The sequence below is a fragment of the Rattus rattus genome, chromosome X (genome assembly GCF_011064425.1).
Source record: "Rattus rattus isolate New Zealand chromosome X, Rrattus_CSIRO_v1, whole genome shotgun sequence".
NCBI lineage: Eukaryota > Metazoa > Chordata > Mammalia > Rodentia > Muridae > Rattus > Rattus rattus.
Window position 1 is genome coordinate 69,150,063 of NC_046172.1, and position 72,089 is coordinate 69,222,151.

The window sequence follows — 72,089 nt, forward strand, 5'->3', positions numbered from 1 at the left end:
CAATCATGGAAAAGTTGTCTACAAAAAAAATTTACACAACAAAGTGTAAGTATAGGTCATAGTAACCCACAAGAATCTTTCAATAATCTTTGAGAAGAATCATCATAATGGTATTCTAGATTATATAAGTGAGGAACCTAAGATGTTTTTAAGCCCCGCCGGCAGGAAAACAAAGAGCGGCACACTCACCAGACCAAATTTATATGATTTCCATGGAACAGCTCACATTGCATGTTTGCTTATAATATACTAAGATCTTGCAGCTAGTCTTTGACCCAGTCCTGGAGTAAAATAAGAGAACAATGGTCACTAAAACTCAATAAAACTTGGATTAGGGATGTCAACTCCTTAGGAAGACCAACAGAGTCAATTAACCTGGATTCCCCGGAGCTCCCAGAGACTAAGCCACCAACCAAAAAGCAAACACAAGGTCCCTGGCATATATGTTGTAGAGAACTGAGTGCCTTGTCTGGCTTCAGTGGGAGAGGATGTACCTAATCCTATAAAAACTGGGGACACTCTTCTATAGGTTAAGGGTGGTTAAGGTTGTAGGAAAAAGGGGAGGGGGTGACCAGGAGGATGGACAACATCTGGGATATTAAAAAATAAAATAATTAATAAAGAAATCTTGAATCAGAGGCCAAACCTATACATTTCTTCAACTCACTAATATGCTTCTAACAACAGCACATGCACACGGCCATCCTGAAGCCATTGCCAGCTCACCAACTTGCTTTCCAATTCCTTACTCTAAGTAAATCACACATTCTAAATATTGCCTAGAATTTATGTGCGTTGAATAATTTCTTTGTCTCTGCAGCTGTAAAAAAAGCTGTAAAACCTAGATGAATTTACATAATCAGTCTTTCTTTCCCCACCTTCCTCATTTCCTTTGTTTCTTTCTTTTTTTGTTCCCTTCCTTCTCTTTCTTTCTTTCTTACCTTCCCTCCTACCATCTTCTCTTTATCTCTTTTCTTTCACTTTCTTCCTTTCTTCTTCCATTCTTTCATCTAAAATTGATTGTTTATTGCTTATTATAGGTCAAGTACTGGCTGACTATTAAGGGCATGAAATCTACTTTACTCTCAATCCTCTAGGAGTTTAAAATCTATGTAAGTTTTCAGAATAGTAAGCATATAATTGTTATGTGGTATGTATCAAGATGTAGTGTGGGATGATCTATGAACCTAAAAATGAACTTGTCTCTTGTCATAAAATAGAAGAAATAAATATGAAAATTTTAGTACAAATATGAGTGCCTTTGTAGGTAATACACAATTAAAATGTTTATAAGATTTATTAGCTGTATACTTGTGTTTATCTACAGTGAAAAGTACATTTTTGAGGGGATAAAACTGTAGCAAAGGTGACTTGTCGATGGGTTGTTAAAGTAGTTCATGTAAAAATAGTGGTAACCTAGTCTAAAATGTGACAATGGATAAAAATTAATAATTTAAAGAGTTACAAAGACTATAATATCCAAAGTAATTCAGTAATAATCTAGCATACAAGATGAGGGGCAAGAAGGAAGATGACATCATATTCTGTATTGGACAATTGGATAAGTGGTGACAGCATGTATGGGTGCATGGAACACAGAGAAGATATTTGGAATTGAAGATTGATTTGAGCTGAAATGCAGAAATATTGTTTTCAAAATAAATGAGAAGAATCTAGCTGGAGATGTTCAGTGAGCCACTGGACCCTAGACTCTATAAGGCATATATAAGATAGTGATAGGAACTTCAGAATCACCAGCGGGGATGCTTAGTTACTAGAATCACAAGATTCTAGTGAGAGTATGTCCAGCAAGAAAATAAGATCCGGTACATCAACATAGAGCAAAGCACTAGAGCATTATATCCTCAGCTGTGAATGTTACCAGGTGCCAATTATGCACCGTACTTACACAGATGTTTACTTTTACTTACTGCCACTATTGAATTTTATAAGCATTATGAAGTTCCCTGTTCTCCTTGAACAAGATTATTTGCAAAGTACCCTAAATAATATTTTCCCAACAAAATATTTTTTATTGATTATTTGGGAACTTCACACTATGCACCTAATCACACTCTCTTCTCAGTTCTCCAAGTCTGCCTTAGAGGCAGAGGCAGAGGCAAAAGAAGAAGGAATAGGAAGAGTTCTATAGTATAAATATGAGATCTTTTGCAGATAAGGTATGGATAAAATGTTTATAAGATCCACTAATTGAGTATTTGTGTTTACCTACACTGAAAAGTACACTTTGGAGGGTGGAGGGAAATTGTAACCATCTAAAAATCTGCATCAATTATAACTCCTTAAGAGTTGAGAAAAATGTCATTTTTCAGATACTTGATACTAGTACTTGATATATAATAAGCAATAACGTTAAAATATGGCTGGTTACTTTGAGGGGGGAGGCAGGAGAAAATAGGGATTGTCCTATAGGCCTTCCATGTTCCCCTTTTATTCAATCATGGCATTGATACCACTGCAGAAGTAGTTTCCGAATAATACTTTTTAAAAGAAAATCAAATGTTTTAATACTAGTCTTTTATCAAAATTTCAAAGGAAACTAAAAACATGGAGAAATAATTGAAATCATCTGACCTCCAGTGAAGTGTAAAGATGCTATGGCATGCTCCATTGTAAAAGACAATAATCCACCTAGATCAGAACAAGTAGAAAAATCTGAAATGTAGCTTTTTTTTTTTACTAATGGCTCCATTAATTACATCCTTCAAGTAGGCATAAAGAGTTAATTCTTCATCTGACCTGACAAAGCATGATTTAAGAAGTTTCCTGGAACAATTCTACTCATTGATTGTAATACTGATAAACTAGCCTAAAGCTGATGGCGTGCACACTCAAGAGGAGTCAAGTCTCAGTACCCTTTTATAACGAGCTAAGCTTGCTTGGCAAAAAATTTATAGCTTAGAATAAATGTCAGAGCCAAGACATAAAAGACTAACCAATGACAAGTAATTTCCAGTCTATGGTTTACCTTTGTACATCTATTGTGCTAGTTCTAACCATTTTAGCATACATATGACATTATAAGTTAAGTGCTATAATGTGTAAGAAATTAAAAGGTTTAAATTTTATCCATGTATTTGCATTTTCAAAGGACCATTTCCTAATCGCTAGTGATTGTAAAGACAATCTAGGAGAGCTCAACACAAATAATTATTATTACAAATGCAACCAATAGATTGGGAAAAGATCTTTACCAATCCTATATCTGATAGAGGGCTGATATCAAACTTATACTAAGAACTCAAGAAGTTAGACTCCAGAGAATCAAATAACCCTATTTTAAAAATGGGGCACAGAGGTAAACAAAGAATTCTCAGCTGAGGAATATCGAATGGCTGAGAAGCACCTAAAGCAATGTTCCTTAGTCATCAGGGAAATGCAAATCAAAACAATCCTGAGATTCCACTTCCTACCAGTCAGAATGGCTAAGATCAAAACTCAGGTGACAACAGATGTTATTGAGGATGTATAGAAAGAGGAACACTTCTCTATTGTTGGTGGAATTGCAAACTGGTCCAATCACTCTGGAAATCACTTTGGTAGTTCCTCAGAAAAATTGAACATGAGGACCCAGCTATACCACTCCTGGACATATACCCAAAAGATGCTCCAACATAACAAAGACACGTGCTCCACTATGTTCATAGCAGCCTTATTTATAATAGCCAGAAGCGGGAAAGAACCCAGATGTCCTTCAACAGAGAAATGGATACACAAAATGTGGTACATTTATACAATGGAGTACTACTCAGCTATTAAAAACAACGAATTCATGAAATTCTTATGCAAATGGATGGAACTAGAAAATATCATCTTGAGTGAGGTAACCCAAACACAAAAGAACACACATGGTACGCACTCATTGATAAATGGATATTATTAGCACAAAAGCTCAGAGTACCCAAGACACCATCCACAGACCACATTGAAGCTCAAGAAGAAGAAAGACAGAAGTGTGGATGCTTCAGTCTTCTTAGAAGGGAGAACAAAATATTCACAGGAGAAAATACAGAGACAAAGTGTGGAGCACAGACTGAGATAAAGGTCATCCAGAGACAGTCCCACACAGAGATCCATCCCATATACTTTCGCCAAATCCAGACAATATTGCTGATGCCAAGAAGTATATGCTGACAGGAATCTGATATAGCTGTCTCCTGAGAGGCTCTGCCAGTGCATGACAAATACAGAGGTGAATGCTCACAGCCAACCATTGAACTGAGAATGGGGTCCCCACTGGAAGAGTTAGAGAATGGTTTGAAGGAGCTGAAAGAGTTTGCAACACCCTAAGAACAAATAATACCAACCAACCAGAGCTCCCAGGACAAACCACCATCTAAAAGAGTACACATGGACAGACCCATGGCTCCAGCTGCATATGTAGCAGAGGATGGTATTGTTGGCACCAATGGGAGGAGAAACCATTGGCACTGCCAAGGGTACACTCCTCAATGTAGGGGAATGTCAGGGTGGGGAGGCCTGAAGTGGTGGGTGGGTGGAGGAACACCCTCATAAAAGAAGGGTGAGAGAGAATGGGACAGGGAATTTATGGACGGGAATCCAGGAAAGTGGATAACATCTGAAATGTAAATTTAAATTATCCAATAAAAAAGTACAAGTATAAACAGATCCTGTTTAACCCTACATTGAAAAAGAAATATATGTGAAATCATAGTCTAACAATGGGTTATGCTATTGATTTAGAATTTTTATTGTAAAAATTGGGGCATTAGTTTTTCTTATTATTTTGTCCTTAACTTTATCAGGAAAAGAGGTCTCACTGGTTTTCCAAAGTGCTCTTATACTTGTGAGTCCAAAGTAATACCTCAGCTTCCCTAGTAACTAGAAATCCAACCATGCATCACCATACAAAATTTTTTCCTGCTTGAAACCCTCACTCACTTTTATTTTTTATTGTATATTTTCATTTACATTTCAAATGTTATTACCCTTCCCAGTTTTCCCATCCATAAGCCCCTATCCCATCCCCCTCACCCTTCTTAAAATTTTTATTTCAAAAGGGTGGATTATATATGGAATAGACACATTTCTGCAATGATGCCTTTATAAAATTTCAATATGGTTATTTATAAGAGAAGCAAGAATATTTATGAATTAGGCTACAATTTTCTTACCTAGTGTTCTAAAACTATAGCTGCCATTCATAGAATCTGAATGGTCAGTCTGGGTTAAGATTTCTATTGCTCTACAATTTAACAACTTGTTGTAGCTGGAATGTGAAGATTATCTCTTTGAGATCCATTTATAGTAGTTCCATACACAGGCACTAAAATTCAATTGAAATGTTTTGTCTTATGTTATCTCCTTTTTATTTCAGTATTATTCCATGCATAAAATCAGTTTCAGTTTGAATTCAACCTCAGCTAGTTAAAAGTGTATGCCCCTTTGTAAAATAAATTTAATCTTGCTTAGTCTCAGTTTCCTTATCTGGAAATGCAAATGGTTATAATTCTTTATTTCATATAAATGTTTTGAGATGAAATTAGATAATATATGTCAAGGTCATATCAGAGGGCTTAGAATATAATAAAAAAACAACTCAAATTAACTTCTACATAATTTTCATCTCTGTGATTTTTATCAGCTCTGATTTTAACAAAGATTTCTGATTCAGCAAAGTTTCAATCAGTCCATTTCCTGTATCTGTAAGTCAGAGACTTTATTTAAATCTAATAACACCCTACAATATTATAAAATCAAGCAGCTTAATACAGAAAATTAAATGGATACATTGGTTTGATGTTTTCTGATTTCGATATAAGTATCTAGACTTACATTTAATGGTAAAAATATGACCCATTTTCAGTCTTTCAAATCATTGCCACTGCTCAATAAATTATATATACTCTCAAATTTAAATATTTTTGAGAAATGGATGGGTTCATAAAACTCAATATGAAAACCTATTGGTGAGTGAGTGACCATCTAAGAGAGTCTGTACATTTCCAGGAAAGTATTCTGTAGTGTTTTGCAATTTCATTTTTGTGATTGGAGTAATAGTCCCGAGGATAGGTAATAGCTCAGATATTCTAAATTTCACAACCTAAGTTTTAATGGGCTGGCAGGAGAGTCATCTGGAATTCTCATGATCACAGAAGAAGCAGTAATTAATTGTTTCATAATGCTTGATGCAAACACACCCTTATTGTCCTTGTTTTTTCTACTGCATCTCATTTCCTAATGAAGTCTAAACAGGAAATTCTGGATATGGCTTTCCATTGGCTGATAGTTGAGGGAAGTTCAGGTCTGTCTGAAGAAAATTACAACACATAGTTTTTATGTGAGAATTTGTAGAAACCATATTCCTTATTGGAAACTTCCTCTCAGGTGTTTTATGTACCCACTTACCTCTCTTACCTCATTAGGGTCCTAGTAGGAAAATTGAAATGAATAATCTCTGATTACTAATGACTGATAATGAAGTGTTCTTCAAATATTAGCCACAAATCATGGGAAGCTTTGAATGTAAATAGATTCTAGGACCTCATAGCTGACCTACTGTATAAAAATCATTTAAGGAAGGGTCCAGAACCTACTAGATTAAACAACTGTCCCTAATGCTTATGATTTATTGTTCTGTCTGGAAAGATCTGTGAAAATATTTAATGAAATAATGATGTATCATATGATAATTCTACCAAAAATAATAGCATAATCCAAAGGAGCAATTCTTCTTGTTATTGAGCTGTTAGAGAAATCTAGTGAAGCTATCATTGAATCGATCATAGTTTGCATTACAGATGGTACAGCCTATTGTCATCATTAGAGTATTTCATTCTGCTCATTCCCTGGCCTTCTGAGTACCACTCAAGTGGCTTAAGTATTTATTTTCTTGAGTTACTATATCCTAATAATACAGTTTATGATGTTCGCCTTTGTCCTATGTAGCCTTAGTTCTATCAGACACCTTACCACTAGCAACTAAAGAATCCTTTATGTTCATAGTGTAGTCCTCAACAAAATATACACTATATTTATGATATCACTTTGGTTTTTGTTTTCCCACTCACTCCTGTGACACAATTACTGTGGGGTAACATGCATTGTCATGGTAATTTGATGACAGAAATTCAAATTTAAAAAAAAACGTATATTCAATATGAATGTCAAGGAGAAAACACAAAAAGATTGGGGTGTTTTGTGTTAATTATATATCCCATACTAAATTTTGGTTTTTAGAATCAATAAAATTTCTCAGCTTGAATCAAGGGGATGTAATTATTATACTTTTATCTTTAATATTGTTAAGTCCATTTATTAAAAGTTGGACTACTTTTTAAAATTGTACTAGTTTTAGTGGATTAATTGGAGTTTCTGACCTTGAAAGTAAACCTGAAACATTTGGAGAGGAATAGAATGGTTGAGTTGGTGTTCTTTAAAACCATTCCAATTCCAGGTTTATTTAAAAACTGGGAAATTTTTGTTCACAGGTAAGAGTAAACAGCAGCACAAGTACCAGTGTGAAAGAAAATTCTCAGTGTCTTTTGAAAAGAATCTAATTGCATATAATTAAATAATTTGTTGAGTCTGTGCCTCAATTTTCAGATTTGGTCATGTTTCTGAGATTTCCATTATTGTTTAGATTATTAATGAGTTTACTTCAAGCAGTATAAGATTTAGAATTTTATTATCAATATAAGTGACCCAAAGAAAGGACTCTTCTGGTTGAAGAGTTTCTTTTAAATAATCTTGCTATTGAGTCAGAATCTACCTATATACTGAGCCTTTTCAAAACTACATTATTTCAGGAACTGTAGTAACAAATTGATCCCAATGTGAAATAAAACTCAGCACAAACTGTAACTGTCAATTCTATGCTGTTCTTTGAATACAAGTATACTAAGATTCAAGTCTTTCATACTTTGTTGTTCCTAATGTGCTTCTAATAATGTAAATACAGGATTAAAATTTTATAATAATAGTAAGTGTGTTAAGTTATGAGTCATCATGTGAGTGATTTTAATGACTTAAGCTACTTTGGGAGAGAATGCCTCTAATAGGCATCTGCAATGAGCTTCTGTAGATTTTATTTTGTGTGACTTATTTTTAATAATACAGGGATTTGAAATAGATTGTATCAAATAAATTGCTTCAGCATAATATTATATATATATGTATATATATATATATATATCACAGTTACAATATAGCTTCAATAATTACATCAAATAATACCAAACCTAAGTCAAACTAGTAGATCACCCAAGTTGTCAACATAATTATTGATAGATAACCAGAAATTAAGGCTTGGAAAAACCTACCTTCACACTGTAAAATAGAAGTTTTTTTCAAGGAATTATCATGCCCAACTCTTTTTCAGACAAATACCAAATGATAGAATAAATCTCAACTAGTGTTTAAAATTAAATTCTTTAAAACAACTTTTATTTTCTGTCAGAAAAAGCAGAGTCCTCCATATTTTCCTGCTCTCCCAATGATACCATTATGTCACAATCAAAGCTTCAATACATGAAAAGAATATTTCCATCTCAGCCTCATCCATAAAATGTCTATTCGATTTTTCACTGCCTCCTTGCAAAGTAGTCATAACACAATCCATCTTAACAGAATATCAGTAACCATTATCAGCCTTTGGGGAAGCAATTAAAATGTATAAACAAGCAGGCTGAGATTTGGCAATATTATATTTTTCAAACCTGTAAACATCTGGCTGTGGTGGTACAAGTCTTTAATCCCATCATTCAGAAGGCAGAAGCAGCTGGAGGAGCACTTTGAGTTTAAAGACAGCCTAATCTACATAAAAGAACCTGTCTGTAAAATACAAACTGTAAACAAAGTAACATCAGAAATGACATCTTTTTCTAAATAAACACACAGAAGGATGGGAGAGAGAGAGAGAGAGAGAGAGAGAGAGAGAGAGAGAGAGAGAGAGAGAGAGAGAGAGAGAGAGGAGAGGGAGGAGGAAGAGGGAGAGGGAGATGAGGAGGGAGAGGGAGAGGAGGAGGGAGAGGGAGAGGAGGAGAGGAGGAGAGGAGGGAGAGGGAGAGAGAGAGAGAGAGAGAGAGAGAGAGAGTCATAGTATTCTTATTTTTAATTTTATTTTCTTGATATTTTATATATTTGCATTTCAAATGTTATCTCCTTTCTCCCCCTCTTCCATACCCCCTCCCCATCTCCCTGCTACTCATGAGGATGCGCCCACTCCCACCCACCCACTCACACCTCAATGCCCTGGCATTACCCCACACTGGGGAAGAGAGCTTTCACAGGACCAAGGGCTTCTCCTCCTATTGATGCTGGACAATTCCATCCTTTGCTACATATGTGGCTGGAGCCATGGGTACCTCCATGTGTACTCATTGGTTGGTGGTTTAGTCCCTGGAAGTCTGGTTAGTTGATTAATATTTTTGTTCTTCCCATGGTGCACAAACTCCTTCAGTTTCAGTCTTCTTCTCACTGGGGTCCCCTGTTCAGTTCAATTTAACTGCAAGCATCCTCATCTGTAGTAGGGCCTGCTTGAACCTCTCAGGGAGACCTCCCGTATGTGGCTCTGTCAAGCAGCACTTCTTGGCATCAGCAATAGTGACTGCTTTTTGGTGGTTGTATATGGGTCCCAGATTGGAGCAGTCTCCTCAATTCATTTTTATTTCTTTTTTTGCTTTTTATACTTTCTTCTTTCTTTCTTTCTTTCTTTCTTTCTTTCTTTCTTTCTTTCTTTCTTTCTTTCTTCCTTCCTTCCTTCCTTCCTCCTTTCCTCCCTCCCTCGCTCCCCTCCCTCTTTCTTTCTTTTTACACTCCAGATTTTATTACCCTGCTGGTCCACCTTCCGAGAGTTCCACATCCCATATTTCTTCCCTACCCACCACCCCACCCCCTTGACCCCCCTACCCTGGTCTCCAGTCTCTTGAGGGTTAGGTGCATGCTCTCTGACTAAACCAGACCTGGCAATCCTCTGCTGTATATGCACTGGGGGCCTCATATCAGCTGGTTGGTGATGCAGTGTTCCAGAGATCTCAGGGGTCCAAGTTAATTGAGACTGCTGATCCTCCCACAGGGTCTCCCTCCTCCTCAGCTTCTTCCAGCTTTTTGCTAATTCAACCACAGGGGTCAGCATCTTCTGTTCATTGGTTGGGTACACACACCTGCACCAGACTCTTTTAGCTGCTTGTTTGGTCTTTCAGAGGACAGTCATGATAGGCCCTTTTTTTGTGAGCACCCTATAGCCTCAGTAATGGTGTCAGGTCTTGGGCCCTCCCCTTGAACTGGATCCCAGTTTGGGCTTGTCTCTGACCTTCTTTTCCTCAGGCTCTACTCATTTCCCTACATGCAGTTCTGTCAGATGGAAAATTATAGGTCAGAGTTTTGACTGTGGAATGGCAAACCCATCCCTCACTTGATGTCCTGTCTTTCTGCTGGATATAGGCTCAACAAGTTCCCTCTCCCCACTGAAGGGCATTTCATCAAGGTTCCCCCACTTTGAGTCCTGAGAATCTCTTACCTCCCAGGTCTCTGGTACATTCTGGAGGGTCCCCCAACCTCCTTCCTCCCGAGGTTGCCTGTTTCCATTCTTTCTCCTGGCCTTTGGTGTTTCAGTGCTTTTCCCCCACCTAATACCAGATCATGTTCCCCTTTCCCCATGTCCTCATCCCTTTTCCCTCCTAGTCCCTTCCTCTTCTCCCCTTAATATTCCCCAGCTTCAGGAAACACATATCAAAATCTGAAAGTGTGATAAAAAAATTACCCAACATTGATAGATTGCTTAATTTACTTTGAAAACTTATTTAATCATGTCATAAGTAAAATTATAAGTTTACAAGCTACTAAGCTGCTATTCTCTCCAGTCTCCAAATTAAACAAGCCCAAAACAGTTGCTGACAATGCACAGTATGTATGTCTTCTATCTCTGCTCCTATTTTACCACCTTATTGTTTTGTTTCTTTCGTTTTCTTTTATACCTGAAATGGTCAAAATGTTCTCAATGAATAATCTGTAGTCCTTCTTATTGCTCTATTCCATTTCTTTGTGTAGAGTGGTCAGGTATGGAGAAGAATATTATATTAGATATTAAAAAGCCTGCATCAGATACCCTGTTCGATTAAAAAAGAACTTTTTTATTTTTCTATAGCCCCACTCATGTGTGTAACTAAATGCTTTTATCCAATCACTTTTCAGTCATCTTGCAAGCGTGTGATGGTTTCACGTTGCCTACTGTTATTTTACCTCTGGTTTTCACCTTTTATTCATCTCATAAACGGCTACATTAAACAACAGGATGTCACCAGTTGAATGATTACAGTGTTGCTTAATTCTGAAGAAAGCAGGGTATCCATCATGAATAATTGAATTTGCAAAGCAGCTATTACACAGAGTTGAATATCATTGCCTCAGAAAATGTAAAAATAATGGCCTTTGATTCATAGAGGTTCTTGATTAAGTGGTTCACAAAAACAATACACTAAAACCTTCATACATATGAATCACTGAAAAATATAGTGTGAAATAACTTTTAAAAACAAAATAATAAGCATTTGAGAACTGGGATACACAAAACCTGATCTAGTGTTCCAAAGAATATTTTATTTATTATTGGATAGGAAAAGTGCTTTGTGTATAGAACGTTGGGCAGCAGTTGCAAAATTCCAGGTATCCTAGTGATGATAATCATAGTGGTTATGACGGTAATTGCTAATAATACCTTACTAGAGTTTATGTGTTAGGAATATGCAAGCCTATCAGCATATGGTAACATCCTAATTTTACAGATAAGAAAAACCAATGCTTAGAATACTGAATGAATTTATTCAAGGCCATAACAAGAAGGAAAATATTCTGTTGTTATATGTTCTGGGGAACACAGAGTCATACATCTAATCCATTTTAAAGACTCAGATTGGAGATTCCAAAGGAATACAAAACACCTTCCCTCAGAAATCTTCCTCAATGAACCTTATTTTAACTCCTTCAATTCTTTGATGTTAGGAGTTTCATCGCTTTTCTTGAGAGTTTAGGCTTAATCTCCTTTTCTCTGTCATCATTCTTTCTGTCTCACTGAGTCTCTATCATCTGGCACTAGATGTTTCTGAGTGTCCCCTGACATCTATATTTACCACCAGATCTTCTTTAATGAAAGATAAAACATAAAGTTATTAACCTGAAAAGACAATTAAATAAATGTGAAATCAAGCATAGCAACAGCTTCTAAATTCATTGGGAAATATTGGTTGATATACAGTCAGCCATGTACAACATGCTTTCTATTGTCTCTTTAAAACCTCAGGCCAAAGAACAAGTTTCATTCCTTGTATTACCAGCTTTTTTATATGTCGATGGGGGAATTTTTTGGTGTGTGTGTGTGTGTGTGTGTGTGTGTGTGTGTGTGTGTGTGTGTGTTTGTACTTCTGTGTTGTTAGGAAGGACACTCACACTTACAATACCCATACACTCGACATTCCATTAAACGTTTTTTAAATTTTTATTTCATAATTTTTTCCACTCCAAATTTTATCCCCCTCCCAATCCACCCTCTGACTGTTCCACAACCCAAAACCCATGCACCCCTGGTCCCTACCCCCCATCCCCACCCCACCAGACATCCCCACCCACTGGGGCCTCCAGTCTCTTGAGAGTTAGGTGCATCTTCTCTGACTGAACACAGACTTGGCAGTCCTCTGCTGTATATGTGATGGAGGCCTCATTCAACTGGTATACCTGCCTGGTTGGTTACCCAGTGTCTAAGAGATCCCAGGGGTCCAGGTTAATTGAAACTGCTGGTCCTCCTACACGGTTGCCCTCCTCCTCAGCTTCTTCCAGTTTTCCACTAATTCAACCACGGGGGTTAGCAGCTTCTGTCCATTGCTTGGGTACACATATCTGCATCTGACTCTTTCAGCTGCTTGTTGGGTCTTTTGAAGGACAGTCATGATAGACCCCTTTTTGTGAGTGCTCCATAGCCTCAGTAATGGTGTCAGGCCTTTGGACCTCGCCTTGAGCTGGATCCCATTTTGGGCCTGTCACTGGACTTCCTTTTCCTCAGGCTCTTCTCCATTTCCATCCCTGCAGTTCGTTTGGACAGAAACAATTATGGGTCAGTTTTTGTCTGTGGGATGGCAACCCCATCCCTCCCCTAAACTCTTTAACATCACCTGCCAGCCTCAGAAGGTCAACTCTAATTGGCTGCTTAAGATGTTTCTGTGGTTGATGTGGGCCTAGTGAATGCCACAGATACTACTGATATTTTTCTCCTGTGGAAAATAGTGATGCACTTACCACACACATATATATTTATCATCATGACTCTTCATAACAAAAATGTGGTTAAGTCTATGAGTTCAGAGTTTAGCAATCTCAATCTTCTAAGTTTAGGGTTCTCTTCCCCTCTGGTCCTTTTAAAACTCACAGCAGCCTGATCATTGACAGATTGTTTTGAAGTGATTTTTAAATGTATATAGCATTGCAGATTTATTTTTAACTTTTCAGACTGATTCCCAAAGGGTCTGCACCAGTGTGTAATCCCCACAGCAGTGAATGGCTGGCGGTTTCTTTTTCCCTCATGTTTCCCAGCATTTGCCTTCAATTGTTTCCTTTCTGCTTTGTTTTGTTTATCTTTAGATTTAATTTTCACATATGAGAATTTTGTGTGCTTATACACATAAATGTCACCAGGCACACATATAGTTTATGTGTGTCTGGTGACAATAGATTTCAGAAAAGGGCATCAGTTGCTATGGAACTTGAGTTACAGACCATTATGAGTCACTATGCAACGTTGGGAAACAAACTTTCTTTTTCTGTAAGAGTAGCAACTGCTCTCAACCCAGCCATCTCTCTAGCCCAATGATTTTTTTTCTCTTGACCTTAGTTTAAACCAGTTTAAATTCTAACTTATCTTTTATACCTACAGATAAGTGGGGTTGTCACCCTTCACCAAGGAGCTTCTTTTCAGCAAATAGATACCATTATAGAAAGACACAATTGGTCAAAATGCAGAGAACAATGGACCATGGGGTTGCTCAGCCCCAGTTGATGCATCCGCAACACTGCCCCTACTAGTAAAGCTCAGGAAATGTGGTGGAAAGGGTGGTGGAAAAACTGTAAGAGTCGGGGTACTAAGAAGCCTGCTGCAAGAGAGTACTTTCTTATAAACAAAACAGACACGAAGTGGAAGGGTAAGTAAGTGGGACAATGGTGAGGTAAATATGAACTATTATTAAATTATGACATAAATTTCTTTAAAAACTGACAAAGCATCATATTTTAAATGTATATCACAATGTGGAAAATGCACATTGAGCACAGGAAATATTGTAAATTAACATCACTGTTTTGAAGTTCTATCGAGTATTCTGTATTAAAAGCTTTAATCATGTGTACCATCGGTTCTTCTTATGGGACACGATTACGGGGCAGGATTCAGTACATAGCTACAGGCTATGTTTTCCCCACTTCCTATTTGAAATAATTTTGGGTCACAGTTTTACATTAATCAGTTATATATTGTTCGTATGCTTCCAAAAATGTAACAACAAAAGCTGAGTAGTAGTGATACTGCATTATCAGCATCCCAAAATGTTAAATATATTTTACATGACTCTATAGGATCGTGAATTTTTGATATAGTGAGGTTAATAAACATATTCATGGTGGTTTCAATAATATTCTTTTTATTATATTTTTTAACATCTTTATCCAATGATTTTATTTATTTACATTCCAAAAGTTGCCCCCCTTCCCAATCCTCTCTGTGCAAGTTCTTTACCCCATCCTTCCACCTCTGAGATGGTTCTCCTCCTCCAACCCACCCACCTCTAGCTCACCCCCACCAGCATCCCTTTTCTCTAAAAAGTGATTTATAATGAGAAAAATAGGTGAATGACCTAAATCTCCAATAATGCAGGACTGGTTAAAAAAACTAAACTAATTTCTACAATAACACTAGAGACATATGTATTTACAAGTGAAAAATGTATGAATCATTTTAAAAACAAACCACAAAATATATGCACAATAGAATTCCATCATTAAAAATGACTTATAAATCCACAAACACTCACTGACTCACAGAGGGAGAAGATGGAGAGATAGAGGGAATATGTCCAGGAACTATAAAGCATGTTTTTTTTCATTTATATTTCAACAGTTTATTATGGGAATATGCTATTTATATATAATTAAAACAAAAGGTTAAAATGTCTTTTAATAGTTTATTTGAAAATAATTAGGGAGTAACAACTAGGGGATATTTAGATATATTTCTCTCTGTGTGATTTTCAGTTCAGATGTTATCTTATTAAATAATGAATAATAGAACATTCCATGTAGAAGTTTAATTTCTAGAATGCTAATGAAAATCTAGTGTGAATGGAGATTTAGTTGAGACAATATGGGATAATTGCAATGTCTCCCCAAGATACTGGGGTGGTAGATTTCTAGAAATGAAATCTCTACAAGGAAACTGCGTTGCCATTTCAAAGAGCTATCTTGCTTTCAGTTTGTTGTTTGCCTGTCCTTTTCACTGTCATTGGAGCTAAAGAAAATAATTAGCAACCAGGTAGCTCTCAGAATCTTATTGCAATTATCTAGATTCACAATAAGCTAGCACGAGATACAGGAACAATAAAGCTTGTCACTCATTCAGTGTAGCACATGAGATCATGGAGAAAAAAAAATCAGAAGAAGTAGCACAGCCCAGCTTGAGCAAGAGGATGGGAACTACACCAATTAGATAGAGCAAGCTTCACTTTAAGCACTGTTCCACAGATTTAAGAGTGACTTCATCTGAAACTTAGCTAACTACTTTCCTATGGGAAATAAATTTGCTCTTTTACTTTGGCCTCTATTCTCCCTCAGGTTATAGTGAGGACAGGGATGGGAATACACAAATACATCACTAGAACCTGCAACTAACACTTTAAAATAAAGTCCAACACAGAGGGAAACAAACAAAAGCCAATGTGGTTCCTTGATAGTTTGCTATAGGATTCTGAAATACTGTCACACTGCACGCACCACTGTTAAGTCTTGGAGGCTCGGGTAGCTGGGGTACATATTAAGATTAGAGGCTTGAAAAACTCCAGTACAATACTGGTTTTCTTCCCAATCACAATGCAGCAGCTGTGACTTGATCTCTAGTTATTATTTTCAGTGACAAGATTTTGAAGCCTTAGGCAAAACTTGGGAGATAAAGGAAAGTAAACTAAAATGGAAAACGTCTTTGGATGTCTGAAAATATGAACAATTAACTCTAGAGATTTCTTTTTTATTGCAAAGTGAGTTCAGATTAAAGGAGGGTAAGAACGTGGATATATTGCTCAGGGCAGACATTTTGTAAAGGTTAAATTGTTCTAGTGGTAGGATTAAAGAAATCCTTTAAAAGGACTATTTGATATGTTTGAAGAACATTGCTTTGTAGCTGTAACTCTTTCAGAAAATTCTATATTTAAATAAAATTGAAACCCATAGATATTTCTTTGCTACTGCTTTCCAATATTTGTAAATATTTCCCCAGTGATTTCTTACCTGTTTTGCTGGTATTATTGAGCAGCAAGAGAATTTGTCAAACTAGAGCTGAGAATTTTACACATTTTCTAAGATCCACCAATGGTGCTTTTGAGTAATCAGGGTCCCCAATGTTGGTGTTCAGAGCAGAAGCAGAAGCAAAAGGAAGAGTGAAGCAGTTAGGCTTCCACAGTCCACTTCTTAAGCATGTTATCTACCTCTGCTCTTTATTTTAGATAATGCTGTTACTCATGCAACACAGTTATCCACTTGGGCACTTTGCAACAGAGTTTAGCTTTGCACCCGGCATTTTTCAGAGGTCAAATAGAGGACAGAACATATATGTCATAACTATGTTGAGAGTGCATTACAATTAACAAACCAAATAAATAATAGTATATTCTTACCTGGAGCACTGCTAGAGTCCATGAACTTGGGAAGCTGAGACTGGAGTGTTATTATAAGGACGATACCAGCTAGGACTAGATATAGTTACTACCAGCCCAACCCAGAGTATAGCTGGATGCCCTGACACAGAAAACCCCTAACAACAGCAGCAGCAATAGCAGCAGCAAACATAAAATCCCTGAAACAGTTTAGAAATAATGCTTTAAAAATCTAAATATTTTAGATTTCTCTTGTCCTTCCTTTTGCTGTATTAATAGTTCATCTGACAGGTATTTCTGTTTCTTTAATTTCCAGGTGGTTTTCTGTTAGGCATTTTGTCTTCCCTTCATCCATCTTACATGCTGATTCAGTCACCATCATCAAATGCTATCCTTCCATAAGATTGTTTGTTCTGGCTCTAAGCCACTTTTAAACCTCTTAGTTCTAGTGAGGTAACCTCCTACCTCCAAAGCTATCATGCTGTAATGTATGCACATATTCTATCCCTGTAAACATATTTATACATAACCATTTTCTTTTAGTCACTGTCTATCCCTACTGGAAACCTCTATGTACCTTGTGACTTCTATCTCAAGACAACTCAAATATGACAACTAAATGAAACCTTCACAGAACCTTCTTCACTACTATGACACTTTGCACATTTTTATATATTTTATTAAGTGTTTAAGCTGGAAGCAATATCCATTTGATTCATTCCTTACCTCTGGTTTCTGGGATGATTAAGTTACATCCTTAATATACATTTGCTAAGTATTTATTTATGACTCATTTTCAAGTACTTCATGTTTTTAAAATAATTCAACTATAAAAGTTCCCAAAATATTTCTCATTTTCTTTGATGTTTTAAATCAAAGTCTGTTTTGTAAAACCTTATCAGGCATCATTTGAAAAGTCTTCAGTTAATCTTCCAGTCTCCATTGTGGAAGAATGCACACTGAATGATCTCATGTGAAATCTTACCACCCTTTAAAACATTGGCCTTTCAGATGAGTTGATACTTGATTATGCTCCTTTCTGTTGCATGCTTAGGGTTTCCTCAGAAAAGTAATATTAGTCATGCCACCACTAATAAAAGACAACATTATTATACTATCCCAATGTTACTCCTCAAACAAGACCATGGTTTCATTCACCCTTCACTCAGGAGATGATGTACAACAGTATTAAGGCATTCATTTTAGGTATTAGGAAATTCTGCCCTTAAGCTCACCTAAATGGATAATTGACCCCAGGGATGATTCTTGAAAATCCTGGTGTCACAGCTACTACTAAATGGGTATGAACGTATTTCCCATTTAAAACATATTTGGAAAATATTGTAAGAGATCCCTTAACCAGGAGAAGAGACACCGTATGCCTAGCACGTGGAAAGAATGACCATTGCACTACGTCACTACTTGCATGTGTGCTATGTAGAATATAAATGGGGTGAAATGAGAAGGAAAGTATGAACTACTACTACTCATAGCTTATTCTAATGATTTATAGTTATCCTATTTTTGAGAAGATATTTTTATTTCAAATATCTCATCCTTTTTAAAAACTGTTCTGCCATTTCCACTACCTCCCACTCTTTGCCTCCCTGTTTTTATGGCTCCATACAATTTGCAGTTTGTCTCACCTTTGTTCTCGCTTTTGTTATGAAGGCACGCTTTAAAGCAATGTTTAAGTTGCTTGTACTGATCATCCAGTGCTTCCCATTCTCTAATGTGTTTTTTTTTTCTCACTGTATTTTGTTTTGTTGGCTACGAAGTCTTAGACAAGTACATCTGTCAAGTACTTTGCTCTTCCAGAACAGCAAGTTGCTTTTGTGATGTAATTATGAATCAAGCATGCTTTTCTTGACGAGCAGAGGCTGGCGAGATGTGGCAAGGGTGATTATATTGTTTATCCACTCAAGGTCAAGGTAAAGCAGTTAGTGGATTTGGCAGGAAATGTTGCTGACAGAGGGAGGAGAGTACCTCCTCTGGAGGACAGGGTGTGAATAAAATTCGTTCCAATGCCTAGTTAACCCTTCTTTTACAGGGAAAATGTTTTCATTTAAACACTTTCTCCAGAAAGAATTTTACCAAGCAGCCTAGGAATTCTTCTTCTTGCACTGAATATGCTTGCACCACTTGTAAAAATGTCTACATTAAACAGAAAGAAACATTATTTCAACAGGAAACATTGTACAGAGTAGCAAGAAAGCCTCAACTCCTGACTTCTCTATCCCTGATCCTCTGCCTTCATAACTGAGTTGAGAAAAAATAGTCCCGTAATTCCAATAATAAAATCTTTAATTCACTGTAATTTATGAAACTGGCTATCTATGACAGAGCATAGAATTGGATGGCAAGTATTTTCTTTACAATTCACCAGCGTTGTTGAGGCCAGGGTAGAAAAAAAAATAAATTTTCAGAGAAGTAAATTCTTCATGGAGCTTAGAATACAAATTTCTTCAAAGACATAGTTTTTGACTTAGAAACAGTCTCGGGTATTTAGTAAATTTTATCAAAATGTTAATAACCCATAGTAGGTTTTACTCAATTATTTGTCTCATGGCAATCCTGACAGAAAAATGAGTGCATAAATAACACTCCAGTTTTGAATACTTTGTACACAGAGTCCTTCCACATGATCAGCTAGCCTTAGGCCAAATACATATGCTGGCAAGAAACCTGCCTCCTCCTGCATATTTCTCTTTTGATCTTGAAGATTTGGTTAGAAAGTTTGCCTTATAATTATGCAACTTAAATTTGCCTTCTTGTTGTTTTCACCTATTTCTGTCACTAATTCTTGGATTCATAAGAGGTAAATTTAGTTATTCCATTTTCCTCCTTAATATGTTGAAAGAATATGATTATATGGATTTTGTCCCTGCCCCAAGTTTTTTCTATTCCTCATATTGTACTGATCATCATATTGGTTCTGACATTTCTAACACTCAAGGATTTGTCCACACAGAGATACTCTTCAAGATGGGATTTGACACACTCAAAATAAATCATTTTTAGTATTCAGAACTAACTCATTAAATGCTTAACTGAGTGTTTAGCATTCCACATACATTCATTCACTGCATCTTTGCAACAACCCCAGGTGTAATGCTTTGCTCCACTTTTACAGAATCAGATGCTGGAATTTCACTAGTGTCATATAAGATTGCAGTACCTTTTTCCCACTTGTTTAATTTTGTCAAAATGTTGGTTTAAATGTGTTGTTTTAAATATTTTATATGGTTAGTGAAATTTCTAGATCATTTCTCTATAAATTGCTGTCAAGGTTCTCTTTTGGGTCTTTGACTTTCAAACCCAAATGTAGTACTTTATGTGTATGCCTTTCAATATTTTATTGAATGCCTACTTTTATTTACCTCTAGTGTTACAAACAAGTTCTTGTGTTTTTTAGCACTTCAACACGATTAAGTTTTATATTAAAGAAACATCCAAGCACCTTTAAATATTAAGTTAATACTCAAAATGTGAATTGCCTCCTCTAGTTTTGTTATGTTTTATGTATGATTAAATTGTCTTTTGCATCTTTATCAAAATAACACAAATGCTAAAGACAAAAGAGCTTTGTAGTGCTCAATATTCAGTAAATTATCATTTATTTCTAAAACAATAATATAAATCAACACTGATTCAGTGATTAAGTCTACTTAATTTTAGTACTTTTCATTTTGATTTCAATGAATAGGACATTGTAAGACACTATTTAAATGAACTGTTAGAAGTTAGACAGTTGAAATCTGGGTCATTTATTTTTCTATCTGCCTATTAACTATATTTCAGTGGTCCCATTCTTGGGCATATACCCTACATCATACAGAATACAAGGACAGGAAATTAGAAAGGGGAATACTAGGGATAAAAAGGTACAAATTTGTAGAAGGTGGATGGGAGAGAAAACAGGAGAGGATACTCAATGAAAACAAAGTATGTATAAACATCATAATGAAACATATCTCACTGTATATCAACTATAAACTATACAAATTTGGAATTTTGAATACTACCCATACGAGGTCAGGAAATAGGGGCCATGGGAGGAAGGTTTCAAGATAGGAAGATAGAACATAGTGGTATAAAGGTTCGAAGGGTTAAAAAGATCTGGAAAAGTACAACTTTGGTTGGGAAGAAGAGCAATGTAAAGAAGAAGTACCAGGAGGGATAACTAACACTAAAGGGCTCTTGGCAAAATTTATATAGAAACTACTACAGAAGAGTCCGTATATATGGAATAATACCCCTATTAGATACAACAAACTAACAAATAAATCATTACATCACTGATCCCTCATCATAGAAACTTTTTTTTTTACAATAAATACAAGTTAACACAGAGCCAACTGGTCAAGGTACCAAGTATAGCCAAATTCAGGAAGCACATATCAAAACATATAATGTCCTCTCCAAAACTACTTTAATAATATAGTCCCTTGGGCTGGAGAGATGGTTCAGCTGCTAAGAACATGTGTTCTTGCAAAAGATCAGGGTTCAACTCTCAGTCCTCACGTGGCAGCTGGCAACCATCCATAACTCCAGTTCCAGAGGATCTAACGGCCTCTTCTGACCTCTGTACATGTATGAAGTTAAGAAAGAATACGTAAGTATTCTGCATTGTTTGTTCTCAGTGGACCCTTGCTGTTCTCCATATCTATTGCAAGAAGGAATAAATTGTGCACATTCTTATATTCTTTATGTTTTTTTTACATTTTTGAAAAGTAAATGTTTTTATTTAGTAAATAATTTATATTTACTAAACAATGTTTACAAACTTGAAAATATTGTAGAAAGAATAGCGCTACCTCCTGTCATTAGGTTGCTGAGTGCTTTTCCACTTCGGGGAAGTATGCCAGATATTTTACAATTGTTTTTTTCAAATGGAAGCAAGGTAGCACGGATTAAAATCCCAGGTGTCAGTCATTAGTAGTGTAACATTTGGTCTTCATCGTACTTTATGCACATTTCTGTCTTACAGTTTCTCATCTACCAAGGAACAGATCGTGACTATCAAGGTCATCCCTAAGGACTCCTTAAGCATAATGCTAGTCACTGTCAAGATCCTAAGAACTCCTTGAGGACAGTGTTGATCTGTCCTAGGGGGTGACCAGTACATATTTGATAATTCCTGAGTAAACACTGCCTGTTAAACTGCCTATGGGATTTTATGTCCCATTCTACAGATGGGAATCAGCAGTAGAGCTGGATTACAGGGTGGGCAATTCCATCTTTTTCGATCGTAAGTATTCAATCTTAATAATTTCCATCACACAGATCTTCGAATTTCTGTCATCTTCACACATTTTGTATTTGCCCTGCAATCAAATCAGAAAATTCTTTAGTTTTAACTTGTCCAAACTGAAGACTTACATCTACACATGAGAACTTGGTAACACATTATTGTTAACTCTCTTCGTGCTTTTCATATTCACCTTGCTTTCAGTGAATGGCATGAATTTGTGTTATTGATCTTTGGATTCCTGAAAGTTTTGTCTGTGTCTCACTAGGAAAGGCAAAAAAATATGCCATTGAAAGTTAAAATTTGCTTCGGTCTCCATCTGCACCCAGAGCTGGGGCTGTTCCACAGCCCTCAGACACAAAACCTGCCTGCAGAGGGTTGAGCTGCCAGGAGTGCTCTCCCTCCTCAGACAACAGCATACAAGTAGGACCCCACTTTTCCCCTACTGACTGTCCAAATAGAGATCTTCCAGGAGAGCACAGGGCTCAAGGGCTGTAGGGCAGCCTGGTCTCCATCTGTGCCCACAGCAGGGACTGTCCCACAGCCCTCAGACACAAAACCTGCCCTCAGAGAGCTGGTCTGTCAGAAGGGCTCTTACTCCAAAGATCACAGGCTCACTCACAGGCTGATAGGCCCACAAGACGGACAAACTCCAGTCAAAGACAGGAAGACTAACTGACATCAGAGATAACCAGATGGTAAGAGGCAAGCACAAGAACCTGATAAACAGAAACCAAGACTACATAGCATCATCAGAACCCAGTTCTCCCACCAAAGAAAACACTGGATATCCCAACACACCACAAAAGCAAGATTTGGATTTAAAATCACATCTCATGATGATGATAGAGGACTTTAAGAAGGACTTAAAGAAATACAGAATAACACAGGTAAACAAGTAGAAGCCTTTGAAGAGGAAACGCAAAAATCCCTTAAAGAATTACAGGAAAACACAACCAAACAGGCGAAGAAATTGAACAAAATCATCCAGGATCTTAAAATGGAAATAGAAACAATAAAGAAATCAGACAAAGAGTGGAGCAGAGACTGAAAGAAAGGCCATCCAGAGACTGTTTCACCTGTGGATCCATCCCACATGCAACCACCAATTACAGTCACTATTGCTGATGCCATTGAGTGTGTTTCCTTTATGCAGCAAAATGATCAGTCCTTCTTAAGTATCCTGTCTTTGTCTTTTTATTGGGGAATTGAGTCCATTGATGTTAACAGATATTAAGAATAGTGATTGTTATTTCCTGTTACTTTTGTTATTAGAGGTGGAATTATGTTTGTGTGGCTATTTTCTTTTTGGTTAGTTGTAAGATTATTTCCTTGCTTTTTCTAGGGTATAGTTTCCCTCCTTGTGTTGGAGTTTTCCATCTATTATCATTTGTAGGACTGGATATGTAGAAAGATAATGTGTAAATTTGGTTTTGTCATGGAATATCTTGATTTCTCCATCTATGTTAATTGAGAGTTTTGCTGGATATAGTACCCTGGGCTGGCCTTTGTGTATGACATCTGCCCAGGATCTTCTGGCTTTCATAGTCTCTGGTGAAAAGTCAGGTGTAATTCTTATAAGTCTGCCTTTATAGGTTTACTTGACCTATTTCTCTTACTTCTTTTAACATTCTTTCTTTGTTTTTGTTTTTGATTTTTGTTGTTGTTGTTGTTTTGACTATTATGTGACAGGAGGAATTTCCTGTCTGGTCCATTCTATTTGGAGTTCTGTCTGTCTCTTTTATGCTTATGGGCATCTCTTTATGTTAGGGAAGTTTTCTTCTATAATTTTGTTGAAGGTATTCACTGGCCCTTTAAGTTGGGAATATTTGCTCTCTTCTATTCCTATTATCTTTAGATTTAGTCTTCTTATTGTGTCCTGGATTTCCTGGATGTTTTAGGTTAGGAGCTTTTTGCATTTTACATTATCTTTGACAGTTGTGCCAATGTTTTCTATGGTATCTTTTGCCCCTGAGATTCTCTCTTCTATCTCTTGTATTCTGTTGGTGATGCTTGCATCTATGACTCCTGATCTCTTTCCTAGGTTTTCTATCTCCAGGGTTGTCTCCCTTTGTGATTTCTTTATCATTTTATTTCCATTTTAAGATCCTGGATGGTTTTTGTTCAATTCCTTCACCTTGGTTGATTTTTGTGTTTCCTCTTTAAAGGTAACTATCTGTTTATCTGGGTTGTCCTGTATTTCTTTAAGGGGATTATTTATGGCTTTCTTAACATCATCTAACATCATTATGAGTTGTGGTTTTAAATCAGTATCTTGCTTTTCCAGTATGTGGGTGATCCAAGTCTTGCTGTGGTGGGAGAGCTGGGTTCTGATGTTGCCACATGGCCTTGGTTTCTGTTGCTTAGGTTCTTGACCTTGCTATCCGCCACCTGCTTATCTCTGGTGTTAGCTGGTCTTGCTGTCTCTGACAGTGACTTGACCTCCTGTAAACCTGTGTGTTAGCACTCTTGAGACAGGCTTTTCTCCCAGAGGGATCTTGGTACAGAGATCTGTGTCACAGAGTAAGCTCTGGGCACAGGTCAATGTCTCTTATTTTTAACATTTAAAAAAATTAGTGAGTGTGTGCGCATGTGTATGCATGCACACGTGTGTGTGTGTGTGTGTGTGTGTGTGTGTGTGTGTGTGTGTGTGTGCATGTGCACAGATAGGTGCATATATGTGAAGGTGTCCATGGAGGACAGAGGAGGGTTTTGAATTTTTTGGAGCTGGAGTTATGAGCCTGATGTTGACGCTGGAAACCAAATTCTGGTCCACTGCAAGAGCAGCAAGCATTCTGAATTGTTGAGCTATCTCTCAAGGCCCATGTCAAACTAACACAAAACTAATTTTATCTAATCACACACACACACTAAACAAATTACATTCTTTATGTGATTGTAAATTAAAATCATTGATTTCATAGGACCTAAAAACTTTGGAGAGAGGAAAAAAAACCCCAAAGTAAAAAATAAGCATGCAAAATATGTGAAGAAAGTCCAATAAAATAACACAGGGGGTATAAATGCAAGCATGAGAAAATGGGGGAGGGATATATTTAAGATGAGTATCCTCTAGTTGATGATTGAGAGTATAAAATCTAGTTTTAGATTATTTATGGAATTTTGAATAAAAAGTAATTGTAATTAAAGTATTAGGTATTTTCATATGCAAATGATAGATGCAAGTACAATGGAGGAAATTTTTTAATGAAAACTGGGAAGGGGGACATCTTCAGGTGCATTTTTCATCTCTCTTTTTTTATTCTCTTATTGAAATTCTGAAGTAGTATATAATATGCTGTATCAGCATAAAATCTTGTTATCTTGTATTTAACTCACTTGCAAATGATTTCCAGTAAAACATGAACATAGCCACAACAGGGTGTTGGATCCTGTAAGAATATACTATGGTATCAATGTACTATAAACACTATAAAAACTAATGTTGCCCACATGCAAATATATATAAGAAAATTATTCAAAGCTGCATAGCATATGGTAGTATTTTATGCCCCTACACAATGATCACTCAAAACATAATGTCTTAATTCTTTCAACACTGCACATAGGCACATGCATATAACACCCACATATTACCTAGCTCTCCTTGAATTCAGTTCCCATTAATGTTGAATGTAGGGTTCTAAATCCAATGAACCACACTTAACCTACTCACCAGTTTCTGAGACCTGTCATATTCCAAGCTTTTCAACCATACAGAGAGCCATTGTCCTCTCTTTGTAATCTGCACAATATGTCTGCCATAAGCATGGACCAGTTAAATTCAGCACAGCATTGTCCCCTCCCTTCCAGTGCTCCACTTTCACAAGGCTTCCTTGCTGAGGTCTGAGATCTGATAATATTGAAAAAGAGACTCTTGGCATGACCTTTTATGAAACACATGATGATGTTTATATCTATGTGAGATAAATGTCTGACGTGTATCTGTTAGCAGGAACCTTGGGGGTGGGGAAACTGGCTGAGAACAAGCTTGGGTGTGGTACATCAGCATCTAATTGCTAAAGCCGTGTCTGGAAATTTTCCCTGCTCTAGTAAAACAGAGTATTAAGAAACAAATCTCTTCAGAGGCATTTGGTCATTTTAAACCTTGAAGCTCAGTGTTCCTCTTACTTGCATTCTAAAAGATCTATTTGCTAGTCTGTGTACAAGCTACGTGTGGTTAATATTTTGATTACAAAAATATGTCAAAATCTTGAAACTGGAAATTCTTTCCAATAGGAGTCATTGAGAACATTGAAGACATACTGTCTGTGTCTTCTTACAAAATTTAGGAAAATGAGATAATGCCTCAGTGGTTGGTTTTTTTTTTTTTCAATAATATCTGAGTCAAAGATAATTCTTAGCTTATGATTTTTGAGTACACTTGTCGGCAACCATTCTATTCACCCATGGCATGGCAAAAGAAGGTTATTCAAAAATAGCTTTCAGTCAGTTTCACTTCTCAACCCAAACGGAAACACTAATTAAGAAGTAAATATCTTTCACCCATCTGTGAGGTTGGACTTTGTTTTTCAGAATAGATTTTTTTCAAGCTCTTTCTGACTAAGCACAACATTTGATTACATTTGTACCTTTAATCTGTGTGTCAGAACAGAAATGAGTCAAATGAGCCTTTGACCTCCTGCAAAATAATTGCCTGTGCAGTGATTTCTAGAAACTAATAAAAACCATGGTAGAGATAAGGCACGAGGCAAAAAGGAAACGGTAGATAAATACTATCTTTAGAATTGAATTCTTTTGGCAGAACCTAGAAACAGCAAGTGCTGTGATGAGAAAAAATAATAGGTAGTCATTCATTCCCTTTCTCATTAAGTGAAATCCATGAAGTATTTAATTCAATGGCATGTTCATGGTGGCTACTTAGGTAATGATGATAAAAAATAATGACTAGTATTTATGCAATATGCTTTCCCTGCTGTATCTTTCAAACTCAACTTTTTTTAAGCCATTTTTTCTAGTCAGCTCATATAATGAGCATAAATTACTGTACATGTTTTCCTTTTCACATCAGCACAAACTCAAACCTCATTCATCTGTTTCCACTTTCTAAGTTTGTAAAAACACCTGAGAAAGATATATTTTATATGAAATGCTTCCAACAACTGGAAATTATCAGTTGTGTTTGTGCTTGGCAGATTATTGTCTAAATCAATTAGCTTATTGTCAAAATAAAATCTCTGTTTCTCTTCCTTAGTAAAATGTACACTTCTTTAAAATTCTGAGCAATAAATAAAATATTTTAAAGTAAAATTAACATCTACTCTGGTTACAGAATTTTTTCTAATAACATAATTATTAAAATAGAGTTTTCCTTTCGGGAGATAGTAACAAGCTCCATATTAGGTTATCTAATCCCAAGCACTCAGACCTAAACACATAGCATATAAACAACACTAAATGTACTAAGAAGATATATATATATATATATATATATATATATATATATGAAAGAAGACATGAATTTGAGAGGGACTAGGAGGGCATAGGAGGAGTTGAGGGAGAGAAGGAACAGTGAAAATGATGTAATGCAGAACCTATGCATGCATGACTTTCTAAAAATACATTTAAAAGTCATGCATGTCTACAATGTTAGAGATGTACAATTCCAAAGAACAAATAAATTATTAGGTCAAATTAGCCTTGGGCCCACTTTACTGAATTTGCTTTAAGAGCATGACATAGAATTCTTCTATATCTTTTGAGGCAGGCTGTCACTCTAACCCAGACTGGCCCATAACTGATTATGTAGCACAGGCGAGCATCAAACTCAGTAGTCCTCTTGTGTCAGTTTCAGTAGCACTGCTATTACAAACATAAACTACTACAACCAAGTTAACAAACTCCACAGCAGAAACAATGACCAAAGCTTTAATGTATAGTAGGGACCAATTCTTGAACAATAAATCTGTTTACTAAGGCATTGCTTAAGGTTTCTAAGGTTTTTCTTTTTTTTTTTAATTTTCACTCTTGCTTCTGTGTTTAATAAAGGAGACAGGATGTTATAAACCAAATATATAAACCTATTACTAAAATTTCCCAGGATAAAACCCACATAAATGTTAGAAATGTGATGTGATGCACAATTCTGTTTTTCTTGTGATATGAAACTGCTTATGACACGCTCAGGAAAGGAAAAGTGACAGTTTTAATAAGACAGAAGATGAAAACTTGACATCTATGCAATATCAAAGATAAAGCTGGACACTAGAGCAAAAGCACACAAACAGATTTTAATCAGGCATAAATATTGTAGAAGGAAAATGATCCAGTGTGACAGGAACTAAACTTTCATTCATACAGGGGTGACTGGATTCATTTTTAAATGAAAATGAGGGAATATGGGTGGGGTATGTACAGGAGTCAGTTGAGTTAGGAAAGGTAAACACTACAAAAAGAAAGTCCATGAAAGTATGCCGAGACCACATAGCTTGCTGGAAACTATCAGCTAGAATTTTTTCTTCATACTGAGACTGGGAGAGAGACCCTTATTCTCAGGACTTAGCTGGAATTAATGGTACATTTTTCTAGTAGCCTTGATTTCTTCCTGGCAGGAACTTTCAATGTAGGTAGAGTTATTTGAGGAAGGTAACTCAGAGATTCTAGAAACTCTGTTAGTGTTTTCTTCAAGTTTTCATAGGCTCAAACTGAGACTTAGATAAAAGCACCTGGAGGACTCCATATGTATTTGTCCAAAGAGAAAAATTGTTGCTGGTAACCAATGAGCCTGATCATTTTATTACAGGACACATTTCTCCCCCACAAAAAAGCTATCATGAAATGTACTAACCTAAAAAGAAGTTGAGTATCAAAATCAGGGAATGTCTATTAATCTCTCTGATGTTTAAAACATATTATTCATTTCTTGCTCCTTTGGTAAGAGAATTTTAATCTAAAAATGTGCTCTTTCCTCATATTCTGCATTTTACTTTTTATTTTTTATGATTTTCTCTATTATTTGTTATGTGCATTGGTGTTTTGCCTGCATGTATGTCTGTATGAGGGTGTGAGATCTCTTGGAACTGGTGTTACAGACAGTTGTGAGCCGCCATGTGGGTGCTGGGAATTGAACCTCCATTCTCCGGAAGAGCAGCCCTTAACTACGGAGCCATCTCTCCAGCCCTACAGTCTGTATTTTCTTAGGAATTTTTAAAATTTATTTGAAAATTACATTTTCTCTTCAGTATTAATTTGATAAGTGGTCATTTATACAAAAGATACTCAGTTTCTTCACCAATTCGGAATTAGCGGCTGCATCACAGCTGTACAGAGGCTTATCAATTACAGGTGTTCATCTGCATCATCTGCATTTAACCACTTCAGCCCATTTTTTCTGTAATAATGGACTTCAGAGAGTTTTTTATTTTCTATAACCACATAATGAAGCTAATTGACAAACTAAGTAACTGAGTGTCCTGATTTAGTAGATCCTTTACCACAGCTTCTAGTTTGTCAAAAGAGTCACCGTGACATGTGATAAATAGTCCATCAATGGCTGTAGCTGGTATTACTCCAGCAATGTCTGTGTTCACATCTTCTATGACTTCCTTCTCTACTTGTTAGTCCAGTAGCACTTTGAAGAAATGTTATGGCTTTCCATAAATCTGTTCTGATATTTTAACAAGATAAGCTAGTCCCTCATTGCCAATTTTGACACTTTCCTTCTCTGCAATAGCCAGTAATCACTGTTGCTGAATTTTATCTGACAGGATCTTGAAGCAAAATTTTGAACATCTAGAAGTGAGGCGTTCAATTATTCACCTGGCCGAGTTACAGATGAGGCAGAATCTGGTTGTTTTGGACTCTTTTCCCCACGATATCTCTTAAAGCTGCCTGAGCAGCTGATGCCATAACACAGAATCTACTTCTCTGCTTCATCCAGAATCACAGTCTTAAAGGAAGGACACGGTTCCCCATTTGAACAACTTCCTGACACAGCTAAGTGAGTAAAAATGTTCACTTCTCACGGACTACTTGTATTCCACGCTCATCAGATGCATGTTAATTTAAAGTGTTTGAGCCGGCAGAGTTCTCAAGCTACTGCCAACATGGTGGGTATTTTGCCAGTTCCACATGCCCATAGAACAGAAGATTAGGAAGATCAGCTCCTTTGAAAGACTTTTTCAGCCCTGTGATCACTTCTTCCCGGAAAGCAACTTTGGACTCTCAAAGGAACTTTCTTGGTTTCTCTACTGCTTCTTGCAGTGGCAGGTACCCATGGTCCTTGCTCCATTGTGGTTGAATGCTGACAGAACTGACTGCATGGTTTCTTCTCAGTCACTGCCGTCTCTTGGGTGCCTCTTTCTTAAATCCTATCCTCCACCTATGACTTTTTCCCAACATTTTTTAGTAGTTTTCTTAGATTAAGTTTGAACACACTATTTCTGTTATTAAATTTTTGTACTAGGAAATATTGATGCTATTATTATGATTATTCTATGAACATTTGTAATGATTTTAATATCTCTATAATGAAATGTAATTATTCATCAGTTTATTAATTTTTTTATTTTATTTAAAATAGATTTAAAAAATAATATATCCTGATTACAGTTTCCCTTCACTCTACTGCTCACACCTTCTTACCACTTCCTCTCCCATCCACATCCACTCACTTTTTTTCTCTTCTCAGAAAGTGACCAGGCTTCTAAGGGATAAATATAAACTAAAAGGCAATAAGATAAAACAAAACTAACACATCGCAGTTGGACAAGATGACAGAAGGAAAAGTGTCCAAGAGAAGGCACAGGAATCAGGTACTTTTTACGCATACTCAGGGATCCCGTAAAACATTAAACTGGAATCCATAATATATACTCAGAGGACAAGGTGAACACATTTGCCGGCCCCGTTCATGCTGCCTCTGTTGCTATGAGTTCATATAATGTTTGACCATACTTCCTTAGAGGTCTTTGGTTTCTAACTGTTGTCCATCCCCTCTGGCTCTGACACTTCCTATGTCCTCGTCAGTAGGGTTCCTGAGGGGAGGGATTTGATGGAGATATCCCTGTAGGGCTTTCTGTTCCAAGGTCACTCACTCTTTGTACAGTGGCTAGTTGTGGGGCTCTGTATTCGTTCTTATCTACTGCAGGCAGAAGCTTCTCTGATGACGGCTGAGTTAGGCACTGGCCTATGAGTATATCAGAATGTCATATATGTATGTCGCAGTCATTTTAGTGTTACTTTTTTAGAACAGTAGTATTTGGTATTATTCTAGGTCCCTGGTTAGCTAGTCTCAGGGTATTGCTTATATATGCACTGTGGGTTTATCTCATAGAGTAAGCCCTTAAGTCAAATCCGATATTATTTGTTTATTCCCACAAGCTTTTTGTCACAATTGCTCTATCTTTCAGGCAGGACACTATTGTAGTTCAAGGGGTTTGTAGCTGGCTGGGTGTTTACTTTTCTCTTTTTGGTAGCATACTGAATACTTTACTGTACCAAAACCTATAGAATGTAAGACTAAAGGTTCTGTATGGGCACCAACTCAACTTCTCTTTTTTCAATGAGTTGTGTAAGTGTTGTCTTCAGCAATAGGGCCTTGGTGTCAGTTTGTGGAAAACAACTTATACTCATTCCTTTAGTTTCCTATAGTTTATCCATCCTTTCAAGGTATATGAAGAATTGTCTTGGAATTTTGAGGGAAATTGCATTGAGCCTGTAGATTGCTTTTTGTAAGATGGCTCTTTTTAACTATGCTAATCTTACCAATCCATGAGCATGAAAGATATTTTGATCTCCTGATATTTTCTTAAATTTCTTTCTTCAGTGTCTTAGTGTTTTTGTCATAAAAGTCATTTGCTTTCTTGTTTACAGTTAGCCCAGAATATTTTGTAATTTTTAAGGTGATTGTGAAAGATGCTATTTCCTTGATTTCTTTTAAAGTGTTTGTAATTTACATATTAAAAGTCTACTGATTTTTTTAGTTAATTTTTTATTTACCTGCAATGCTGAATATATATGTTTATCAGCTATAAGAGTTTCCCAGTGGGATTTTTAGGGCCACTTACATATAACACCATATCATCTGTAAGTAAAGATTCATTTACTCCTTCCTTTCCAATTTGTAACCTCTTGATGTCTTTCAGTTGTCTTATTGCTCTAGCTAAGACTTCAAGGATTATATTGAATAGGTTCTAAGGGTTCTAAGGGAATGGGCAGCCTTGTCTTGTTTCCTGATTTTTTTCCAGAGGAAAATAAAATTTATTTTATATGCACATGTTTCTAATAAAAATAATTATTCTCTGATTATTTTTCTATGTACAGAGGGTGTCCTTTGCATATGATTATGCCATAAAATTCAAATTATTACAAGGAAAGATTTTGTATTGTTAGGGAAGCATTTCTTCATCTTTGTCCAATTTTTGTTTCTTTGGTAAAGTCTTTGAGACATTTCGACAAACTGTATCCTTTTTCTGAAAGATCATCAGTCATATCATATAATGCGTATTTTTATTAGCACAAAGCAGAGTGTTTATGGAGGGAAAAAATGGCTCATTCAAACAGACCCCTGAAAGCGCTGCATATTTTTTTTTTTTTTTATCTTTATTAACTTGGGTATTTCTTATTTACATTTCGATTGTTATTCCCTTTCCCAGTTTCTGGGCCAACTTCCCCTAACCCCTTCCCTCCCCCTTCTATGGGTGTTCCTTCCCCATCCTCCCCTATTATTACCCTCCCCCAACAACCTTGTTCACTGGGGTTCAGTCTTAGCAGGACCAAGGGCTTCCCTTCCACTGGTGCTCTTACTAGGCTATTCATTGCTACCTTTTTGAGGTTGGGCCCAGGGTCAGTCCATGTATAGTCTTTGGGTAGTGGCTTAGTCCCTGGAAGCTCTGGTTGGTTGGCATTGTTGTTCATATGGGTCTCGAGCGCCTTCAAGCTCTTTCAGTCCTTTCTAAGACTCCTTCAACGGGGGTCCCGTTCTCAGTTCAGTGGTTTAATGATGGCATTCGCCTATGTATTTGCTTTATTCTGGCTGTGTCTCTCAGGAGAGGTCTACATGCGGTTCCTGTCAGCCTGTACTTCTTTGCTTCATCCATCTTATCTAGTTTGGTGGCTGCATATGTATGGGCCACATGTGGAGCAGGCTCTGAATGGGTGTTCCTTCTGCCTCTCTTCTAAACTTTGCCTCCCTATTCCCTCCCAAGGGTATTCTTGTTCCCCTTTTAAAGAAGGAGTGAACCATTCACATTTTGATCATCCGTCTTGAGTTTCATGTGTTCTAGGCATCTAGGGTACTTCAAGCATTTGGGCTAATAGCCACTTATCAATGAGTGCATACCATGTGTGTTTTTCTGTGATTGGGTTACCTCACTCAGGATGATATTTTACAGTTCCATCCATTTGCCTATGAATTTTGTGCAGTCATTGTTTTTGATAGTTGACTAATATTCCAATGTGTAGGTGCATCACATTTTCTGTATCCATTCTTTTGATGAAGGGCATCTGGGTTTTTTCCAGCTTCTGACTATTATAAATAAGGTTGCCATGAACATAGTGGAGCATGTGTCTTTGTTATATGTTGGGGCATCTTTTGGGTATATGCCCAAGAGAGGTATAGCTGGGTCCTCAAGGCAGTTCAAAGTCCAATTTTCTGAGGAACCTCCAGACTGATTTCCAGAATGGGTGTACCAGTCTGCAATCCCACCAGCAATGGAGGAAGGTTCCTATTTCTCCAAGTCCTTGCCAGCATCTGCTGTCACCTGAGTTTTTGATCTTAGCCATTCTCACTGGTGTGAGGTAGAATCTCAGGGTTGTTTTGATCTGCATTTCCCTTATGACTAAAGATGTTGAACATTTCTTTAGGTGCTTCTCAGCTATATGGCATTCCTCAGCTGTGAATTCTTTGTTTAGCTCTGAACCCCATTTTTTAATAGGGTTATTTGTCTCCCTGCCGTCTAACTTCTTGAGTTCTTTGTATATTTTGGATATAAGCCCTATATCTGTTGTAGGATTGGTAAAGATCTTTTCCCAATCTGTTGGTTGCCGTTTTGTCCTAACCACAGTGTCCTTTGCCTTACAGAAGCTTTGTAGTTTTATGAGATCCCATTTGTCGATTCTTGATCTTAGAGCATAAGCCATTGGTGTTTTGTTCAGGAAATTTTCTCCAGTGCCCATGTGTTTGAGATGCTTCCCCACTTTTTCTTCTATTAGTTTGAGTGTATCTGGTTTGATGTGGAGGTCCTTGATCCACTTGGACTTAAGCTTTGTACAGAGTGATAAGCATGGATCGATCTGCATTCTTCTACAGGAGGACCTCCAGTTGAACCAGCACCATTTGCTGAAAATGCTATCTTTTTTCCATTGGCTGGTTTTGGCTCTTTTGTCAAAAATCAAGTGAATGGAATTTCTTTAAGTTCCTTTTTACTTAAATGGATCTTGGCTATGGGTTTGCTGTAAACTGCCTTTATTATGTTGAGGTATGTCTTATGTATCCCTAATTTCTGCAGTACTTTTATAATTAAGGAGTATTCGATGTTGCAAAAAGTCTTTTCTCCAATTAGTGAGATGATCAGGTGGTTTTTATCTTTCAGATTGGATGAAGCCTACTTGATCACAGTAGATGAACATTTTATGTGTTCTTGAATTCAATTTGCAAATATTTTATTAAGATTTTTGCATCTATGTTCATAAGGGAAATTAGTCAATAATTCTCTTTTGTTGTTGGGTCTGTATGTAGTTTTGATAATTGGTGTTTAACTGTTGCCTTGTAAAATGAACACAACAATATTCCTTCTCTTTCTAGTTTGTGGAATTACTTGAGGAGTATCAATACTACTTCTCCTTTGAAAGTCTTGTAGAATTCTGTACTAAAACTATCTGGCTTTGTGTTGTTTTGTTTTGTTTTAGTTTTGGCAGGGAGACTTGTAATCAAAGTTTCTATTTCATCAGAGGTTATAGATGTGTTTAAATTGCTTACATAACCTTGATTTAATCTTGTAAGTGAAAAGTATAAAAATTACTCATTTCTCTAAAATTTTCCAATTTGTTGAAGTACATATTTTTAAAATATGTCCTTATGACTCTCAGGATTTCCTCAGTATATGTTTTTATGTTCCCCTTTTCATTTATAATTTTGTTAATTTGGATATTTTCTATCCATCTTTTCATTAATTTAGGTAATGACTTATCAATCCTATTGATTTTCTCAAAAAGCCAATTTTTTGTTTCTTTGATTTTTTTTGTGTATTTTCTTGTTGTTTGTTTGTTTGAAGTTACTTGATTTTAGCCCTGAGTTTATTTCTTGCCGTCTAACTCTTTTGAGGTATGATTTTTTTTTCGTTTTATTCTAGAGCTCTCGGGTGAGCCAAGTTAGTACTATGAAATATCCCCTTAAAGCAAATGGAGACCATCACATAAAATCACACCTGGACACAATGCAGACATTAGTGGACAATGTGGAGCTCAGCTTCAGTCAATACATCCTTATCACAGCTTTTGCATCTCAAGTTCATGGAACACTCTGGAAGAAGGGACAGAAAGTATTTAAGCAACAGAATAGCAGAAAGTTTTCTGTGAAACAGTCTTTCCTACAGATGGCTTCACAAAGAAGACTGGGATGGTAACAATATCAATTGCCATGTTAACATAGAAGGGAAATATCTCGTGAGAAACCATTCCTTGACAAAGGACTACAGACAGCTATTGGGAGAAAGATGGAGTTAGCCTCTTCTGGGATGAGCCTCCCTATTAGTTGGCTAATACAGAGTAGTCAGACTTGAGACCATACCAACACAAATAAGACATCTGTGTGTATGTATATGAGTGTACACACACATGTAAATGTATGTAATAAATATAACAAAAAAACACTGTCAATTTGCAAATGGGACACATGGAAGAGGTTTGATGGTGGTTACCTGGGAAGTTCATTGTGGAGTAGAAGAGTTTGAAAAGGCTCTCATTATATTTCTATTAAAAATATTTTTAATAAAGTAAAAAGAGTTCATTACAAAATATGACATAATTCAGCAAAAATTCAGAAATGTAATCAAAACCACAGGTGGACAGAAAAACAAGGAAGAATCTTTGAAGTTTCTAATTGCCAAGAAGTATTATAAAAGTAACACAAACATGGGACAATCAGCTACTGTACCACTCCACATCTACATAAGACTATGCATACCTTAAACATTCCTTAAGCCAACCTAAGTAGAATTTTAAATTAGTGGACTTGAATCAACTAGAGAAACAGTAATCCTCATCTGATATGTTATCCTTTGTATTTGAATACATTTCCGATTAAGGGGAGGGGGAGGGGTTAGGGGCCTGATGGACAGGAAAACAAGAAAGGGAATAACATTTGAAATGTAAATAAGAAATATCCAATTTAATAAAAATGGAAGGAAAAAAAAGAGTCAAGTGATCTTCAGCCTAGAAACATATACATGCAGGCTGCACAACTCATCTTGTTGTATTTATATGCTAATTTGTTTGTATGCATATGTAACAACAACAGTTTGAAATGACAAAGCTGTGAATTTGAGAGGGGGTTTAGGGCACTGGATGGATAAAAGGGAGGTGAGGGAGTGGGGAATGATGTGCGTTTTCTTTTAAAGTTGTACCTTGTTTACTTCTTACACCCTTATATTAGTATCAGTCAAGAACAGTCTTAATTGTGCTCTTTTCAACTTAGCAGTGCACCTTTCTTAAGAGTGGCACAAATGTTGTCAAGATGCTAAGGCTAGAGCGTGAAAGCCAGTTTAATGCATTGTGTGAATTAAACTGAAGTATATTGGTAATATATTCTTTTAAAATGGCAAGAAAGGATACTCAAGGAACGGTTTGGAAAGGACAGTGAAAACTAGAGCAAAATTTTAAACAAATCAAGGATTAACCAAAGCAGCTATCTGGAGTGGTTTACATCCCTAAAAGTTACTTCAGAGGCACCAGGAAAATAAAGGCTGTAGAACATAAGCAGATGTAGATTAACTTCTATCCAGGTAGGCAGGTGGTCAGTCATCTCATCTTCTCCAGAGTCTAAAGCAAGATGATCTTTCAAGCTTTTGGGTTTGAAACTAGTCTGGGAAATATAGCAAGAAACCCTCTCTCTCTCTCTCTCTCTCTCTCTCTCTTTCTCTCTCTCTCTCTCTCTCTCTCTCTCTCTCTCTCTCTCACACACACACACACACACACACACACACACACACACACACATTTAAGTCTATTTCTATATGGCTAATAGAAGAAAAATAGGGAGCGGAAGAAAAATAGCTAAAATAGCTCTTAATAAGTGCCAAGTGAGAAACCAAGTTATTTCCTCTCCTTGGTGACTTGCAGTATGACACACTAATGATGATGACTTCAGGTGGCATCAGAGTAAGAGGAAATGTGAGTGTCTCTGTAGTGAAATAGACTTTGGTTTATTCACTAAAATTCTGGACCTGACAGTGTCTTCTTTATAATGCAAGGGAGAATAGGGTGTTTTATATTTATTCACAAGTTATAAATGTTCCTTTCCATAGCTTCTTACCACCCACTTCTGTTTGCTTTTTCTACCTTGGCATCTTAGCCACTTGATACTTGCAAGACAGCTCAATAAAATCACCCCTTCATATGTTATGCTACTTCTAGTGCCCCATTTAGCTGGATAGACAGGATTTTATTACCTTGGGAAATGTGGACTTGCCAAAATAAAGTTTATTTATTTTTGTAAATTTATAAAGCTCTTGGCTATTTTTAGTTAAAAAAATACTGAGTGTCAAATATTTACACTAGAACAAAGACTTAATTTCCAAGCATAAACCAAAACAAAAAAAATCGCTGATTAGGTGATGACATATCACCCAGAAGTTGCTTCAGTTGCTCCATGAAAACACCAGACTAGATCCAAGGACTTCCTCAAACACTCAAATGGGGCTATGCCAAGGAGCTGGGAGTGGTGTGTCAGCTCACACTCCTATATGCAGCCAGACAGGGATGCTGTCTATTGGCAGCCTGATGAATTGCCTCTTACTGAATTGTACCTCTCTTTGCCTTCTCAGGTGGCCTGGAAGCCTCTAGGGCAGTTATTCCCTCTACAGTAAAACTCTCCCTTGCCTTTGTGGAGCCCCTCTTCACAGCCTCCCTTCAAAGGACCACAATGAAAAGCATCCTGCTTTCTCCTTTTCCAACATTTCCATCCAAAGCTGTGTTTTAATTGTGTGGTATCATTGCCATTGCTCCATTTGACTGAGCTCTGAAGCATCTTTAATTTCCTCTCTTGTGGTCAGACCAGGCTCTCTGGTCTCACTGTCTAGTTTCCTTCTTGTCTTGTAAAAGCTAACACACACACACACACACACACACACACACACACACACACACACACACACACACACACATTGAATCCTGACACTGATATGAAAGAGAAAGCTATCCCTTACCAATCATCTATTCTAATGTGGATTTACAATCGATGTTTTCCAAATATTTCAAAGATTAATGCTTTTCTTTTATCTCATTCAACCCTTCAGCTAGTCAATAGGCCCTTTCCCAAATCTCTGTCCCAGTTTTGATGACAAGATAAGAAATCACCATCCAGGTGGCCCTCACTGGCAACCACACCACTTGCCAGTTCTCTCCATTAGGCTTGTTTACCAAGTTTGAACATTTGGCTTATCATTTCTCTCAGATTAAATCATAGTGTTAACCATCAAGTCAAAGGTCAATGAAGTACACTTATTCCTTTATAAGTGGGGTGCTGCTAGTCTAAGAATGTGTTGTTGGTCTAGAAAGGCATCTATTAGCCACAGAGGATCCCACTATTGCCATGCATGAAGCTTCTTGGCATTGAGGACCAAGGTAGCTCATACAGATTTTTCTTAAGACCCTCAAATCAAGTTTTCAAACATAAAAGTAAATTTTCCTTCTGTTTGGAGAGAAGACAGATTTATGAACTGTTAAAAGTTGTGAAAAAGTTTAGAAAATAATAAACATGCTGAGAAAAATGGGTCTCCACATGCAGAAAAATAGAACTACATCATTACTGTCTCTCACTCTGTACAAAAATCAATTCAAATGAAGAAGCAACCTAAAATTGTAGCCTCAAATTTTGAAAGTATTAGAGGAAACCATAAGGAAAAGCTTCAAAATATAGACATGGCAAGAACTTTCTGATAATGATTCCAATATCTCAGAAAATAATACCAAAATGATAAACTGGATTCCATGAACTTAAAGGTTTCTGTGCAGAAAAGAAACTGTCCCAATTGGCCTTTGACTTAATGGTTAAGACCATGATTTAATCTGAGGCAAATGATAAGCCAGAAACTGAAACTATGTCCTACTGGTGGGAACAGAAAGTGGTACAGCTACTATTGAAGACAGTTTTGTAAAATTTAAAATAGATAATTATAGATCAAGGCATGTAGCTGTTAGCACAATGCTTGATTAGCATGTCTAAGGGTCTGGGTTTGATCTCCAGTAAACAAACAGAATTTCCATATAACACCGTAAGTTCATTCTAAAGACAGTACCCAAGAAAAATTAAAATCACATACATTCATACAAAAATGTTCCTACAAACATTCATGTTAACAATATTTATGAAGACCCAAAAGAGGAAACAATCTGTCTCTTATTTGTTTAATGATTAAATAAGATGTATTATTTAAACAATGGAAAATTATTCAAACATGGATGTGAATGATACACAGATACATGCTACAGTGTATGAACATCAAAACATTATGCTTAATGAAAGAAACAAAACAAAACACCTGTAAGATTTCATAGGCGTGAAATGTGATGAAGAGGCAAATTTATATCCACAGAACGTAGATTTGTGGTTGCCACAGGTTGTGGGGACAATAAGAGATGACCACTTATAGGTGAGATATTTTGTTTTGCTGAAAATGTTCTGACCATCACCCTGAAAATACTAAAGTAAAAAATGAGTACCATATATTACAAAATGCCATACATTGTAATTGTATGTTGTTTGAAGTAATCTGCACCATAATATAATAATAAATCTATATAATTAAAGAAGAATAAAAGATATTTGGAACTGGGAATAGGACAAGCAAGTGGTTGTAAATAAAAGCTTTGGGGAGGTCAATGGCATACTTACAAATTAGATTTTTGATGACAGCTGAACAGCAGCAAGTTTATTGAAGAGTACTGAATTATGCAATTCAAGTATATGACTCTTATGATGTACAAAACATGCATTAAAACTGATTTTTATAAGATATGGATGACTGATTTCTTCCTAGACTGATTCAGTAAGAATACCTCAGGGTTATTTATAGGCACCGCTAGTTTGGGAAGGCTTAGGAACTGAACATGGTAAGGCATGGCTGTACTCTCAGTTGGTTGGAAAGCTGATGCAGAAGGATCAGTTGAGTCCAAAAGCTAAAGAGAAACCTACAAGACATGGCAATGTTTAGATAGAAAATAAATATATAAATGAGTGTGCTCTGAGCATGTAAAAGTCCAATAGATGATTGGACCATGCGACCTTTGTTGTTGGAAGGGTCATTCTTAGGGCTGATAGGATATTTGGCATGGTCTTCAGTTTAACCTCCTCAGCTCACCTCATCTGATGTTTCTGTGTGATTCATTCATGCCTTGGATAAGGATTTATTAAGTTTACATAATGTGTTAAGTATTGTTCTTGTCATTGAATAAACAGTAAAATACTTTTTTGGAGAACAAAATAGTCAAACAAAAAATATCCCTGTAATGTGATAGGGGTGTAATTGTGATGTGTTCTTGATCTGTAATCCAGGAGAGGGATGTGACTAACTTTATCCAGGTACTTATAAAAAGTTATAGCAAATTAGAAAACATATATTAAAATAATAATTACAAACATACTGTCATAGTTAAGTTGTCTTTCTTAATTACACACAAAAAGCAGTGAAAACACTAAACTTATTTGGCACTTGAAGGAGGACTTTGTAAAAGAAATTGAAAATGATGTTAACTTTGAAAGGAATGAGGGTTTGCCAAGAGATAGTAGTGACAGAACAGGTGGAGTCCACAGCAACCAAAACAAACACAAAGTAGAAACCCCACACACTCACGAATCAATATGTTTCACAATCTTTTGAGATATAACAACTATAACATATTACTGAATTACCTTGCAGTACGTATATTTAAATAGTTTCTGTCTTAAAGATAGTATTTAATGAGTATTTACTATGAAACAATTAGTGTTCCAAAAATTTATTTGTTAATTAAATTCTTAGTGAGTTCAAAAATTTTTGTTCAGTGTTATACAATTAGGAAGATGTAAGACCAAAGCTTTTCCTAGGTAGTGTGAATGTAGATTCAAAAATCATAACCACTACATTATTGTAAGCTGGGAGTCCAGTAACATGCCATCACCACAGAAAGGCAGAGTATGAATAACTTAAGTACATTTCCAAATATCCATTTAGGATGTGGACACACTCAAATTTTCAGAGTTACTGATTCATAATTGAAGAGAAAATTTACTTTTACAGGATTTGATGAACTTAGTTTTCCATTAAAATTTATAATGTATAATAGAGTTACTAAGAAAGTTTCTTTTATGAGCATTTTTTAAAGTGTTTCGTTGGACCAGTGAGATGCTTCAGTATGTAGAAGCATTTCCCCTGCAAGCCTCAAGACAAGATTTTGATCTTCCAAACCCATAGTAAAGTGTGGAAACTGACTCCATACAGTTGTTCATTGGCATTTACAAACACACAAGTAGCAAGCATACCTACACCCACACAACATACACACACAATAAAATACTATTATTAATAAATAATTTATATTTTAATAAGAGACTACAGATATTTGAGATTACAATATATCCTGTTAACTATAGATAAATAACTAACTTTGAGTCAAATATTGTAAGGAGTATTAAGGATAAGTCAAGAGAAAACAATGATTTGATCTCTCCTGTGAGAGGTGGGCATGAAGAGCCATTCTCTCCATAGCTGAGGAGCTGCTGTGATTTGATTGCCTCTGGGATAGGAAGAGTCAGATCCAGTTTCCTTTAGTGGTGTGGCAACTGGAATAGCATACATGCTCCAGGATGCCCGCCCCCCAATCTAGGAACACAAGCAGCTCAGAGGGGTTTGCGGGGGAGACAGAGTTGAGTGGGTAGGGAGGTGGAGGTGGGAGAAGATAAAGGAGGAAATGGAGGAGGAGATGAATGTAATCAAATATATTGTTTGAAATTATGAAAGAATTAATAAAGCATTATTGTTTAAAAATTTTAAATACCTTACTTAGGCAAAAGAGTCACACATTTCAGAATTATTGATTAACCATACATAATCATGTATAAAATTAAACCATACAAGATAAACATTCTGGGTATCATTAAGAGTTCCAAATACTAAGAACATTTTTTCAGTAAATGGAATATTGAATCATTCATGTCATAAATGAAAGAAATGAATGTTCAAATGAATACTAGAACTCACATGCTCACATGAACATTTAAATCAGATGTTCCCAACCTGGGGGTCATAACCCCTTTGGGAAACCTCTATCTCCAAAAATATTTACATTATGAGTCATAACAATAGCAAAATTAAAGTTATGACGTAGCAACAAAAATTTCATGGTTGGGGATCAACATGACACAAGAAACTGTATTCAAGGGCAACAGCATTAGGAAGCTTGAGAACCACTGGTTTAAACTCACTATTTGACAATCATAACCATGGTTTGGGTCTTATTTTAAGGTCTATAATAAACCAAGTCTTCCCAGGACTACTTACTAGCATAAAAATGAGTATAGATCATTTAAAAAGAAATGTAGTTTCATGATGTACCATTTTATACCTATTAAATTAAGCTGCAAGTTGTAAAGGACTTCAGACAGGTTTTCCTTTGGTGAATAGACCATTACAACAGAATTTGAAATTAACAGAGCAAATGTCATAAAGATAGTTGGGGCTTTCCATTTCAATTTGCTCTATGCAGTTAGTTTATTTTCCAAATGAATGTAGATACATTATTTGCATAGCAAAACACTTCCTCCAGTGATATTAAGATAAACATCATCAAAAGCTCGATACCAAATGGAAAATTTTCTAAATTGTGGTAACTTGAATAATTCATGATTTCAATAGACATTTAATAGAGACCCTAACAGGTACTATGCCATAGTTCAGGTACTTAGGATTCATCAAGAACAAAGAGACAGAAGTGTGAATTCTCTTGAAATGATATTTCAATTTAAGATTTTAACTGTGCTTGAATGGAGTGAGATGAGAAGCATACTAGCTCAAAAGCAAAAGCCATTTAAATGTTGATTTCTGAAAATCAGTTATATGTTCTAATTCTTACATCTGAAAGGATTGTGAAACACATTCATTCTTGGATTTTTGCATTTGGGACTCATCTGTGTTTGTTTCTGATGCCAGGGATTCAAACTAAGACCTAGAGTTGTGTCAAACGTGCTGAGCCATGTTTCCCATGAGCCAACCCACCCAAGCCCTACCGTTCCATCAGTTTTGAGTCTGCATGACTTTACTCTGGTCTTCCTGTCTCTCTACCCTTTCGCTCAGTGCTGGAGAGCTAATCCAGTATGGTGCATACTACATATGCATATGTGCATTTGATCACCAAGTCACATGCTCAGAAGTTTTGTGGGTTTTTATTTTATTTTGCTTTTGGTGAACATTTGAGACATGACTTCCCTACAGATCTCAGTCTGTCCTCCAATTGTCTGTATAGCCAGGATTACCCTCCCACATACTTGCATTACAAGTATGAGTCACTATGCCCAGCCAAACCATATCATCTTTTTTTGTTGTTAATCCTTTGTGCTTCTACCTTTAAAATATCAAAATCTTCACCCCTTCTCCTGTTGTTTTGTAATTGTCTGTGTGTATTTGTGGGTGTTTTCAGACCCACAGAGATGGAGAAAGAATCTTTTACAATTACATTCTCTTGTCTTTTTTCTTTGTATCTATTTTTATCTGCTTCTGCTTATCTGTCAGTATTTGTTTATGCTCTGCTTTTCAGTGTAGCTTCTGTTTAGTTCATTCATCTCCTTTAGTCTCCAAATATCTATTTGAGACAGTCATTTTGTTATTTCCCTTTTTTCAATGAGAATGTAAGACAGGGAAAAATGCTACTTTATCAAAGTTGCTCATTTAAAAGTATTTTGACTCTAGATCATAGAATAATTTTATTCCTAACTTAGTTTTACATTTATTTCTTTAAAAACAGATAATAGACCCAGTTCCGAGAAAGCTGAAGTAAACACATATACCCTACTTCTCTCAGAAAATGTAACTAAAACCTGTACATAAAGCTATTCAAAATGACATGGGCTTTCTTGGTGAGATTCTGCAGAAAGATCAGAAGACAGTACTTAGATTAAATGTATCACTGAACTGGGTGTAAGTTTTTTCCTTTCCTATTGTCCTTAGCCTGATATCAATATAACCATCGAAGTGAATTGGGAATGGTTGATGTGAGGGAAAGAAAGGAAGATAACAGGGATGGAGGGATTTGGGCAGAAGCAGAATAAAAGAGGGAGGGAGAGAGGATCCAGGAGAAAATGATTTATTGTACTCCTGAAGTGCAAACGATGTAGGAAAAAATCACCCATCATAGCATCCTTGTTTGTGAAAGCCAGAAGCTTGAAACAACCTAAATCCACAATTGAAGAATGGATACAGGAAATGTGGTTCATTCACACAATGGAATACCACTCAGTTATTAAGAACCAGGACATTTGAGTTTTGCAGGCTAATGGATGGAACTAGATATCATCCTGAGTAAGGTAACTTAGACCCAAAAGGACCTGCATGGTATATACTAATAAGTGGATATTAGCCAAAAAAGCATACAGAATAGCCAGAATACAGTCCACCGAACTCAAAAAGTTTAACAGGCCGATGGGCCCAAGTGAGCACACCTCTCTGGACTCAAAGGGAAGGACCTTAGATGATATGCCCTACAGTGGGGAGAGGAAACTTGTAGAGCTTACCTCCAGCAGAAACACGGGGCATTAAGTAAGAGATAGGGCTACCATTCCACAGTCAAAAACTTTGACACGTAATTGTTCCTGTCTGAAAGAACTGTAGGGACAAAATGGAGAAGAGTCTAAGGAAAAGGAAGTCCAGCTACAGGCCCAAAGTGGGATCCAGCTCAAGGGGAGGCCCCAAGGCCTGACACTATAACTGAGGTTATGGAGTGCTCACATAAAGGGGTCTATCATGACTGCCCTCCAAAAGATCCAACAAGCAGCTGAAAGAGTCAGATGCAGATATGTGCAACTAATCAATGAGCAGAAGATGCTAACCCCTGTGGTTGAATTGGGGGAAAGTTGGAAGAAGCTGAGGAGGAGGGCAACCCTGTAGGAAGACCAGCAGTCTCAATTAACCTGGACCCCTGAGATCTCTCAGACATTAGATCACCAACCAGGCAGCATATTGATATGAGGCTCCCAACACATACACAGCAGAGGACTGCCAGATCCGGGGTTTAGTCAGAGAAGATGCACCTAACCTTCAAGGGACTAGAGGCCCCAGGGAGTGTAGAGGTCTGGTGGGGTGGGGCGTGGAGGGGTGGGGACATCCTCGTGGATACTGGGGGTGAGGTGCAAAAGTTAGGGATGTAGGCCAGTCAGAGGGTGGACTGGGAGAAGGAATAAAATCTGGAGTGTAAAAAGCAGATTAAATAAAATGTAAAAAAACGAAAAAAAAATGAAAACACTAAGAGTTGGCAGATAATTTCAAAGAAACAGTGTTTTCTAGACACAACAGGCCATCTACACATATGCATTTACATTATTTTGTGATAACATGCACAAACCAGATGTAAGCTCAAGCCAGATAAAATCCCAGATTGAAGGAGGGGAAGTGGGCATGAAATCCAACCCCTAGTTGATTTGATTTCTGTTCAGAGAGGGAACATCAGTTTTCTTTGATGATGTAACACGTAGTATATCGACCACACTGCAGGGTAAGCCCCATACCTAGGAGAAACTGGCCAACATAAACTGGAACCGACAGGTTAAGAAAGGAAGGAAGGAAAGAGGGAGGAAGAGAAGAAACCATAAAGTTAGGTGATGGGAGAAAATCTACTATGAGTTAGAAGAGTGTGAATACGATAAAATTATATTATATAAAATTTGTGAAGATTTAGTAAAGGCATTGTTAAAATTTTTAACAATAAACTTATGAACTGTACTCAATGTAATGAATTTCTTTTTTTATATATTTTATTGTTTTCAACAATCTTTACATTTAAGTAGATATTTGATCATATTCTTCTCTTTCCCACAATCTCATCCAGATCCCCTCCTTCCTAACTACACCAAAATTTGTTCTTTTTTCTGACAAAATGACAAACCAAAAATACAATGATGATGAGGATCCCAAACCTTGAAAAACAAATTTCCTACGTCAAAAGTTAAAAAAAAAAAAAAACCATGCAGAAACAACCCCTCAAACTCTCCCAAGTGTAACCAAATAAAAAGACATTTCCAAAAATCCCATGAGGTCAATTATTTATTGGTCAACTACTTCTGAATATAAGGCCTTCCCTGGAGTGGTTGATATAGACAGTGTCATTTCATTAGAGTAAACTGGTTCTTCCTCACCCAGCAGGTCTAAATGACAGTTCCATTACCAACCTTTACCAGAATGTCCAAACTATCACATCAAGTTTGGACAAAACAAATGAATAAAAGGAATAGAGCCCAAAAGAAGCAAACAAACAAAAAAACAAAAAAACAAAAACAAAACAAAACAAAACCCACTTACTTGTTCACACATTAAGGAATTCCATAAAATAATAGGAAATTTAGACTTAAAAATTTTTAGCAGTATCATGTATTGAATGGATCAAAAAAAGACAAGAAATAAAAATATGTGGTAGGCCAAATTTTAAGCAGTCTCCTACAATTTTGGCCTCTAGTGCAGGTGCATTTATCAATCTGAGTTAATTCAACCAAACCTTTATTTAGATAACACTGAAACAATTTTACAAATGAAGCCATCTCTCCTAAACAGCTGACCTTAAAATAGAAAAGGTATCTAGGTGATTCTGATGCAATCAGATGAGTCTGGAGAGAGGAATTTTAATCCAGCAGTATGGATGCTCTGGCAAGGGATCACATCCAAAGTCTTTCTAGGTTTGCGTGATCTGGCTTCAGTATAGACACACCCTTAGTACGTAACATTAATGCCTAACAATAATATCTAATTGCTGCGCAGACAAAGTGACAAATCAGGAAAAGATTTGACTGCTTGAGTTAAGTGGAAATAGTATACACCCAGCTCTCAAGAGAACAGCATAGGGGGGAAATGCTATTTAAGGGAGAGAGTCAGTCTGTCAGTTGAATTCAGTTGAGTTCATGCGGTTCCTTTCAATTCTCTTCAGTACATGCAATCAGTACAGGGAGTTGGGAGTCAATGCAGTGACAGTCAGTGTAATTCAGAGACAGTTTTTCCAAGCAGAGAAATTCAATGAGAAGCTGAGATAAGCTAGTTTGAATCAGTCAGCTTGGAGAGGAATTTTGAGCCAGAACAGCTGAGTTGAACCAGCCAGCCATAGTTCAGAAAGAAATAGAAGGGGTGAGCTTATTCAGTCATAAGCCTCGTAGAGAACAACTAAATCTAGTGAATAAAAGTTACTTTTACATGATTTGTTTAATACAAAAGGGAAGAGGAAAAGTATTAGTAGTTTGGTTTTTGGGTCACTGCTGGCCTGAACATGGAAAAGCCACAAAGCAAAGAGTAAAATGTCCTCAGAGCCAGCAAGAGTAAAAAGACCTCAAGAGTAAAAAGTGTCACAACCAAAAGTAATTGAATTCTACCAAAAATTAAGCTTGAAATTGAATTTTCCTCAGACATTCTAGATTAAAGCCCATTACAGTGAAGACCTAGATTTCATTCCTTGTGATACTCTGAGAGGACAGTCCATTTTACCATTCCAGAGACTCCTGACCTACAGGCCTGTGAACTAATGAACAGTTTTTTTAAGTTACTACACTTACAAAAATCCATCACGCAGCAGCAGCAACAGTAAGAGCAAAGAAGACAGTATAACATTTTGCTAGGGATGTTATAACAAAGTGTCACAGAGTGTAATAAACAACAGGGATTTATTTTCTCACAATTCTGGAGGTTAGATATCTGAGGTAGGACTTTCAGTAAGGATGGTTTCTTCTAATATCCCTTTTCTCGGCTTGTACGTGGATGCAGTCTATGTCTGTTTTCAGGTGATCTTCTAGGGGAGTGGTCACAACTGAGTCCACAGCACACAGTGTATTTAGAAGACGTTTCTTGTAGTCCAGAAGAAAAATGACAGAACTGAAGCAAATAAAAAAGGAAATGAATTCAATATGCAAGTACTACCAAAATGTTGACAGACTTGATGACAGATCATATGTGAAGGAACAAATGAAAATATGAACAAATAAATAAAATTATTGAGAAAATTTTAATGAAGATAGTAGTAGTCTTGGTAAAATGAAGGATTGGAGCAGGTATTTTTCTCCCTCCAGGGAAATCATAGCTTGGTCTGGGGTATGTTCAGATGTCAAGCAGCCACAAATCCACAACTAGGAAAGACAGTTTGGAGATATAAAGTAAAGCACATCAACACTTAAATGGTACTAATCCCATAAGAATAGAAAAAAATTTTCTTGCAAATATTTAAAATGAAGCTTAGAAAGTTATTACAAAATGTGTGATATGAGGATATCACAATCCTCTTTGATCGGCATGCTATTTCTTTCAAAGACATACGGTTAATTATTATCCTGTGTTAACAGTAAGTGTTTTGATTTCCTTATAGCATTCAATAGCCATAATCAGTCACTTACAGGATGGAAAGTTCAGAGAATGTTTGTCTGGAGGGAGGAGAGGGGAGCATGCATACAGAAAAGAGAAACACTGATTTCGAATGACAAGGTATTTAAAAGTAATATGGAAGTGCTGACTTAGTTATTCAGAATAGTGGTAAAATACTGAAGTTTTTGAAGAAGTGGTATAGCTAAAAACAGAGTATTAATAAAATTAATCTTGTGCTAGTAAAATAAACAAGCTGGGGAAAGTAAGATAGGGTGGAGAATAATTGAGTTTAGAATTCCAACATAGACAGATTTGATGCTACTAAATCATGTTGAAGAATCTCCGAGCAAGGGTTTATAGTGATTCAAAAATGCTAGTATATATTTCTTGGTAGAAAGAAGTTATAGTTTGACACATAATACATCCATAAAAGAATGACAATTTCTTCCCCCCACTGTAGGCTTTATTTCCAATTATTGAGCCCATGAGACACAAATTAAATACTTCACTTGCTAGTGGAGCAGTATAAGAAAATTGAATCTCCATCAGTCTCTCCTGTGTTCTAGGGTTTTATGTGAAACAAGCAATTAGCAGTTTTGAACTATGTCCTAGTAAGACATCCTGAAACAATTTCCTTGTGGCCCATGTACCTCCTTAAGTAAATGTTACTTCATAATGTCATTTTCTTTATTTGATCACCATCCTTTCTAGGAAGTTAATTAATGCTACTACAGTCTTTAGATTTGAAACATTACCAGGGCAGTTTTTTTTTTTCACCTGAGTTTGAATTTAAAGCATGGGTGATAAAATTAGAAAAAGAAGTTTGTGCCTGCTCTCTATATCTAAAAGGTTACAAGGATAAGTTCATGGTGGTAGCTATGCCTGCTATCATTTGACTATTCTCATTAAAAGTCAGTAAGTCAATTTCCTCATTGATGCTTTAAATGTGAGGGTCTGAAACAACAGACTTGAATGTAGTGTGGCAGCCACTGCATCTCTAGTAAAGGGTTTTATTCATACATTAATTGGTGTGAAATGACTCAATTGCTGTGGAAATTCTTAAGTCATAAGATCAATTACCATGATAGGATATTCTATATCTAACTGGAATGGTTAGAACTATAAATAACAGTTCCGGATTTGACTTTTTCTACATTCATGGGTTCTAGGGATAATCACAGGTAATTATTTATGATTGCTTGTAATTTACACTTACCTTGTGACTGCATATATTCTTTAGGAGGCTTTATTCATTTCAAGCAACATTACTAGAGTTACAAATGTAATTAATTACAATTTCTGTGTTTCAGTAGTTCACTCCAGACTAAACACATCAACCTCAAATTGTTAAAATTGCTGAATTATTTTTAAAGAGCCCTTAGGAGAGAATTCATATCTGTAACATGGATATCCCTAGTGCCGTATTTTCTTTTGGACAACACATAGCACATTATGATTTGATGAATGAGCAATTTCATTGCCTTAAAAAGTCAAGATTCATGTCAAACTCCTACTTCTTCAAAATTGTGCTAGCTAACCTTCACTGCCAATTGGACTGGATTTAATATTATCCAGGAGACAAACCTCTCAATGTGACTTTGAAGGTATTTCTTGAAGGGTTTAAATAAGGAGGGAATACCTCCTTCCAGTGTTGGTAGTGCAATTCCTTAGACTGAGCCTACAAGTAAATATCAGGTACAAAATGAGAAGCCAACTTTAGGACTGACATTTATTACTCTCTGCTTCCGGGTTGAGTCTACTGCTGCCACAGTTAGACCAGTTGTCAGCACCATGAATGATTCTCTCATGACAGAGTGCAGTCTGTAACTATGAGACAGACTACACCCACCCTTCCTTCAACTTGTTTTTATCGAGGATTTGGTCATAGCAACAAGGACAATAATGAATATAGACCCTGCACTCCTTGGCAAGACAGAGTAATTCCACATGGAAATCATCCAATAACATCTCAAGATGTGACTATAAAACTACTAACAGAAAACCAAGGGTGTGGCAGTATACTCCTATAAACCCAGCTCTGAGACAGGGCAAAAAGGCAAAGAAGTATGAAGCTACTCTGAATAATACTGAGATTCCAGTCTCAAAATAGACAAAACAAAAATGAAAACCAAGACTATTATTAGGAAAAAAGTGTAAAAGTCTTATGATATGGCATCTAAAGCATAGAAACAGATGCAACATGAATTTCTTTAAAATTTTTCAGTGTAACAAAGAAAATAATTCACAAACTGAAGAGGCAACCTAAGGAATTAGAGAATATTTGGGTAAATTATTTCCCTAATATGATATTAACTAACACAATTTTGAGAAATGGACAAAGGATCTGAACAGTTATTTTTGAAAAGATACGAAAATGACCAAGTATTTGAAAAAGGAAACGCAACATCACCCATCACCAGAGATATTTTGAAACCTCAGTGAAGGTTGGGAGATGTGTGAATCAGTGAAGTTCTCACTATGTTTCCATGGAGACCTGAATTCAGCATAGCCATGCTGTGAGAGACAGCCAAGAAGATCTCTGGGGCTTGTAGGTCAGCTACTCTAACCAGTAAGTGAGCTCTAGGTTAGTAAGAGACTTTCAATAAGACATCACTTGAGGCTAACCTTTGGACTCCCACACAAGTTCACACGTATGCATAATGCTTTCCCCTCCCATGAGTAGATGCAAGCATACAAGCACATACACCAGAACACAAACACACATGCACACACAATTCCCAATGACACAGCACCTCACATCTGTTAGAATATCTGTTTTAAAATGGTAAAAAGATAATGAGTATTAGTGACAATGTTAAGAAAATAGACGGCTGTCCTCTGAAAGGCTCTACCACCAGCTGACTGAGACAGATACAGATACCCACAGCCAAACCTTAGACAGAGGACAAAAACCCCTAAGGAAGAGTTAGGGGAAGAAGCTGAAGGGGATGGAAACCAAACCAACAAGAAGACCAACAGTGTCAACTCACCTGGACCTTTAGGAACTCAGAGAGACTAAGCCACCAATCAAAGAACATATACAGGCTGGTCTGAGCCCCCTGGTATATATGTAACACAAGGTTTCTTTGTCTGGCCTCAGTGGGAGAGGATGTGCCTGATCCTTTAGAGATTTGATGCGCTAGGGAAGAAGGATGCAGGGGTGAAGCCTGGTACCTTCTCAAGGATCAGACAGAAGGGGATAGGGAAAGAACTCTGTGAGGGGGGACTGGGGGACAGCATTTGTGATGTAAATAAATAAAATAATTAATAAAAATAAAGGTTCTGCATACTGGTAGTTGAAATATAAATTAGTAATCTTATGTAAAATACAAGTTCAATATTATATTCACAAGACATTGTCTACATAATGAGTTATAATAGAGCATTATTTTCACCTCAGGAAAATGAATGCTTTATTTGTCAATTTGCTCTCTCTATATATACCTAATTATTTGACCTTCACCTAATTAATAATATTCAAATTTACAGCACAAATAAATGTTAAGTAATAAAAACTAACAATCACATTGTTAAGTAATAAATAAATGTCAAGTAATAAATAATAACAATTATTTTATGCTATACTCATTTTAATTTATTCTCTGAGAATTTCATACTTTTTGTCAAGTTCTTTCCTGTCAGATCTTACCCTGCTCCCTATCCACTTAACCTAATTTCTTTCTCTCAACTTAAAAAGAAAAAAAATGACCACTAAATACTTGGAGTCTGATTTGTATTGGCCAACTACTCTTAAACATAAAAAAAAAAAATTGTGGATGCCAAGAATTGCATGCTGTTGGGAGCCTGATATAGCTGTCTCCTAAGAGGCTCTGCCAGAGCCTGACTAATATAGAGGGGATGCTCATACCTAAACATTGGACTGAGAACAGGGTCCCCAATAGAGGAATTAGAGAAAGGACTAAAGGAGCTGAAGGGATTTGCAATCCCATAGGAAGAACAACAATATCAACCAAGCAAACACCCCAGAGCTCCAGGGGCTAAAACCACCAACCAAAGAGTACACAGGGAAGGATCTATGGCTCCAGCCACATATGTAACAGAGGATGGCCTTGTTGGGCATCAACAGGAGAAGAAGCCCTTGGTCCTATCAAGGCTTTATGCCCCAGTGTAGGGGAATGTCAAGGTGAGGAAGGTAGAAAGGAGTAGGTGGGTGGGGGAGCACCCTCATAGAAGCAGGGGGAAAGGGGATGGGATAGGTGGTTTCCAGAGGAGAAACTGGAAAAGGCTATAACATTTTAAATGTAAATAAAGAAAATATTCAATAGAAGAAAAGAAAAAAGAATGAGGTCTGCCCTGGAGTGAGGTTGATATATCCAAGTCACTCCACTGAACAAATTTTTTTTCCTTCTTCCACAAGCTATTATTAGGAATGGCTTCTTGGCTAGGAGTTGTACTTCAGGTCTTATGAATGCTATAACAGTCTCTGTGAGTTGATATGCACTACTGTGTCTATGACTAGTGGGTCATCACATGTATAGCTTTTACAATCTTTCCACTTTCATAGACCTCTTACCCTTGGGAGCAGATGTGGGATCAGATCTCCATTCAGAACTGATCACTCCAAAGTCTCTCACTCTCTAAATATTATCCAGTTGTGGGTCTCTGTTTTGATTGCTGCCTACTGGAAGAATGTTCTCTCATTAAGGTTAAGCAATTAACTTACATATATAGCAAAATGTCAATAGTATTTGTTTTATTTCTTTGTTTATTGAGAAGAATAATAGTAGTGAGTTTTCCTCAGAGCCCATGACCTATTCAATCTCAAGGTCTTGGCCTAGTTAACAATATGAGATAAGGGTTCCATCTTAAGTAGTGGGCCTTAAATAGATTAAAAATAGTGTGGTTGGTTATTCCCCTAACATCCACATCAGTGTTGTACCAGTATCTTACAAGTGAGACATTATTGTAGGTCACAGGGCTTTTCGCTGTGTGAGAGTGATGATGACTTTACTCCTCCAGTAACACAGAGAGCACCTTCTAACACTAGCCAGTAAGGGTAAAACTTCCAGTGAGCAGCAGCTAGATGTCTCCATGTTCTGTTCCATAAGTATGAGCTGTCTTCAACAATAGGGTCTTTCCATCAAGGTATGTAAAGTACACAATCATATTAACAATTGTCTATAGTTTTTGGAAGGTTCACAGGATTCCTTTGGCCAATGACTCAAGAAGATAGAACCCATTCCTAGTAGTGCGGGTTTTAATTGGTAGCCTCACACATTATAGACTAAATTGATTTAAATTCCATATATCTCATATAAGAGAAGATGTGAAATGTTTGCCTTCCTATGTCTCGGTTACCTCACTTCTAATGATTCTGTCTAGCTCTATCCACTTACCTGAAAAATTTAAAATTTTCATTTTTATTAACAGCTGAATAGTAATCTGCTGTGTAAATGTACCACATCTTCATTATCCATTCACTAATTGATAGACATCTAGGCTTTTTCTGATTTCTGGCTATTATGAACAGAGCAACAGTGAATGTGGATGGGCAATTATGTCTGTAGCAAGATGCGGAGTCCTTGGCATATGTGCCCAGTAGCTGTCTAGCTGGTAGCATAGTAGACTAACATCATCTTTCTGGGGACCCTTCACAGTGGTTTCCTTATTCGCTGTACCAGTTTACATTTCCACTAGCAATAAGTGCTTCTGTTTTCTGGCACCCTTGCCAGCATGAGCTGTGATTTGTTGCATTGATCTTGGCTATTCTGACTAATGTAAGATGAAATCTCGAAGTAGCTTTAATTTGCATTTCCTTGATGGAAAAGGGGATTGAACTTTAAAAAAAATATGTTTCTCAGCCCTTTGTGTTTCATCTTTTGAGAACGTTGTTTCTGTACCTCATTTTTAATTGGATTATTTGTTTTTCTTGATGGTAAGCTTTTTAAAAGTTATTTGTACATTCTCAATACTAACTCTGTTAGATGTATAAATGGTAATGTTGTTTTTCTGCTCTGCAGGTTGCTTCTTTACTTGAGTGCTTTGATTCTGTGGTGTTCTTTACTGTACAGAAGCCTTTTAGATCCATGAGGTCATATTTATTAATTGTTGATCTTAATGCCTGAAATACCCATCTTATTAAAAAAAAAAAGTCCTTTCCTATGCCAATGAGGTCAAGTGTATTCACCACTTTCTCTTCTATCAGGTTCAATATATTAGGCCTTTTTTTGGATTTTTTTTATTTACATTTCAAATATTATTCCCTTTCCCTGTTTCCTTTCCATAAGCCCCCATTCACCCTCCCTCCCCTTCTTCTATAAGGGTGTTCCCCTTTCCATCCACCCCCTTTTTCTGCTCACCCCGACATTCCCTTACACTGGGGCTTAAACCTTGGCAGGACCAAGGGCTTCTCCTTTCCTTAGTGCCCAAAAAGGCCATCCTCTGCTACATAAGCAGCTGGAGCCATGGGTCAGTCCATGTATAGTCTTTGGGTAGTGGATTAGTCCCTGGGAGCTCTGGTTGGTTGGCATTGTTGTTCCTATGGGATCTCAAGCCCCTTCAGCTCTTTCCATCCTTTTTCTAATTCCTCCAATGGGGGTCCTGTTCTCAGTTCAGTGGTTTGCTGCTATTATTGGCCTCTGTATTTGACATGCTCTGGCTGTGTCTCTTAGGAGACATCTATATCCAGTTCCTGTCAGCATGCACTTCTTAGCTTCCTCAATCTTATCTAGTTTTGGTGACTGTACATATAGTCTTATTTTGCAGTCTTTGATCTATCTGAAGTTAAGTTTTGAACAGAATCATAGATATTGGTCTCTTTTTATTCTTCATTATATTTTCTTGATTCTATTGAAAAATAGATATTTTTAGATGGCTCAGCAATCAAGAGCATTATTGGCTGCTTTTTCAGAGGACCAGGTTTCAATTTTCAGCACCCACATGGAGGCTCATACATGTGAGTATTCACACTGTCCTATAGGCAGATAACCACTTTGAACAACACAATTTGTTGACAGTCCTTTTTTTCCTCTGGTTTAGATTTTTTTTTCAAAAAGTCAAGTGTCATTATGTATGGAGTTATATTCAGGTCTTCAAGATTATTCCATTGATTAATGTGCCTGTTTTTATGCCAAAGTCATGCTTTTATTTTTTTATTACTGTGACTCTGCAGCACAAATTTGGGATGATAATACCTACTGAAATTCTTTTATTATTTAAGATTAATTCATCTCTCCTGTTTTTTTGTTTTGTTTTATGTTTTTGTGGAGGATTTCCATATAAAAAAATGTTTGTATTTTCAATTTCCATGAAGATTTGTGTTGTTATTTTGATGGGGATTGCATTGAGTCTGTAATCACTTAAAAAGGGACGTGGGTCTAAGGTGGTCAATTATTTCAAATATCAAGTATTGAAAACTCCATCTTCCCTCCTACAGATCTGATAATCTATTTTAATTCTTAATTTTACAAAATTTTTGCAGTTTAAGGGTGTCTTCAGTATTCTTAGATCTTCATATTTATATACTTTTATAAATAGCTTAATAGTTTTAAAAATGCATTATTTTTTAGGTCACCAAATTTTATACAATCTTGAACTTCCCATCCCTTGAGAAACTCTCTATTCTCTTAATACATGTATTGTTAATCACCTTTCAATACACATGGAATTTGGACTTGCAGGAGTTTTAAATCTTGCTATATTTATTTATAGATATATATTGAAGATTTTCTTTGAAAATTTTTATTTTATTCCTATTTCCTACTATAAGGGAAATTATTTTTTACATTGATATTATATGTACAAACTTTTCAAATTTAAAAAAATTAATTCTAATTACATATTTTAATATTCTACTGAATTTTCTATTATAGCAGTACGTCACACACTCAAAAATTATATTTGATTATTTTTATCTCTAATATTTATGGTTTTGAGATGTAGTTTTAACATGCTGCCAAGGTTGAGCTTAAAGTTATGAAAGTTCCAATGTCATCTTTTGACAGCCTCCTGAATATGTTGTACTATAGGGATGCAGCATAACTTTTATTCAATAATCATATTTTTAAATGTTGTTCTTACTATCCACAATTCCCAGGAAAATTAATAATGATTACAACAGACTGATATCCCTGTGTTTATTCTAATCATTGAAAATGGTTTTTAACATTTCACCTTTGTATGTTGTTTATTTTGTTGTTTACATATGCACTAAAAGTGATTTAAAAATGGTATATCTCCATTTTCATTTCTAATTTTGTTAATTTGGATACTATCTCTAGTCTCTCAAGAAAGATGTTGAAGAAGACCTCAGAAAATGGAGAGAAATCCCATGCTCATGGATTGGTAGGATTAATATAGTAAAAGTGGCCATCCTACCAAAAGCAATCGACAGATTCAACACAATCCCCACTAAAATCCCAACTCAATTCTTCATAGACTTAGAAAGAGCAATTTGCAAATTCATTTGGAATAACAAAAAACTCAGGATAGCAAAAACCATTCTCAACAATAAAAGACCTTCTGGGGGAATCACCATCCCTGACCTCCAGCTGTACTACAGAGAGCAATTGTGATAAAACTGCATGGTATTTGTACAGAGACAGGTAGGTAGATCAGTGAAATAGAAATGAAGACCCATAAATAAAGTCACACACATATGGACACTTGATCTTTGAGAAAAACGCCAAAAAATATAAAATGGAAAAAGAAAGCATTTGCAATGAATGGTGCTGGTCTAATTGACATTCAGTATGTTGAAAAATGAAAATAGGGTTAGATCCATATTTGTCACCTTGAACAAAGCTCAAGTCAATGTGGATCAAGGACCTCAGCATAAAACCACATACACTGCATCAAATAGAAAGGAAAGGGGAAAAGAGCCTGGAACTCATTGACAAGGAGATGGGGGGAATTTCCTAAACAAAACTCCAATGGCTCACACTCTAAGATCAAGAATTGATAAATGGGACCTGATGAAAGTGAAAAGCTTCTGAAAGGCAAAGGACATAGTCAATAGGACAAATCATCAACCTACAGATTGTGGAAAAGATCTTCACTAACCCCACATCCAGTAGAGGACTAATATCCAAAGTATATAAAAAACTCGAGAAACTAACCTCCAAAAAAACCCAGCATCCCAATCAAAAAATGAGGCATGTAGCTAAACAGAGAATTTTCAACAGAGGAATCTCAAATGACCAAGAAGCACTTAAAGAACCAGCTGCATATGTAGCAAAGGATGGCCTTTTTGGGCACCAATGGGAGGAGAAGTCCTTGGTCCTGCCAAGGCTTAACACCCCAGTGTAGGAGAATGTCAGGGCAAGGAGGCAGGAAGGGGTGGGTGGATGGGTGGGGGAAACACCCTCATAGACAAAAGAGGAGGGGGAGGGAGTAGGAGGTTTATGGATGGGAAACTGGGAAAGGGAATAACATTTGAAATGTAAATAAAATTTTAAAAATCCAATAAACAAATAAATAATAAAAAAAAGAAATGTTCAAAGTCCTTAGACATCAGGAAAGTACAAATAAAAATAACCCTGAGATTCTACTTCACAACAATTAGAATGGATAAAATCAAAAGCTCAGGTGACAAAACATGTTGGCAAGGATGTAGTGGAAGTGGAACACTTCTCCATTGCTGAAGGGATTGCGAACTTGTACAACCACTCTGGAAATCAATCTACAGGTTCCACAGAAAATTAGAAATAGATTTACCTGAAGTCCCAGCCACACCACTGTTGGGCATATACCCAAAAGATGCCCCACCCTGCCACAGGAGCACATGCTCCACTATGTTCATAGTTGCCTTACCTGTGATAGCTAGAAGCTGGAAACAACCCAGATGTCCCACAACTGAAGAGTGTATACACAAAATGTAGAATACTACACAGCTATTAAGATCAAGGACATCATGAGTTTTACACACAAATGTAGGGAACTAGCAAACATCCTTAATGAAGTAACTCAGAACTATAAGGACATGCATGGTAGGGACTCACTGATAAGTGGATATTAGTCAAATGATTACAGAATACCCAGGATACAGCACAGATCAGAAGAGGTTTAACAAGAAGAAAGGCCCAAATGAGGATCCTTCAATCCCACTTGGAAAGGAGATGAAAGCAATCAAGGCAGGCAGAGGGAAGAAGAGCCCTGAGTGGGAGACAAGAGGGAAATGGGGAATATGATTAGGTATTGGGGGGGAGAGACAGAAAGAAACCATGAGGGCCAAGAGAATGAATTGAATTACCCAAACTCAGGGTTTGGGATGTGGGGGAACCCTCTAGAATGTATCAGAGGCCTCTGTGGTAAGATACTCTCAGGACTCAAAGGGAGGGACCTTGGATGAAATGCCCTACAGTAGGGAGAGGAAACTTGTAGAGTCCATCTGCAGTAGAAAGACAGGGCATCAAGTGGAGGGGATGGGGTTGCCATCCCACAGTCTAAAATTCTGACCCAGAATTGTTCCTGTCTGAAAGAACTGCAGGACAAAATGGAGAAAAGATTGAGAAAAAGGAGATCTTGTGACAGGCCCAACTTTGGATCCATTTCATGGGAGGCTCTAAGGCCTGACACTATTACTGATGCTATGGTGTGCTTGTAGACAGGAGCTTAGCATGACTGTCCTCTGAGAGGCCCAACAAGCAGCTGACTGAGACAGAAGCAGATACGGACACCCAACCACAGACTGAAGTTGGGGACCCCTATGATTGAATTCAAGAAAGGCTGGAAGAAACTGAGGAGAAAGGCAACCCCACAGGAAGACTAGCAGTCTCGACTCTCCTGGACCCATGAGCTTTCTCAGACACCAAGCCATCAACCAGGCAGCATGTAACAGCTGGTCGGATGCCACTGACACATATACAGCAGAGGACTGCCTATTCTGGCCTTAGAGGGAGGAGAGGTACCTAACCCTCAAGAGACTTGAGGCCCCATGAAGTGGGGAGGTCTGGTGGGGTAAGGAGTGGGTAATCTTCTTGGAGACAGGAGGGAGGAGGACTGGGATGAGGAAGAGTCACAAGCTGGACCAGGAAGGGGCAACAACTGGAAGGTAAAATTAATTAATTAATTAATTAAGAATAAAATAGTACATTAATAGAAATTAAATGAGTACAACAAAAAGGGTAAAACCGTCTGAAGAGGAGTACTCATTATTCTCTTCTTAATGACTATGGATAATACATAATTAGCTCCCTCAATGTCTTGCCATCAGGACTTTCTCTTCACATGAGAAAATATACTCAACTGTGACCAAAACCAAGGCTCTCTCCCAGAAGCTGATTCTATTGGGACATTTTTGTCACAGTAATGAAAATGTTACTAAAGATAGTGGTTTGAAGGAAAAAGGCATACATAGGCTCCTATATTTGAATGCTTAGTCCCCAGTTAATGGAACAGTTTGGAAAGAGTTTATATCAACAGGTGTTCTCTTTGTGCAGGTATTGTTTATGCAACCAGGTTGTTAAGATTTCATGGGTACAACTCTATCACATAGACAACACTGTCTTGAAACAGACATTCTTTCTGATATCTCTTAAAGTCTTTCTTTCTCCATTTCTGTGATGTTTCCTGATCACCTGTTCAATTTCAGGTGCTCAGTGCTCAGCTCATGTGTGTGTGTATGTATGTATGTATGTATGTATGTATGTATGTAGGTATGTATGTATATATATATATATATATATATATATATCAATAATAATTAAGGATTATAAATTTGAGAGTTTGTATAAGACATGGGAGGAATTTGGAGGGATAGTAGGAGGTCAGGTAGAAATGATGTTAATATAGGATTTCTGTATGATACTTTCAAGAAATAAAATATAATTTTAAAATAGTATATATTGTGGTTGCATTATCACTAAAAGTCTATTACTTGTGCTTGGCTTCACTTTTGGTCTACATTATATGGGTTTGGACAAATATATGTCAACATTGTGTATCATACAGAGAGTATTTGTTTTTTTGCTCCCAAACATCTACTTTGTCCCTTCTATTAAATGTCTTCTCCCTTCCAACCCCCAGACAATATGATGTTCTAATAACTGACAGCTTTTTCTTAGTTCTATCCTTTTATGTATATCAGAGTTGGGATCATACATAAGGCAAACTTTCATATTGGTTCTTTGTTTTGATTTTGAAATAAGGATTTACAATCCCTTTATGTCTTCCTGTGGGAGAGTAGCTTCTTTCTACTTAGTGCTGAGCAGTATTCCATTATATGAAAATCACACTTCATTTTATTCCATGGTTTATTAGTGAGTTTACTTACTGAAAGACACCATGGTTGCTTCACTTTTAATAATTTTATAGAACAAAGCTTTTTGGTTTTAGTGAAGTCTAGTCTATCAATTCTCTCTGTAGTGGATTCTGACTTTGATACTGTATCTAAAAACCTATCACCAAACCCAAGATCAACTACATTTTTTTACTTTGCTACATTATAGAAGCGTTATAGCTTTGTATTATGCACTTAGGTGCATAATATCTTTTAAAATATACTTCTGGTATATGTAAAACCTTGTGCACATATTTGAATATCAAGTTGTTTCAGTACCATTTATTGAATATGTCATTTTTGCTACAAATCACTCCTTTGTTATGATTTGAGAATGGGATACACCCTGTAGGCAACTGTGCTGAAGTTTGGTCTCCAGATAGCAGTGCCATTTTGAGAGTTGGTAGAAATTTTAGCTGACAGGACCTACTTAGAAAAAGTAGGTTATGTAAGGGCATGACATGTCTTTGATTCTTGGTCACCATGAAGAAATAATTTTCCTTATTCATATGTTTCTTTCTCCACCACTATGCTTTCTCTCACTATATAACTACACAATGAAACATGCCAAACATCCACTTAAAACTCTGAAACCCTGACCCAAAGTGTTTATGTCGAGATGGGGTTTTTGTTGTTTTGACTTTTTTTGTTATGTCATAAAAGGTAACAAAGCCACATCTACACCTGTGTCAAAATTCAGTTGGTTATATTTTATATTGCCCACTTCTGACCTCTTACTTATGTCCATTAATCTATCTATCTGTACTCTGACCAGTGCCCTATTGTCCAGATTAATGTGTGTTTATACTAAGTCTAAATGCTAGGTAATATAGCGTTCCAGATTTGTTCAACCCTTTTAAAATTATACTAGTTAGTCTTCTGCATTTTCATGTAAATTTTGATTAATTTGTTGATAGCCAAAAATAAATTTTTATGATTTTTGACTAGGATTTTAATGATGTTATACATAAAATTGGTAGATGCTGACATCTTGAAAACATTCATCTCCCCTATCCATGAGGATGAAATTTTTCTTCATTCCTTTAGTTATTGTAATTTATTTCATCATAAGTTTGTGGGTTTTTTCATAAAGTTTTAATGTATTTTAACAATACCTAATTAATTCATCTTAGTGGTAATAAAGTAAATGGTAATTTTAATTTCAAATTCCACTATTAATTTCTTTTTATAGTAAAGTGATTAACACCAAGACACACATAGACACAGACAAGCACACACATACATACGCACATATTCACATGCATACTTTCCTATAATCATTTATTAGTGTATGAATATTTTTATTTCTTGAGAAGCATATCCATCCCTCATATTCTTCCTGTATCTCCTTCTAGTTATCCAATTCCCAAACTCTATTAAGTCAATTTAGTATTGCCCAGCAACTACCCCTCCACTCTGCACCAGCTTTCAAATGCCAATATCTCCTCAATTAGGACTGGAGCCTGTAGATCGTCTATCTCATCTATGTTGAAACATTTTGTCTTTATCCTGTGCAGATAACAGCTGTTGTGAGTTCACTGGTACAATAACAATGTACAGAATACAGCATTTCATACCACTTCTCCCCATTCTTTGGTTCTTAAGTTATCATGCATCCTTTCCTGCAATGTCACTGGGCCTTGTAAGTAGTGACTGGATTCAGAGATAATAAAGATGTCCTGATTCAGGTTTACCACTCAGCACTAATTCTCACCACTTTGACCAGTTATGAGTCTTTGCAAAAAGAAGCTTCTCTGACCAAGGTTGAGAACAAGGCACTCAGAAAACATAACCAGTTAGAAAAGTAACAATAGAAGGGCCAGTCATTCTGCTGCCATGGACATTTGACTATGTTTACAGTATGAGGCATGAATTCCTTCCCATGAAGCAGGCCTCAAATATAACCAGAAATCAGTTCACCCTATAACAGTTATAATGCTTTTCTACCAATACTAATCTACCAGGGAGGAACCTTATCATTTCTTCTCTTTTTCCCCCTTTGTCCTACATTTTCTTCTTTTTTCCCTCTTATCCTATTGGAATAAGTAGAATCTTCAGTAAACTATTGAAAAGCAAGTATGAGATGTAACATTGTGACATCCCTGTGCTGTTCCTGCTCTCTCTCTTTCTTTCTCTCTCTCTCTCTCTCTCTCTCTCTCTCTCTCTCTCACACACACACACACACACACACACACACACATACACGTATGACATGTATATATGATAGAGTCATATATATGATATATCTGAATTCATTGTTTTTATATACATTACATTTGTTATTACACCATGGAAGTTTTTTTAAATAGATATTGGTCTATGATTTTCTTATAATACCCTTGTCGACTTTGGATATTAAAGTAATTTTGACCCCATAATTTTGACCTCATATAAATATAAGTCAAGTATTTATAGTAAGATAATTCATTAAGACTAAGTTTTCCCTCTTTCCCATCCCTGTCTCTACTGTAAAAAAGATTAAAGAAGAGAGAGAGAGATAGAGAGAGAGAGAGAGAGAGAGAATTCCAAAAATAGTTTAAGTTTGAATTTAACTTCAATGTCTTCAACTTTAATTTAATATTTACAGGGCAAGAATAGTAGCTCAGAAGATATCTCAACTGCATAACATGAGAACATAAGTTCAAACCCTGCACTCACATTAAAAGTTGTGCATAGTGACAAGGGTGTGAAATCCCAGTGCTGCAGAACTAGAGATAGGCATATCCATCCATATGTCGGTCTAGCCTAAAATAATTGGTCGGACACAGACCATTGAGTGTTACTTTTATAGAAAGGTAGATGCTACTTGGAGAACAATACCAAAGGTTGACTTTTGGCTTCTACATGTACCTATTCACATATAGAACATACACATTCACATGTAGAATACAAATCAAGTACTATAATTCACAAACTGGTAAATTAAACCAGGATTTGGCAAACCACATTTTACCAGAAAAACCTGGACTACTACATAATTTTACAATCCTTTATGCTTGTAGTGATGGTACACAGAATATGCTAAGCATGCACTTAGCCTTCTCCATCTCTAGCTTAATTTTAATAAAATATTATTAGACCAGTACTACGGCCTGTTTCATTTTAATGTATTACTCTGTAGCAGAGTAGTAGATAAACATTGACACTAATCTTGACTCTTCACATAACAATAAATGTTCGACAAAAATTATATATTATCAAATTTCCAGGTTTAGGCCTTGCATGTAATCAGCTTGACAAGTGCCATGCTAAGTAGCAAAAACCTAAAACAAAACAAAAACCAAACCTAAAAATTCAGAAATTCTTCATATATTAGTGAAATGAGGTTATATGTGTAAGCACTATACCCAAAACTTGTGAGACAGATAGGTAGATGCAGAAAATGGCAACTTACAGAGCATAAATATATAAGTAGAAGTATTCATCAGAATCCTTGTCAAAGTGAAAAATACACTATAATGAGGTCATATAGGCTAGTTTTATAAGTCCGAGAAATAAAACCTCCAAGAAGAATCAATTATAAATGGCACTGACAATAGTGTGAGTTTTACTACAAGCTGTAGTTAGGGTGTTACTGCTGTGAACAGACACCATGACCAAGGTAACTCTTATAACAACATTTAATTGGGGCTGGCTTACAGGTTCAGAGGTTCAGTCCAGTATCATCAAGGAGGGAGCATGTTAGTGTCCAGGCAAGCATGGTGCAGGCAGAGCTGAGAGTTCTACATCTTTATCTGAAGGCTGCTAATTTAAGACTGACTTCCAGGCAGCTGGGATGAGGGTCTTAAAGTCCACACTTACACTGACACACCTACTTCAACAAGGCCACACTTCTAATATTGCTACTCCCTAGGCCAAGCATATTCAAATCTTGATACTACCTGAATGCTCACCAAATTCTCATACTGAATTCCAGGGAATTTGGGGGGATAGGTCATTATCAAATTGTAAAAGAATTTAACAGAGAATACAAAGTTGGGCCTTCTAGTGAAACTATTTGACTGACCCCAACTTAATCTGCTGTAGTTAAAATTAAATTCTAATATTCATATGATGGGAAATAATCAAATCCAGATCACTAGACAGTATTAAAAGTATTAATAGCAGATTGTGCAGAACATAAGAAAACACTGAGGTGAAAATTTGAAAATTTTTATCTTTTTTCAATCCTTACTCTTTCTGTGTGTGTGTGTGTGTGTGTGTGTGTGTGTGTGTGTACGCGCGCGTGCGTGCGTGCACGCACATGCATGCATACGCACATACATGCACTCATGTGTGCCTACATGTGCGCACACAGGTGAGAGCTCACATGTGTGCAGGTGCATGTGTTCCATGATGTGTGTAAGTCAGACTATATTGCTTATGAGATTGTTCTCTCCTGTTATCTTTTGGGGATCAAACTCCAATGGACAGATTTGCTTGTAAGCTTCCTTAGCCCCTGAGCCATTTTGCCATCCCTACTGTGAGAATTTTTATTCAATACCTATTCTGAATCACAAAAAAATCAAAGGAAGAATGGAGCAGCAACAACATTTGAAAGATAATAAAAACATTTCTGAAGATGAATGAAGAGCCTAGATCTACTAAATTAATGCTCCCACTGAGTTTAGTGAGGTGAAAATTTAAAAACCTCAGTGAGTTCTAGTTCAGTGGTAGAACGTTGGTATAGCATGTATAAGGTCCTGTCTTTGAGTCTCTGCATTGCAAAATTACAAGAATAAATTACATTTAAATTAATAAATACTGAATTGTAGTACAGTGAAAGTACAGAGAGCTGACAAAACAGAAAAAATCAAACGCTTAAGAAAAAATAATTACCTAAAACAGCATAATGGAAGGAGAAACCCTTAGTCCTGCCAAGGATGGATCCCCAGTGTAGAGGACTGTCAGTGTAAGGAGGGGTGGGGAGGGGAACACCTTTGAAAAGGGGGAGGGGAGGGGTTAGGGAGCTTATGGACAGGAAACCAGGAAAGGAAATGACATTTGAAATGTAAATAAGAAATACCCAATTAAAAAAGAGAGAGAGAGAGAAAATGGCAACTTATTATCTCTATAACCAAAAGACAAAAAGAAAAAGGCAATTATATCTTCAATAAACTTTAAGAGCGAGGATGTGGAAAAAGAGGAACACTCATCCATTGCTAGTGGGATTGTAAACTGGTACAACCACTCTGGAAATCAATCTGGAGGTTACTCAAAAAAATTGGAAATAGATCTACCTGAAGACCCAAAAATACCACTCTTAGGAAAATACCAAAAAGATGCCCCACCACGACACAGGGGCACATGTTCTACTATATTCATAGAGGCCTTGTTTGTGATAGCCAGGAGCTGGAAATAATCCAGATGTTTCATGGCAGAAGAATGGATACAGAGAATGTGGTTCATGTATACAATGAAATACTACTCAGCTATTAAGAAGGAGGACATCCTGAGTTTGCAAGCAAATGGATGGAACTAGAAAATGCTGAGTGAGATAACTTAGACCCCAAAAGGCATGCATGGTATTATCCAAAGAAAAAAGTATGGAATACCCAAGATACAATGCACAGAACTCAAAAAGTTCAATAAGCTAAAGGGCTCAAGTGAGGACACCTCAGTCCCACTTGGGAGGCAGAAGAAAACAACCACAAGGGAGAAAGGGAGGGAGGGATCTGGAAGGAAAAGGAGACAGGGTACAAGGGAAAAGGGGAACATGATTTGGCATTGGGTGGGGGAAAAGGACTGAAGCCCTCAGGGTCAGCAGAAAGAATGAAAACAGGCAACCTCAAGAGGTAGGAGGTTGGGAGGGACCTCCAGAATGTCACAGAGATCTGAGAAGAGACTCTCAGGACTCAAAGGGGGGGTACCCTAGATAAAATACCCTACAGTGGGGAGAGGGAACTTGCTGAGCCCATCTCCATCAGAAAGGCAGGGCATCAAGTGAGGGATGGAGTTGCTATCCCACAGTCAAAACTATGACCCATAATTGTTCTTGTCTGAACAAACTGTAGGGATGGAAGTGGAGAAGAGCCTGAGGAAAAGAAGGTCCAGTGACAGGCCCAAAGTGGGATCCAGCTCACAGGAAGACTTCAAGGCCTGACGCCATTACTGAGGCTATCTATAGAGCACTCACAAAAAGGGACCTATCATGACTGCCCTCCAAAAGACCCAACAAGCAGCTGAAAGAGTCAGATGCAGGTATGTGCACCCAACCAGTGGACAGAAACTGCTGATTCCTGTGGTTAAACTACGGAAAAGCTGGAGGAAGCTGAGGAGGAGGGAGGCCCTGTAGGAGGCAGCCTCAATTAACCTGGACCCCCAAGACCTCTCAGACACTAGACTACCAACCAGGCAACACACATCAGCTGATATGATTCCCCCAACACATATACAGTAGAGGACTGCCCGGTCTGGGTTCAGTCAGAGAAGATGCACCTAACCCTCAAGAGACTTGAGGCCCCAGTAAGTTCAGAGGTCTGGTGGGGTAAGGGGATGAGGACATCCTCATAGAGACAGGGGAGAAGAGAGGAGGTATGGGATGTTTAACAGTCAGGGGTGGACCAGAAGGGGAATAAAATCTGGAGTGTAAACAACAAAAAAAAGAAATTTACTGTACACTTGAACTCCTATTACCAGTGAAAATGCCTTTCAAAGATGTGGGAGAGTTGTTTCAATACAATTGTGCATATATATTTTTTTAAAAAAAAAACAAAAGTTGGAAATTAAATAATTAATATATTTTCATATCTCTTATAGTTTCTGTGTGATATCTAATCATGGAAAGCTAGTACTGTGCTGATATTACTACTGTAGTTGTAAATCAAAAGAACAACAGGAGCTGGAGTATTAGGGAGGAAGAGCAGGGTAGAGCTATTTCGATGGAAAAATGAAATAAGAAATAGTCATTTTGGTTGTTTGAATATGCTTGGCCCATGGGGAATTGAACTTAAAGGAGGTGTGATCCTGTTGGAGTAGGCATGGTCTTGTTGGAGGAAGTGTGTTACTATGTAGGGAGACTTTGAGGTCCTATGCTTGAGCTCTACTCAGTGCATAGGAGAGCCTTCTCCTGGCTACCTGCAGAAGAGAGTCCTCTCCTGGTTGCCTTTGGATCAAGATATAGAACTCTCAGCAATTCCTCCAGTACCATGTCTGCCTGCCTGCCGTCATACTTCCTGCCATGTTAATAATGGACTGAACTTCTGAAAGTGTAAGCCGGCTAAATCCCCAGTTAAATGTTTGCCTTCATAGGAGTTGCCTTGGTCATACTGTCTATTCTTGGCAATGAAATATGAGACTAAAAGAAAGGTCACTTTCAGAGACTGCCCCACCTGGGGATCCATCTCATATACATACAGCCACCAAACCCAGATGATATTGCTGATGCCAAGAAGTGCTTGCTGACAGGAGCCTGATATAGCTGTCTCCTGAGAGGCTCTGCCAGAGCCTGACACATACAGAGGTAGATGCTCACAGCCAACTATCAGACTGAGCACAGAGATCCCAATGCAGGAGTTAAGGGAAGAACTGTAGGAGCTGAAGGGGATGGCAACCCCATAGTAAGAACAATATCAACTAACTGGACCACCCAGAGCTCCCAGAGTCTAAACCACCAACCAAAGATTACACATGGATGGGTCCATGGCTCCAACTACATATGGAGCAAAGGATGGCCTTGTCGGGCACCAATGGGAGGGTAGTCCCTTTTTCCTGTGAAAGCTAGATGTCCTAAAGTAGGGGAATGCCAGGGCAGTGAGGTTGGTGACTCAGTGGGTTGGTGAAAGAGCAGCCTCATAGAAGTAGGGGGGAGGGGTGTATGGTAGGAGGTTTGCAGAGGGAAATCAGGAAGGGGGAATAACACTTGAAATGTGAATAAATAAAATAACCAACCGGCAAAGGAAAAAAAAGAAAAAAGAAACTATGAACTATTTGAAATTTGTGAAAAGAATTGGTACAATTAAACACAAACTATGGCAATAAGTAAATGCACATATACTAAAATTCCAGTTACAAAGTCAGATTGCCTGAACTATTTAATAATCTAAGGAAATGTTGTTTATATAAGTACAAGCTAAGTATGAGGAACAAGCATTTGAAGGAAATTTTTCAGTACACAGCTTAATAGAATAAAAGCTAAAAGTGTTAGGTAGAGTGACCTTAGTGTTAATAGAGTCCTGATTTCAATCTGCAGCATGACAAAATGAGATAGGTGAAACAAATGGAGTTTTATGAATGAAATTATACATGCTAGTATAGGACAGAATAATTTGAACATAGAAAGTATTATTGGAGAGGCTGGCCATTCAGTTATCCCTCAGAATCCAGGTTTGAACAAAAGCTAGGCATACCGGGGAGGTGAACATAAGAGGACACTTGCCCACTGGACAGATAGTCCAGCTTATTTGGCAAGTTTCAGCTTAGTGCCAGGCTCTACCTTAATCAAATTAAATGCAATTAAAGTAAATGATAGATTTCACACTCAAAGAATGACTTCAAAACTGTTCTATGGAGTATCTTTGCTCTTATAGCTCATTGCAGACACCAGCCAACCTTCTGGGTTTCACCACGCGGCCTGGTGGGTGAAATCATCAAGTACTTCCTGTGGAAGGTAGGTGTTCCTCCTGGTGGCCATTGAAGTTCCTTCAGGATTCTGAAGAACACCTGAAGCAGCACTACATAGACCTGAAAGACTGTCCTTTCTTCCCAGGGCTGGTCAAGTACATGAAGTCAGGGCCCATGGAGGCCATGGTCTGGGAGGGGCTCAGCCAGGTGAAAACAGGTCTAGTAATGTTGGGAGAGACCAGTCCAGCTGATTCCAAACCAAGCACCATTCATGGGGATTTTTGTGTATAAGTGGCTGGAACATCATTCATGGCAGCAATTCAGTAGAGAGTGCTGAGAAAGGGATCATTCTATGGCTTAAGTCTGAAGAACTGATTGATTGACTACAAGTCTTGTGCCCATGCCTGGGTATATGAGCTGCCATGGATAAGCCAGTCATTTTCAGCAGTACTGATGGGTTCTTGGTCACAGCTCTTCATCCCATTGAGTGGATCGATCATCTTTTCTAAAACAAAGACTGTGGAACTGGGAGGGGGTGTGGGTGAATGCTCTCTGGTTTCTACATGACAGCACACATATATGGAAGAACATCCTCTGCCATGTGTACCTTGTCTTAGTTAAGGTTTTCTATTGTTGCAATGAAGCACCGTGACAAAAAGGCAAGTTGAAGAAATAAGTGTTTATTCATTTTATACTTCCATACCACTGTTTATCATTGAAGGAAGAAATCACAGCAGGAACTCGAGCAGAGCAGAACGTATTGGCAGAAGCTGATGCAGAGGCCATGGGAAGGTGCTGCATACTGGCTTGCTCCTCATGACTTGCTCAATGTGGAATCTTATAGAATTCATGACCACCAGCCTAGGAATGGACCCACCCCAATGAGCTGTGTCCTCCCCCATCAATCACTAATAAAGAAAATGCCCTAGAGCCTGATCTTATTGGAGGCAGCTTTTTTTTTCAACGGAGGTTTCCTAATTCCAGATAATTGCAGCTTGCATCGAGTTTACATAAGTTTAGCCAGTATATACCTCTACAGACAGACAGACAGACAGACACCCCCCACACACACACACACATTAGTGGAGACCTAGAAGTAACACTACCAAAACTTTAAATTCATAGGGAAAGTAATATAAAATTTGGATGTACTTGAGGTGCTGGATAGATTTCAAAGTGCTGGAAACTGCTATGTAGGCTGTGCTAAGAGAAAAGACACCAGTAGTCTTACCCAAAATTCCATTAAATAATGACCTGATTGGCAATATGTGCTCAGTAGTATAATAATTGCAGGATTATTTTGGGGGTGGTGATCATTTGATTGGATTTAAGACTTGGATTTGAAGCTTGCTCCGCAGAAGGGAATTCATGTTTGGTACTGAAAGCATAGCCAAATCCATGGCTAAGGAATCCATAGGCTACAGGGGAGAATCTAGTGATATTGTTTTGCTAAATGATTGTGTTTCCAAACCACCTTCTAAATATTTGTGTTTATATCTATATTATTTCTGCTTAGTATCAACCTTAGTTAGGGAAACTTCTTATTGCAGAATGCAGTGGCTAGTGAAAAATCCTAAGTGTTCTAATTGATGAGAGTATGCGACTCTGTGCTCAGCTATAAATGGAGAACCTATATTAACCTCATCCCATGGTTTAGGAGACATTGAACAAGACAGGACAGAAGGACTGCAAGAGCAGGGACACAAGGAGGAGGAATGCTACAAAATGTTGTTTTCTGGGCATAGCATAGCTATTACACAAATGAACTCCACAATACTTCTATCCAATCAAGAGAGTTAAAAACCAGCATGGAGTGATTCCTGATACCCCACACATAACTGAAGAACTACTGGAAGTTGATGGCTGCTGACGGAGGGGTAGCCATTTTTCTTTATTGAGGGTAGGCATTGGTATGCTGCTTGTACCTCAGTGGATGAACTCACACATGTGAGCACATGTGTGTTATAATTCTTTTTTAAAAATCTATAAATTTAGGAGGTAGCTAGGAGATATTTGGGTGGGGTGGAGGGAGATGGAAGGAAAAAGCGGAGGACAGATGCGACCAAAATGAAGTGTGTGTGTGTGTGTGTGTGTGTGTGTGTGTGTGTGTGTGTAAATATATTAAACTATAAAGTATACTGCAAAAATAAATAAAATACATGAATCAAAAACTTCTTAACTACTAAGTAAAACTGGAACAATTTTAATATCCCTCACTCTCCTAATTTTTAAATAATTGGTTATTTTATTTACATTTCAAATGTTGCCTCCCTTCCTGGTCTCCCCTCCACAAATCCCCCATCCTATCCTCCTCCCCATTTGCATGTAAGAGTGTGCTTCCCCCACCAACCCAAGCACCCACTCCTGCCTCACCCTTCTAGCATCCACCTATGCTGGGACAAAAAGCCTGCACAGGACCA

General features: G+C 37.1%; 1 pseudogene; it reads right to left on the bottom strand.

Annotated features, from left to right (window-relative positions):
- Positions 1-29,433: 29,433 nt before the first annotated feature.
- Positions 29,434-36,027, bottom strand: LOC116887980 (annotated as a pseudogene).
- Between the last annotated feature and the right edge of the window lie 36,062 nt (positions 36,028-72,089).